This window comes from Astatotilapia calliptera, chromosome 3 (genome assembly GCF_900246225.1).
Source record: "Astatotilapia calliptera chromosome 3, fAstCal1.2, whole genome shotgun sequence".
NCBI classification, from domain to species: domain Eukaryota; kingdom Metazoa; phylum Chordata; class Actinopteri; order Cichliformes; family Cichlidae; genus Astatotilapia; species Astatotilapia calliptera.
In genome coordinates this window covers 40,800,302-40,870,705 of record NC_039304.1, presented here as the reverse complement: position 1 = coordinate 40,870,705, position 70,404 = coordinate 40,800,302, and the positions used below count along the sequence as shown (strand labels likewise).

The 70,404-nt window shown below is 41.2% G+C and overlaps 6 protein-coding genes and 2 pseudogenes across 9 annotated transcripts; 4 read left to right on the top strand and 4 right to left on the bottom strand.

Annotated features, from left to right (window-relative positions):
• Positions 1-5,512: 5,512 nt before the first annotated feature.
• Positions 5,513-9,119, top strand: LOC113019558 (chymotrypsin-like protease CTRL-1). Its single transcript, XM_026163315.1, has 6 exons — positions 5,513-5,570; positions 5,874-5,894; positions 6,239-6,392; positions 7,688-7,944; positions 8,029-8,150; positions 8,620-9,119. The coding sequence occupies exons 1-6, from the start codon at positions 5,513-5,515 to the stop codon at positions 8,962-8,964; spliced, it is 957 nt and encodes a 318-aa protein (XP_026019100.1). The 3' UTR covers positions 8,965-9,119.
• Positions 9,120-14,624: 5,505 nt separating this feature from the next.
• On the top strand, positions 14,625-18,234 carry LOC113014808 (uncharacterized). Its single transcript, XM_026156556.1, has 3 exons — positions 14,625-14,667; positions 15,990-16,337; positions 18,020-18,234. Exons 1-3 carry the CDS (start codon positions 14,625-14,627, stop codon positions 18,232-18,234), a joined length of 606 nt encoding a protein of 201 aa, XP_026012341.1.
• Positions 18,235-18,973: 739 nt separating this feature from the next.
• LOC113019541 (class I histocompatibility antigen, F10 alpha chain-like) lies at positions 18,974-25,877 on the top strand. 4 transcript variants are annotated; one of them, XM_026163295.1, is made up of 8 exons: positions 18,974-19,231; positions 20,736-21,011; positions 21,385-21,675; positions 22,954-23,238; positions 23,649-23,780; positions 24,303-24,332; positions 24,834-24,941; positions 25,542-25,877. In XM_026163295.1, exons 1-8 carry the CDS (start codon positions 19,177-19,179, stop codon positions 25,583-25,585), a joined length of 1,221 nt encoding a protein of 406 aa, XP_026019080.1. In that variant the 5' UTR covers positions 18,974-19,176; the 3' UTR covers positions 25,586-25,877. The 4 variants fall into 4 exon arrangements, 3 of the variants coding, with proteins under 3 accessions (XP_026019080.1, XP_026019081.1, XP_026019082.1); XM_026163296.1 differs by lacking the exon at positions 23,649-23,780; XR_003272042.1 differs by lacking the exons at positions 24,303-24,332; positions 24,834-24,941; positions 25,542-25,877 and adding an exon at positions 23,323-23,484 and having other exon boundaries at positions 23,649-23,696.
• Positions 25,878-31,847: 5,970 nt separating this feature from the next.
• LOC113019546 (high affinity immunoglobulin epsilon receptor subunit alpha-like) lies at positions 31,848-34,690 on the bottom strand. The gene is made up of 6 exons (XM_026163303.1): positions 34,541-34,690; positions 34,288-34,323; positions 33,712-33,975; positions 33,387-33,632; positions 33,171-33,311; positions 31,848-33,086 (listed from the first exon to the last, which is right to left on the bottom strand). The coding sequence occupies exons 1-6, from the start codon at positions 34,569-34,571 to the stop codon at positions 32,980-32,982; spliced, it is 825 nt and encodes a 274-aa protein (XP_026019088.1). The 5' UTR covers positions 34,572-34,690; the 3' UTR covers positions 31,848-32,979.
• A 5,293-nt stretch (positions 34,691-39,983) lies between these two features.
• On the top strand, positions 39,984-43,460 carry LOC113014804 (butyrophilin subfamily 2 member A1-like). The gene is made up of 3 exons (XM_026156544.1): positions 39,984-40,035; positions 40,888-41,229; positions 42,943-43,460. The coding sequence occupies exons 1-3, from the start codon at positions 39,984-39,986 to the stop codon at positions 43,059-43,061; spliced, it is 513 nt and encodes a 170-aa protein (XP_026012329.1). The 3' UTR covers positions 43,062-43,460.
• A 9,141-nt stretch (positions 43,461-52,601) lies between these two features.
• On the bottom strand, positions 52,602-54,671 carry LOC113019543 (low affinity immunoglobulin gamma Fc region receptor II-like; annotated as a pseudogene).
• Positions 54,672-57,926: 3,255 nt separating this feature from the next.
• Positions 57,927-61,178, bottom strand: LOC113019545 (low affinity immunoglobulin gamma Fc region receptor III-like). Its single transcript, XM_026163302.1, has 6 exons — positions 60,693-61,178; positions 59,611-59,646; positions 58,800-59,063; positions 58,475-58,720; positions 58,220-58,399; positions 57,927-58,138 (listed from the first exon to the last, which is right to left on the bottom strand). Exons 1-6 carry the CDS (start codon positions 60,721-60,723, stop codon positions 58,029-58,031), a joined length of 867 nt encoding a protein of 288 aa, XP_026019087.1. The 5' UTR covers positions 60,724-61,178; the 3' UTR covers positions 57,927-58,028.
• A 1,747-nt stretch (positions 61,179-62,925) lies between these two features.
• LOC113014795 (uncharacterized protein K02A2.6-like) lies at positions 62,926-66,983 on the bottom strand (annotated as a pseudogene).
• Between the last annotated feature and the right edge of the window lie 3,421 nt (positions 66,984-70,404).

Below are 70,404 nucleotides of genomic sequence, written 5' to 3'. Positions count from 1 at the left end.
TTCTTTCTGATAACTGTCGGCTGCAGTGTGCATTATCTTGACAAAAGTATAAGATACTGAACCCACTGATATGATGTGGTGGAGGAGCACAAATACCTGGACACCCACATAAATACATTTGCTGAACTGGAAGATCAAAACAGAAGCTGTACACAAGCAGTGTATGGGCAGGCTATTTTTTGTGAGCAAGCTTGTGCAGTGCACTTTGATGTGTTCTTATTAAATTATGATTTAATATGATTAATTTAATTTAATATGATTATTAAATTATTTATTATTATCGTTATTATTATTATTATTATTATTATTCCACTGGGATTATTTATCTTTTATTTATCCAGGTGAAAGTGTCACTGGGGTTAAGATCACATTTCCAAGAGAGACCTGCCATCTCTCTAGAGAAATCCGAATCAGAATACTTCATTAATTTTATGATCGTAAAGGTCCGGGGTTTGAATCCACTGAGCTGCCCAGAGGTACCCCTGAGCAAGGTACTGTCTCTAGACACTGCGCCCTGAGCGCTGGATTGGTGGCTGCGCACTGCTTCACTGAGTGAATGGGTTAAATGCAGAGAGGAATGTCCCTACACGATTAATAAAGGATAGTTTATTAATCCCAGAGGAAAGTATGTGAGCACAGTTGCTCCAATAAATTAGAACAGTAACAAACAAGGTAAAGTGCCTGTAGTGGCAATTCCTTTTGTTCGACCAACCAAACATCCCACAATTAAAAATCCACAAACCACTGCTGCACTGAGATAATATTTCGTACGCAGGCCCACCCCAGTACGTGCTGGTTCTATACCAGTCTCTTTATTTATAGAAAAATGGCCCTACAGTTATTACTGACTGACTTAACAAGGTAAACACCAAAAAAAAAACCCCAAAAAACCATTGAAACAAATATTAACCTACAAATAAAACTTGTAAATAAACCCAAAATATAAGTAAACTAACAACAAACTTTAACTAATTTCAAAATAATAAAAATAAAGAACAAATAGCTCCAACAGTGCCAACATCGCTACTTCCAGACTTGGTTGTACTTTGCTTTCTTCTGCTTGTGTATTAATGTTTCAGAGATGCAACAACCATTTCCTGATGCGAAACAAAGAGCGGAACAGGACTGTGGTTATCTTTCATGAATGCTGCGGAAACAAGCCGACTCCTGAAAATGAACTGTGTCCACATGTCTTTGTTTCCATTCTGTCCCTGGAGAGTGACCCAGTTGTTCATTAACATGAACTCATGTTCACCACTTGCAGAAGTGAAAGTAATGCAAGCACAGCAAACATCTACTTAAGCAGCCGTTTGTCTTCATGTCAGTGTTTAAGACAATCAGGAATCTTAACCACCCACAGCACTGGATACAAATAAAAACAAGAGGAGTCAAACATGTGCAGGTCTATTCTTTACTTTTGTGATTTCTGTGTCAGCTGAGGTCTTTTGTTGCTATAAAACCAACGACTTGATCAGTTGTGTTTCTGTTGTTCTGTTGTTTTGAAATATTTGTATTTGTCTCCTTTTTGCTAAACAGCATCATACCAGCTAACCAGGCCCCTGAAGTGGAGGTTAAATAAAGCTGTGATGTATAAAGCTGCTTTTCAGCTGGTTAACAAGAGAGTGGAGAAGAGATCTAACTTTGTATATAAATAAGACTGAGCACGCATCAGTACAACCCGTCTACTTCTTCCTTCTTCTCTCATTAGGGATCGCCACAGCAGATCATCTGCCTCCATCTGACCCCATCTCTACCATCCCCCTCTAACGTGCCAACACTGCTGATTTTCTTTGGTGAACAGAAATCCAAATACATTTCAGTTTTAAATGTCTAATGGGATGAAAAATGAAAATGAATTTCAGTAGAAATACCACAAGGAATTATCAACACTGATATAAGGCACAGTCATACATGAACAAATGAACAAATGTTAACAGTCTGTAGTTGATTAGACATTCATTTTCATCCAGTTGTCCAGTTCAAGTTAGCGGAGGGTGATAGAGTTGTGGCTGGAGCCTGTACAATTCCCCAGTTTCAGAGAGTCTTCAGGAGGCACATGTAGACTCTGCCCTGAAGCAGCAAACACACAGGAGAAAAACACAGTGGGCACATCTTAGTTTCACTACAAGGCTTTGAAAGGTCTGCAAACAAACGATGAATGAAGCTCAAATATAAATGTGCCAGCTTGGACTACTGATGGGACACCCAGCTGATTTCAAAGAGTCCTTAATGGTTAGTACCAACGTCTTTGGTGTGACAGGAATGACTCATTTAACCCACATGGGCCCATCACAACCGTTAACAACAGACAAGTGAAACTGTATGAACACCTCAGGCCTGTTAGGGACACGACCCTCTCAGTGATGTCACAGCTAAATGGAGAAGGCCCCATCAGTTACAGAAAGCATTGGCACTGTTCTTCCTCATTTTTAGATAAAGCTACGGACGGAATAAAAAAACTAAACACAACAATAGCCATCAACCTCCTGACGAATTTCTATTTTTCATATTTTGTGCCATTTTTGTAAATACAGCAAACCAAACACTAAGAATAAGATCGGAGCCATCAGCACAGCGTCAATGAATAAATCAGAAAGATGATACTCCAAGATGAGCTGACAGCAGGTCAGAAGGTAAGGAGGATCCAAAATCACTGACACCCACACAGAGGACAAAACATGAAGAAATCCTATCAGTGCCTAGAAAATGTCCATCTGAGCACCAGATCTAAAGAAGCCAACACGACCCTGCAGGCTGTGTAAAGGTGTCACAGAGACTATCCAGCACATAAGATGCAAGCTAGGACAGCGTACGACCAAGTGGCTGGGAGAGATTACAGGAACGTCTGAACTCCTAATGCCCAAAAATCCATCTGGGAAGGATGATGTGAAATCTTTCTTTAGTGAATCTTACATTTGGAATCAACATGAAAACACAATCACTGCTTTGTGAAACAATTACATTTCACTGTAAAAGCCTCACAATGAATAACAACAATAGCAAACAGCCATCCTAAATTCAACTCAGTGCAGTTACATTCCTCTGACTGTGGGTGATTCTGGGCTTCTGCTGACACCTGGTGGATACACTACAAAGTTTACAAAAATCACTTAAACACATCATTTAAACTGTATGTCATATTCCTAATGTTTTTCATTATATCATATCATGTTTATCACTGTGAGCAGCTTTGTCTTTGTGTTTTGTCTTATAGAGCATTAAATATGAGTGTGATCTCACGTTCTCTTTAACGCTCCTTTAGCATTATGCTGCCTATATTCCCTCCACTGTCTACAGATGAACACTCTTCAAGTCCTGTTTTTGTCTCTAGTTCTTGGGTCTACAGGTGAGTGAAAGAGCATTCTTACATTTTTATTCTTTAATGGTATTTCTGTTGAAAAGGGTTCATGTTTTTCATCGTCTCATCAGTGTTGCTCATGAGTGATAAAGGTGCAGTAGGCCTCTCTTCAGTACCAACAAAGTATGGTTCTGGACTGAGATGTGGAGAAACAAAACTGACACTGCAGAGCGACTGACCAACATTTCAGAGGACGCAATAAGATAAACGAGGCTGCAGCGACTCACAGAAACATAGAAGCCAAACTCAAATTCAGTTTTATTTATATATCACAAAACAACAACAGGGGCCTCAAAGCACTTTATATTGTGAGGTAAAGACTCTACAGTAATAACAATGATCCACATTTGTGCTTTAAGAGCTTTCTGCTCATCTTATATAATCAAATATAATAAACCTTTATTGTGATTGTACATGTAAAACTAAATTTTGGTTCAGCATTCCAACTGTGCAGGGGTAAAAAAAAACTTTGCAAAGACATCAGGACAAAACAGCAAGCAGACAATATATAGAGAGATGCATAAATGCATAAATCTTCATCAGTGAGCAGAACCAGTTCAAGTCAAGATTTTTTCAGTTTGGAGTTCAGATTCTGACAGTTGTGTACTTTTTTTTTATCATAACAGGAAGTAAATACAGAATAATTCGAGTCCCTGTTCACACTGCTCAGTATAAAACACTTGAAAATATATTAACTTCTTAGAAAATATTTTATCTCATCAAGTTGTAAAGTGTTAAGTGACAAATACAGCACATAGTGTTTGTACCATTATTAATATAAAGGAACAAGAAAACATTAGCCACATCAGCTATTTGGCACCAAACAGACATTTTCCAGCACCTCAAACTGTATTCCAAACCACATTAGTTAATAAAATTACTCAGTTACAGTTTAATAAAAATAATTGCACTTTAGCTTCGTTGTAGTTACATTTTCTCCTGTATTCATTTTTCTTTGGGGATTGAACCATCAACTCAAACTGTAACAGTAACAACAGACTCAAGAATCAGGTGACATTTCAGTGCAGCTCGTTTCTAGCTTCATCGCTCTGCAGGAGATCCTCATGGGTTTGTTTGTCTGCTGGTCTTTGTGTTAGAAACAACAGAGACGACATTAAACATTAAACAGTAAACTGGTTCTTGTATAATGCTTTCCTACTCTATCTAAGCATTCAAAGCCCAAGGCCTCCCTCCTCTAGAAGTGGCTGTTCTTGAGTGGTATGTAACCTGCACCTCTCCTCGTCATACTTCATCAAATTGTTATGTTACTCAGTCAGTGCGGTGGCTGCTTCACTGTTTAAACTTTCTCTCGGTTCACTTTTAGCTGTTGACCTGCCTGTTAGTCACAGACACCCACCTGCTGTGCTGAAGATCCAGTTGTGAGAGCCAGCCTGCTGTTCTTAAACCCACTAAGAGCAGAAATCCTGTGAGCAGAGTGGGCTGGTCACTAAACCAAATCAGAGGAAAGACAAAAAAGAAACCTGTCTGACGGCTCGCTGATACAAGCAAATAAAATGTATCGCCAACTGCTGCACCTGTAACAGACCGAAAACCAAAACAAAGATACGACATGTGGGACACAAAAATGAGAAATACATAAATCAACAATCTTCTTATTGTGTGTGTGAGTGAGAGAGTGTCACAAATATATGTGATAATGAGGGTGTTGAAGCTGCAGCGACGCCCCCCCCCCAGAAGCCTGAAGGTAGACAGAGGTGAAACCGGGACAACCGGGCCCCAAGAGTACCAAAGGCCCGACAAATAACCAGATTTTTTGTAACCTAAAAAGTGTCATCTGTGCCTTAAAATGTGCGTGACATATCCCAAAACTATGACACCGTCAGTGACAGTAACAAACTGATCAGGTCTGATTGCAGTCTGCTGTGTGGGGACTTTCACCTGCTACTGTAGGGTCTACCTTACAGTAGCAGGTGACTGTTGTTGATTTGGGGCTGTATAAATAAAACTGAACTGAAAACTGAACCTGCCCCAAATTTCAGTGAATCATGCTTAACTGCGGTCAAAAAGCACAAAGACCAACGAGTCTGACTGGATTCTTTGGTGGGGCCCTGATGACTGCTAGGAACAGGCGGAGCTCGACATAAATTTGACATATTTAAAGTCTAAGATGACCTGAAAGAGGTGCAGTTAACCATGGCTCTCCAACAGTTTGTGTGCTGCTTCACTGTGGTGATCATTTTCTTCTGCAAAGGTGAGAAAATGATTTGATTGGTTGTTCTCTTTCTTCAAAGCAAAGACATGAACTGGTGGGTTAATGTTTAAAGGTTTTATGTCAAAATTATCAACATCATCAATGAAAAGTTGAAGTTTGTCTCAGAAAAGATGCAGATTTTCTTAAAAGCTGTTTTAAATATAGAAACTAGACCTAAAGATCTACAATCCCCTCCCCTAAAAAGTGTTGTGTTTAGTGTGATCAGTTCTTCAAGTTCGAAGAAAGCAGTCAGTGCTTACTTTCACAGGTTTAACAGGTTTGTCTGTGTGTTCTCATTTCCAGGTTGTCACTCACAGCAGCCCAGTAAGCATCCAAAGACATTTGAACCTTGTCTTCCTTCTGTCAGCTGTACAGTAATGAGCACATATAAAACTGTGAGGTCCACATTTGTTTCAGTGACAGAGTGTGCTGACTTTGGTTTTTCTATAAACTGTGATGTGATTTTGTTCAGTAAAATCTTCCAGTTTTCTGACACAGAGGAGGAACATTTGTGGATCACATGTAAACCACAGTCTAATGTTAAAATAACAGCCACATGAATGTCACTGCTCAGGATCTCCCAGCAGAGCGTTGATCAGTGTTATCTCTCTGAGTGGTTTTAATGTGGTGGCTGATCTGTTTAGCTGTGCTCTCTCTTCTCTTGTCAGCATGTGGCAGCAGTGCTGTGAACAGCAGCAGCATCACAGGAGTTCGTGATGCTGCACCAGGAAGTTGGCCCTGGTTCACTGCTGTAGACACTTTTTCTGCAGGGTCTCTGATCACCGACCAGTGGGTGCTGACAGCTGCATCCTCTGTATCAGAGTGAGTCACTGCTGCAAGTTTATACTTTGTTGAGGCGTAATATGATGATGAAGGTGAAGTGTAATATTTATGTGCACTAGAGATATTTTTTTAAAAGATATTTCCTCACTTATTTTAACATTTAAAAACAACAAGCTGTTGCACAAATTGCTGAACTGCAAAGTACAGAGTTTTCTGCACAACAATCAAACCAGATATCACAGTAATTTAATTTCATCCTGTCGTGTTATTCAATTATACGCTGTACGATTCATAACCACACTTTATTTTCTTGTTCTTGCTCTGCCCACATATAACATAACATTCTATACAAAAACACACTGGTCTCGCCCTCTAGCTGCCATCAGCCTAACTACACTGACCGGCTGCATTAACATCTACTGTACAATGCAATTACACCACACATCCAAGTCATTGTTTTTTCGGAGCATTGATTTGTCAAAGATATGCTGTCACATGAAAATATTGATCATTCTGTCCGTTCATGTCAGAAGATGGTTAGCTTAGCATAAAGACTTTAAACGGGGAACCTGCTGCTAATAAATACAACTACGCACCTCTGTAAGGCTCATTAATGAACACATGATGGGAAAGACTCAGTCACACAGTCAATTGTTTTGTGAGTTTTCTTTGTGTGCAGGCTGTGATCAGCTGACCTCACGTCACAGTCGCTGCTCACTTCAAAAAAATATAAACAGATTTACATGAGCTACATGAGCTCTGCGGCTGATAGCCAAACCCTGCACTCTCTAATGTCAGCATTCAAAAGAGAACTTAAGGATTGGCATAAATTGACTTTGGTGTCTGCACTCTAACACTGACCACGCTCTGCACCAGCCCAACACAGAGCAGCTCTGTAACCTTCACCATAGTCCTGCAAACTAACCAGTTTAACCTGAACTAATCTGATGCTTTCATGCAACCTTTGAAAAACACAGAATTATCAGCAGCACAATCACTGATCCAAGATCTGATTTTAGAAACAGTTTGTGTGTTTGCTGATGTTTGTTGAGCTTGCTCCTCTACAAACACTAGATCTCCATGCAGCACCTGAAACATAAACTTACTCAGTGTTATGGATGAATCTGACCATCAGAGTTAATTACTCATTTATGTAGTGCGCCAGCAGGTTCAACCACCTGCGCGCGCACACACACACACACACACACACACACACACACACACACACACACGACAAAGGGCTGAAAGGAAAAAGGAAACTCGTGACATTGACTGCTTTGCTCTGTGACAATGATCAACATGAGGCACAATAAAAATATCTGTTGTGTGTGAAGGGATTACAGTAGCATGGTGGTCTTGCTGGGCAGCAACAGCCCGTTAGATCCAGACCCAAATAAAGTGAGGCTGAACGTGATAAACGCCACCTGCCATCCTGGATTCAACTCGTCGACTCGTGAGAACAATATTTGTCTTCTGAAGTTGTCGGCTCCTGTGAATTTCACAGACTACATTCAGCCGATCTGCTTGGCCTCAGAAAACAGCACTTTCAACAACGAGACGAGCAGCTGGGCCATCGGCTTTGGTGACATTGGTAAATCATAAAATATTTATTTGATTTTACAGCATTATGTTGGAGTCTTTAGAAAAGCTTGATGTTTAAATTCTCTCCAAACAGAGGCATTCAGGTATAACCTGCAGGAGGAAAAAGTATCAGTAGTGGGAAACGATGTGTGCAAAGCCAGATTTCCATGGATCCCAGACAGCATCATCTGTGCTACAAAGACGAATTCATGTTGGGTGACCACAACTTTATTTACTATAATCTGTTGTTGACTGTCACTGAGATAATCTCATCTTTACTCACACTTTGGTTTACTTGTTTTACTGTCGTTGTCTATAAATATTAATATTCATATTTAATCAAAGGTCTTTTTTTCTTTAAAAAAAAAACTAATTTATTTAATGAAACTGATTCCTTTAAAAGAGCTGTCTGAAACTTTCTGTCTGTGGAATCGTCACTTTCATTTGCACCAAAGCAGCTGAAGTGGATTCACAGTGGTTCATGTTTCCTAACTGGACAGACTGACATCCATTAAGTTTTACGGACTGTGATATACTGTGATGATCAGCTACTCCCTTAATTTATTTGAGCAGTTTGTAGCAAAACTACCAACAAAGTTAAAACTTTCTCAGGTGAAAAAGGTCAACTTCTAAGAGTTACACATCTGTATCTGTCCTAATAACTTTCATCACTGTCTTTCCACAGGATAAACTTGGAGCGCCACTCATGACTCAGAGTAAATCAGTCTGGCTCCAGAGTGGAGTTTTCAGTGTGCCTGGATGTACAGCATCTCCTTCAGTCTACACTCCTGTGTCCCAGTACCAGAAATGGATCAGCGACACAGTTACAGGGACACCACCAGGCTTTGTTACCTTCACCTCCCCACACAGTTCATTACAAACCACTGCTCCTCCTACTGCCCCTCCCACTTCCCCGACATGTGTGGGTGTGTTTTGCAGTGGTGAAAACCTGATCCACTTCACTCACTTCTCCTCTCTGTGTGTTCTCGTTGTGTTGCTCCATGTGTTTGCTGGAACTGTTGGAAACTAGATCAACACATTTACTCAAGTTCAATACAAACATGAAGAACTTTACCTGACATGTTACTTTATAAATAAAATAACCTTTTATTATTCATTGATAACAGTCTGCACAGCTTCTAATTGTAACTAACTTCCAATCCAATTTTATTTATAAAGAACTTTAAAATACCCAGCACAGGTCCAAAGTGCTGTACAGAAAATAAGTTAAAAACAATAGAATAACAGAAAACAGCAAAAATAAATAAATAAAACACATAATGCATGAAATTAAAACAGTCATATATTAAAAGAAAAACAAGATAAAACAGCATTGAATCAACTAAAAATAACTAAAATAAAAATTAAAAATAAAAATAAAAAGCAACATTTCACGTGGTGTCAAAGGCCAGGGTAAAGAGGTGGGTTTTCAAGAGTGACTTAAAAACATTTAAATAATTTGGTTGGAGAAATTCTTTCTGGATAACAGGGAGCATAAACATTTTGTATCAAAGTTTTATTCCGAGATTTATGCCCTAATTGTGGATAAATTGGCATGGTTGAGAAAATCTTGGGGGACGCTGCTTAAATGTGAAATAGATATACAGGCATGGGACAAAATCCTGCTCCTTCGGTTTGTAACCGATTTAAAGAACTGCAGTACTAAATTTGCACAATGTGTATATTTCTCCATATATTTATAGGAAGTATAATATGGGAACATCTCCAAACTGTCTCAAGTGTAAGGTCAGAGTGGGCACTAGATTCCACTGCTTGTGGGAATGTGCTGTTATCCAGTCATTTTGGAAAGAGGTCTGCGCCAATATTAGTACAGCCATTGGTCATCAGGTGACAGAAAACCCATTAATGTGTATATTGGGATATATTCCCATCTCACTGGTACAACATGAGCATGTAATTCAGTCACTGTTAATGTTGGCCAGGAAAAGCATTATGTTGAGACGGGTGGGGGCTGAGCCTCCCTCCATTTCTCTATGGAAGTCGCTCATCATTGAAGTTATGACTCTGATCAGGCTGGGACACTATGTTGATGGGAGCTCCTGAATTTTTGTGGACAAATGGAAGAAACCACTGGAAGCACTGGGAGTAACCTGTAAACTGGATCCTAGTGGACAACAATTATGGACATAATGTTGTAATACTCTAGTGCTGTTTAGTGTTATTATTTTGGATGTGAACCAGTCTTATATTTGTTGGGGAAAAAAGTTAAATAAAAGTTAAAAAAAAAATTAAATAGGTGGCCTGTCTAATCTCTAAAGGAAGCTCGTTCCACAGTTTTGGAGCTGCTACAGCAAAAGTACAATCTCCTCTAAGTTTACGCCCAGTCCTGGGTACATTCAGGCGCAGCTGATCAGCTGACCTGAGAGAGCGGGTGGGTGTATAAGGCTGTAGCAGCTCAGAGAGATAAGATAACTTAACAACAGTGACATGATGAGAAGCTGTAAAGTGCAGGTGTGCTCACTCACTGTGGAGCCTCACAGGTGTTTCATCCAGGCTGACTCCAGAGCAGCAGTGATGGGATGTTCCACGCTGTGCTGAGCTCCTGAAGCACTCGTGCACCTGAAGCATGTGACCATCTTACCTCTGGCACCCTGGGCCCAGATTCAGGTGTGAACCTGTTACATGGAGGTGAACTCCAGCACTAGTTTAAAGCTGATGGTGCGACTGGATGTAATGTTTCATTTTAATAAAACAAGTCAACAGGAAGTAGAAGATTAGAGATTAGATAGAACTCTATTAATCCCTCGGGTGGGTTCCTCCAGGAAATTCAGCAAAGAATAAATAGGAATCAATCATTTACTGACACTGTTTACACGTATGATTTTAACTAGAATACACCACCTCCTCCTTCGCCTCACACCACCTGCTACAGCTCTACTGTTCTATAAATACAGTCATCCACACCACTGATGTGAGGTCACATGGTTTATGTTCATATGTAAGGAGCAGAGAGACGTCCTAGCAGCTGACCTCAGGTCAGTTTAATGACTCTGAGCTCAGATGAGCAGCTCTGTTATTCTCACTGTGACAGGGAGACACTCAGACACTCCGGTCATGTCAGCTTGTTCTCATGCAGGAGGATCAGGAGCGCCATGTTTGTCATAGTCTTTATTTTTGAATCATGATGTGTTTGTGCCATCAGAGTCTGTCATGAGTACTCAGGGTTTCACAGCAGCTCTTCTGAATGCTGAGGAGGACTCCAACCTCATGTTTCACTTCTCTGAGGTTCTGATGTCTGTGAACACTCGTGTTTGTTCTCTGGGCTCATCTGGACAAAAACACCTTTCTGTGTTTGGGTCCAGCCTCATTCTGACTGACAGGAAGTGTGTTATCCATGAGCTGCACGTCTTTGAGAAAGCTGCAGTTTCCTGGTGTGTTTCCTGTCTGTGGACAAACACGAGTGTTTCAGCTAAGGACTTGGTTACTTCCACCTGTCGATAAAGGACATCACCCTGTCTTTTCTCTTTAAATGCAGCTCCAGGTCCTTCCACGTGCTGCTCTGTATTTGTGCAGTTTGTAGTCTGTCTTGGGAAACGTAGCACACATCGTGTTCTTCTGGTGTTTTCTCCTTGAGTGTGAAACAGTCACACTGACACTGTGCTGTTGTTCACAGAGGGGGGCTGATTCTGAGCTATTCTGAGCGCACGTAAAAAAAAATTGAGTGCAAGTAAAAAAAGTTTGCAAGTGCAAGTGTTGTATTTTGAGGAGAAATTTATTTTGAGCAAAGAAAAGCTGAATTTGAGTGAACAAAATTCATTGCTGTGTGCAAAAAATGTATTTACGTGTTTGCTATTATCCACACACACACAAAAGATGCCCGTTACCCACCAGCTGACCGGGTGGTCACTGGGGTTAAACATAATATATAAAGCCTTGGAGATAAGCGTACAAGGGTGTTTGGAAAGAAGAGTCTAAACACAGTTTGTTATCAGGGGAGAAATTGTTTGTTATGTTCAGCTCCAGCCTTGAGACCGCAGCTGGCGCCGATATGGTAGCCACATGGTGGTGTTCTTGCTTTAGTGTGAAGCACTACATGTCAATTTTACAGTTGATCTAATGTCCATCACTGGTTCCTCACCATTCCTTTTGGAGAGCCATGAGCCTCTCCACGATGTTATCCAGCTACACCGAGATGTCATCCAGTTTGCTCATAGAGCACGAGTGTTCACGACAGCCGTGAGCCTCTCCAAGATGTTGTCAGATGTTGTCAGAGTCTCAGCACTCACAGCAGCGGCAAGCTTCTCCAAGATGTCATCCGTGCTGCTTCTAATGAGCCCATTCTGAGAAGCCACGGCTCGCTCCATCGTTCCAATCAACATAGCAGGCAGCCTTGTGGGGATTTGAACAGCTGTTTCCGCTTTCTTTATTCTTCGATAAGCCAGGGCCAAGCCAGCGACAATCAGCAAGAACCCTGTTATCATGGTTCCAAAAAGATAGATGTCTTCAATGGGGTCTCCCAAACCCAGGTGTCTCGTCGAGAAGAGGGTGTCAATTGCATTCAGGGACCAGTTGATCAAATCCATGTGAGACTCTTCCAGGGTAGAGGGAGAAAAGTAGACAAGACTAGACAGAGACATGAGAAAGCCAAGCAGGAAGGATAAGGGAAGGGAGAGGGAGAAAATGCGACCGCCTTCGTCAAGAGCCAGAGAGAAGAAGAACTGGAACAGTTTGCTGTGGTTTATTCTGTTCCTGTCATAAATAAGAGTCTGGTAGCACTTTGCTCTCTTTCCACATTTTTAGGAAGGAAGTTAAGAAGAGTGAGTGAGTCGTCTTCCTCTGTGGGCCCAACATCAGGCAGCAGCAACGCATTTTTAAAAACCCAGCTCACTGCTTCACAGTTCCACCTGTCAGTTTCTGCTCTCTGTGCTGGGATTCCCAGAGGAGGTTCGGCGTGGTGGTGTGTTCCCCTGTCGAGGGTTCAGTTTTTGTGGCCTGAGTTGGACGTGAGTCATCCTCTGATACGTATTTGGAGTTTCGTCTGACGATGGAAGCTGGTATATTATTTCTGTCCTGGGTTTTAGCCAGTTTATAATCCTTAGGAAAAATCCCCACAAAACACTTAAAAGTCATAAAAATTCATTCAGATTTTGCAATTTGGTGACGCATCCATCGGATACTCCAAGATGAGCTGACAGAGTTCCTCTGACAGCTGAAGACAGATGCTGGGACCAAACAGGAGGATCCAAAATCATGTAATGTACCACAGACAGACAGAGGACAAAACATCGAGAAATCCTACCAGTGGTTAGAAAAAGGCCAGATTAAAGGGACAGCACAGAGGCTCTGATCACGGCAGAGAAGAACAGGACCTAAGCATCAGATCTATAGATGCAAGAGTCTACCACAGCCAACAGGATTTTTGTTTATTACAAAAGTTCACACATCCAGGCATCCACTGACAATTCAAGGACGAACCATATCAAACTGGGAATGCTGACTTGCATCTTAAACTCCTGGCTGTCAAAATGTGAGACTTAGAGGATGCAGAGTAACGTCCTTAACATCAGATTAGAAAGGAAAAACAAAAAAAATACAAACTACATACAAACACATGCAAATACATACTTATAAACGTAAGAAATAGAGCTTGAGGCTATGATTTTTGAACTGATGGTAATGTTTTGTCCTTTAAAACAGTTCATGAAACAAAGATCACCCTTAATGTATTCATGACACTGTGCTGTCCTTCGTCAGTGTTTCAGAGGATCTGAATGAATTCAAAAGGAAGTGGAACACGCACCTGATTCCCCCAGTTAGGTTGTCCATCTGGTAAAATGTGATGTATTACCTGCCTCATAGGTTTGTATCACTCTTGTCAATTTAAAATGTGAAAAATCAAAATTCTGTAATTTAAGTAGAAATCACAAAAATGACATTTTTTTTAGCACCTTTTAATCTCTAAATGGTAAATGGCCTGTATTTGTATAGTGCTTTTCTAGTCCCTAAGGACCCCAAAGCGCTTTACACAACCAGTCATCCACCCATTCACACACACATTCACACACTGGTGATGGCAATGATGCTCATGGGGGGTAAATGTGCAGTAGGTCTGTCTTCGATTACAACAAAGTATGGTTCAGGACTGAGATGTGGAGAAACAAAACTGACTCTGCAGAGCGACTGACCAACATTCCAGAGGATGAGATAAGATAAGACTGCAGCGACTCACAGAAACATAGAAGCCAAACAATTGAAGTCAGTTTCATTTATATATCACAAAACCACAACAAAGTGGCCTCAAAGCACTTTGAATTGTAAGGTAAAGACTCTACAGTAATAACAATGATCCACGTGTGTGGATCTTTTTGCTTCATCTCATGGAATTGAATAGAATAGCCCTTTATTGCCATTGTACTGGAGTACAATGAGTAAAAAAAAAAAAAGACTCCAACAGTTTTGTAAACACATCCTGTCCCTATCCTTCCCCTCCACCTCTCTGTCCTACTAAGAATCTGAGGTAGAAATCATCTTCAGCAGTCTGAGAAAGGGAAGTGTCAAAAATTATAAGTAAATAAATAAAGTTATCTGCCCTCACAAGATGCACTCCAAGATATTTTTCCAATCGCCTACAAGAGTGTGGACAAACTGAGGAGACAGTCATCTCAATCATCAGTGAAAAACACAACGTAGTTAATTACAAAACGAAAATCCAAACACACATATCGCAAGATGCCCATTTCTAGGCATGGGCCGGACGTGTTGTTGTCTGAAGGTGATACTGACACCAATTTGGCACGAATGGTAACGTAATCTTATTGAAATTTACAACATAGTGAAAGGTCTGTTATCTCCAGCTTAAAGCTGCGTCCACACTTACAGTGCTCAGGCAACCAGAGACCAACAACTTCTACTAACATGGCAATAAATAAACGTGAAGATAAATAAGAATAAATCAGCAGATAAAATAAATAAAGCAAAACTAACACACAAACCGAGTGACTCGACTTCTTGTAGTGACCCACTTCGTCTTTTTTTACCTTTTGATAGTAAAGTTATTGCAAAGCAAATATGATCGAGTTTCCTGTAAATGTCCCTGAACGGCCCTGCTGGAAGCTGAGGTGTGTTTGAGGCGGGAGCGTTCACAGCTCTGTTACAAAGTTTCCACAGAATTCCACGTCCACTAAAGCCATTTCATTCTTTTTCTTCCCCTCTGGGATTATTTATCTTTTATTTATCCAGGTGAAAGTCTCGCTGAGGTTAAGATCACATTTCCAAGAGAGACCTGTCATCATGGCAGCAAAAGTTACAACACATAAAATATTCCATACAAACAAGTGAGTACAAACAAAGGTTATATTGGTTGCTTTACACATATAAAACACACAGACAAGAGGGAACAACCCAGGGTTTAGCAGGCGAGATGCAACAGTCAGTGTCTCTCTTTGCTGCTGGTTGTGAACGTGGATCGCACCAGACGGTGAAGTTTAACCAAGCTGGTTTCCATAACTAGCACATGTTTTGTGTGAGCTTGAGTGTAAAATGTGAACATTTTAAAGACTTAAGTAATCGTTTAAACCACCTTACTGTCCTTTCACCGTCTGCAAACTGATCTGGAGCATAAATGAGATTCAGAGAAATCAGAATAGTTTATTAATCCCAGAGGAAAGTATGTAATGACAGGTGCTCCAATAAATAAGAACAGTAACTAACAAGGTAAATTGCAATTTTTAATAATACAAAATATCACGAAATAGTTCTTATATATAAATGTCCCAATATATATCACACCAAACTGAAATATAAATACACTTTCAATTAGGCTGTCCCTCTTAATCACTGTTTTTTTCTCCGTAGAGGATGTGCGGACATTAAAGGTGTACCTCCTTGTACATCCTTTAAACATTTCTACTGGCAGATTTCCAAAATTTTCCAAAGTTTTACTTAAATGAGGTTCAGGATTATTGAAAAATGGGGCTGTGACAGTGTGCTGCTTGTAAATATGAGCCTGTCCAGAATGATTGTAATGCACTAAGCAACAACACTAATCCAACTATAATTTGAGGTGTGCAGTATTTCTGGATTCTTTTCTTTTAGTCCAAGATGAGAAAGAAGTGGAGGTTGGAGAGGATGCAACTCTCGATTGTCAGGGTCCCCATGAAGGGAACATCTTACGGGTAGCATGGACCAAGAGTGACCTGAAAGCAGACGATTACGTCTGTTTCTTCCGGGAAGATCGTCTTTACAAAACATACCAGCATGAGTCTTTCAAAGGTCGAGTGGAGCTGGAAGACCCAAACATGAAAAGTGGAAAAATGTCCATCATTCTGCACAACGTCACCGTTAATGACACTGGAACATATGAGTGCCACATCTCATATGAAACAGATCACAGCCAGAGATCTGAGATGAAGCAGGAAACCAAGCTGAAAGTTACACCTGCAGGTGAGTTGAAGCCTCGAGTGTGTCCTCTGTAACTGTTTGTCCGTCGATGAGCAAGACAAGCAGGTTAAATCAAGAGTAGGAATTCACCCGTCCTGTTTTCATCCATGTTAAAGTGAATTGTCAAATGTTGTCATTTTTATGCTTACCACCTCTACATTGTTTCAAACTCTGTGTTCAAAGGCATTCCTTTGTCCCTCTCCCCAGCCTCTCGAGGTTCTGGGGGGAGGCTGTAGTGTTTTATCACAAGCACATCCCATGTGAAGGTTTGTTTGATGTTTGGTAAACTTCCTGACCTTTTTATGGTTTCACTGTGTTGTGTATGGCGAACAAATACAGGAATTGAACCATATATTGGGTGTGATCAGGAGATTACCCCCTTTATGACCAGGATGTTGTTAGAAACAGTTGTGATCAGGAGGTCACACAAACGCACCCCCATGACACACACACACACAGTGCCTTGCCTTTGTAGCCAAGGGGGTTTTATGAGGGGAGGTGCTTGTGCTGTGATGTGTACTGTAACTGTAACGGTCCCGTACCAGCAGACTGAGAGACAGCTTCTTCCATCAGGCCATCAGACTGCTGAACACTTCATAGACACCTCAGCTTCACTACTGGAACTTCAACATTATGCACTACATACTGTACAGCAATGCCACTGTTTTGCACATGTCTCAACTCTGTATATTTTTATATATTTTATTTTATTATTTTTACTATTTAATTTGTAAAAATGTGTATATATACACACACACACACACACACACACACACACGTAGAAAAACATTTAGTATACACATCCAGAAATGCATATACTATTATATATTGTACATATATTTATTAGTTTCAGATTAGCCATTCTTGTATTTTGCTTGTTTACGTTATTGTATTTTGCACATCTCTGTTGCTGTGAAGCTCGCACACAAGAATTTCACTCACATGTACTGTACCAATGTACCTGCACATGTGATGTGACAATAAAAGTGATTTGATTTGATTTTGAACTGTCATGTCAATAAAAAGGCTACAAGGACTGCTACTCTTTGAAGGATTTGGGCTAGAGACATGTGAGGAGCTCCAAGAGCAGACATTGAGAAGTATTTCCTGCTTCTGACTCTGCCTAGACCTGACTGATTATCGCAATGCAACCTATGAACAGACAAAGCAATAGCGCCACCTGCTGGTGAGATTTAACCCAGCCCACTTCCACTTATCAAAATCGAGGTCAAGGTTGGGGTTGAGTTTATCCCAGGTGCCAGAAGGCTACAGACAGGTACACCCTGGACTAGTTGGACAGGTTGCCTTTCGGACAGAAAACCATCAACACCAGTTTAGACTCACCAGTTAACCTAACGTGTGGATGTTCTTCAACTGTGGGAGGAAGCTGTCAAGAACCTACGGCCCCAGCCGACTGGCCACCACTGTGTTACCCTGAGTGCTTTTAAACAAGTGTTACACTGACAGTAATGACAGCGAGAGTGAAAGTCATTTTGTGGCCACTCTGAAAATCCCTGTGGCAACATTAAACCAGTTCAGGCCACAGTAGATAGATTTAGCTGAGGGTTGAAAAGGTTTTCATAGAGAATCAGGAAATAGGTCATGATTCACAGTGAAGCTGGTTCCTGTTCTGTTCTTCACTCATCACCTACCCAACAGACCTGACACCTGTTTCTTTCCTGCAGTTCAAAGACAAGGAGCCAGGCATTTTTTTAAGTATGTTTGTGTGAATTTCCCTCCATATCAGATACAAAACAGCTGCTCCACATTCAGTGGTGGAAGATTGGAGTTGGAGAGCCTGTTGTTGCACTTAAGTGTCAGTAGATGGCAGCACGAGACTATGGTCGACACAGCAGACAGAACGTTGCAAGCTGGTGACTTTACCTACATACAATGCTGACCTGGAGCTCTTTCAGACTAACAACAGACTTTATTCACGTGATTATAAACACGATCACTGATGCATTTCTTCTCCCATACAATATTTCCCCAAGTGCTCTGATGTGTCTTTTTGGGGGGGCATTTTGCAGTCTGGAGGATCGGCCCAGATGCTGCGATAGCGTCTGCCAGATGGAAGGAGAAAAAAGAGTCCACGTGAGAGGTGTGAGGGAGGAGGCTGCATATATATATATATATATATATATATATATATATATATATATATATATATATATATATATATAAAAACACCCAGCACGCCCCTGCGGGCGGTTTATCCTTCAAGCTCGGGTCCTCTACCAGAGGCCTGGGAGCTTGAGGGTCCTGCGCAGTATCTTAGCTGTTCCCAGGACTGCGCTCTTCTGGACAGAGATCTCCGATGTTGTTCCTGGGATCTGCTGGAGCCACTCGCCTAGCTTGGGAGTCACCGCACCTAGTGCTCCGATTACCACGGGGACCACCGTTACCTTCACCCTCCACATCCTCTCGAGCTCTTCTCTGAGCCCTTGGTATTTCTCCAGCTTCTCGTGTTCCTTCTTCCTGATATTGCTGTCATTCGGAACCGCTACATCGATCACTACGGCCGTCTTCTTCTGTTTGTCTACCACCACTATATATATATATATATATATATATATATATATATATATATATATATATATATATATATATATATATATATATATATAGTAAAAGTAAAGTCTATTTTTAAAAAAACAAAAAAACGGAGACGGGTGGGCCTGAATGCATCAGTAGTTTACCCGCGGCTCCTGAATGCATCACTCAGATCACAGAGGAAGGAAGCAGCGAGGAGCAGAGATGGAGAGGTGAAGCTGGTCCAACAGAGGGGAATAAATCGGAGTTTATTCCGGATAAGAACTTTTAATCCAATATTTGGATTAAAATGTTCGTGATCTCAGTTTTGGTCCTTGTGGGGACAGGAGTGACGGTAAACAGCGGTGAGTTTTAGTGTTTTTGCACACGTTGATGAGACGGGTTCAAACCGAAAGAAACATGTGGCCTCGTTAAGAACATGTCAGACGAGTTTAACTTTTATAAAGTTTTATTGTATTTATTTTCAGCTAAGCTTACTTTTAGTTATGTTTTGTTTAAATGTTGAGGTTATTCATTCTGATGCATGTTCAGTCATCCAGGTAAGTAAATCTCCAAAAGTTGATTCTGTTCATCTGGACGTAGCGTTTTGTGGGAGAAACGTTTCGTCACTCATCCAAGTGACTTCTTCAGTCTCAGCTGACGGCAGGTTTCCCCGATCTTATAAACAGCACATTTGCATAATGACTGAAACCAGCCCACCGATGGAACAATGGGCTGTTGGCAATTGGGAGGTCAGTTCCTTAATCTTAATTATCCAGATGAACAGAATCAACTTTTGCAGGTTATTCATTAGTTTCAGTGTTACTACCGGTTTAATGTGGCTGTTATGTGTCAGACAGAGGATTTAAGAAGTTTATAGCGGATGTTTTAAAATGATGCAGGATCCCTGATCACAGCTCTCTGCAGGGTTAAGGAGATCTGTTTATAGGACAGCACCGTGCTCTGTCCTCAAGATTTCCCACTAAATGACAAACACAGATCACATCTGTGCTGCTGAAGAGCTCTGACTGCTTTTTAAAGGTGGTCTCTTAGTTTCTCTGTTCCTCCCTCATGGTTCAGGAATATTATACATTTTTCTGTTTTAAGAAACAAAGTCAAGTTTCAGTGAAGACAACAGAAACAGAAAGGTTTTAATACTCTGTCCTTGCTCCCAGCCTAGGCTTCATTCATACAGGGATGCAAACTCACCTCAACATGTAAAACTGGAACTATTAAAAAAATTAAACATTTAAGAAAATGCTACCTTTAATCCAGCCTCTGACTGAGGCTAAAGTTGTGTTGTTAAAAGTTGTTAAAGTTGTTAAAGTTGTGGTTGTTTTTGAGTCGGAGTGTAAAAACACTCGTTAACAAAACTTTATTTTCTTGCAGGAAAACCAAATGAGAACAGGAAGTTCTCTGTCTGATTTCAAACTTCTGTAAAGTTTGTAGGTCTCAAACAGCTCAGTAACGTCTTCACACAAACCTCAGCTTTAGTTTGAACTCTCAGTTAATATCAGTTATTACTGTGTATTTGGATGTTTACATTTACAGCTGAGACTAAAATCACTGCATTACATATTGAAACTTTAAAGAAAGACGTGTTTATGATGTTGGAGACGGTTTGGGTCCAAATATTTGATTTATTTCTGACCTGCAGTTTGAAAGAAGCAAGAACAGAAAAAACATTCAGTTTCAAACTGTGACAGAAATAACACAGATGATTATTTACTGCTGCTCACTGATTGTTCATGACTGAAATACCAAAGGGCCAGAGCTTCTGATCCATGGATCTTCAAACATACCTGCCCAGTAAAAATATCAGAGCTCATCCATCCTCCTCCTGTGTTTTCCTACCTGTGTGACTTTCAGAGATTCATTCCCTCACTTACATCTACACTGGACTCTCCAAACCCGTTGGACTGCCGGGCATCCACGAGTTCACAGCCATGGGTTTGCTGGACGGCAGGATGATCGATTACTATGATAGCGAGAATCAGACAAAAGTTCCCAAACAGGAGTGGATGAGAGAGCATTTCCCTGCTGATTACTGGGAAAAAGGCACACAGTCCCGCAGGATCAAGCAGCAGTGGTTCAAGGTCAACATCGGCATCCTGATGGAGCGAATGAGACAGAATGACTCTGCCTGTAAGTCTTTGCTGTGGTTCAATGATTTGTTCACTCAGGTAAGATCCATGAAATCTGAAGGACCAATAATCAACAACAAGACCAGAATCAAACTTTATTAATCCCAAAGGAAATGATGTGATCACAGTTGCTCCAACACAGTAACTGACTAAGTTAAACAATACAACATATTGCAGAGTTACAAAATATATACAAACATACAAACACTCCAATTATAAATGTCCCAGTATATTACACCAATTATATATACATATAAGTATTTCTCTGTAGAGGATGTGTAATTATTAATCATGGAATCATCAGCATGTCCATATTTTCTCCTCTGATGTTTATTTAAACATTCATTTATTAATATTTGCCCTCCTGCTTTCAGCCCCTCATGTTCTTCAGTGGATGGTGGGCTGTGAGGGTGAGACGCAGCCTAACGGTGCGCTCAGGTTTGTCCACGGCATGAGCAAGTATAACTATGATGGAAACGACTTCCTGTCCTTTGATGATAAAAGCAGAGTCTGGGTCGCTCCAGTTAAAGAGGCACTTCCTTCAAAGACAAAGTGGGACAATGACCAGGTGCTGAAAGAGTACACCAAGGGATACCTGGAGAACGAGTGCATCGATTGGCTGTGCAAGTCTGTGACTTCTGAACAAAAGCAGCTGAAAAAAGCCCGTATGTATGACATAATGATCTGTGTTTTTCTATTCATTATTACTGAAGTCTATAGAACTAACATCAGCAATAGATTCAGTGAAATAGCTCAGTGTTTTCTTTGTTTTTTTTAATTAAATCTATGCCTGCTGTCAGAAGGTCACCGTTCATGTTGAGAGGAGATCAGTTGGATCCTCCTGACTTGTTGTAACACACACTGTTCATACAGACATGGAGAACGACGATGGGGTTTCTGACTGTGGTTTTCATGGATGTCTGCAACACTTCTAGTAACCATCATTTTCCTGCCACTGAAAGATTTCCACATCATGCTGTTAGTCCGTCTGACTGAACTTTCTAGAACAGAAAAACAGACCAACATCTAAAACTGTTATCAATATTAACACTGGGGTACTTGTCAGACTGAACTTTGACCTTGTATGCTCACAGCACTGTGATGGTCACCATCTTTGGATCAAAACCAGTTTCTTTACATTTAAAGGTTTGTGATCACATCATCACACAGACTGCTGTACTTCAGGATGATAAATCGTCTTTCGTCTGAAGCAAACTTAAAATGAAACCGTGATCAACTGTAGCCCTTTCTTGTCTGACACATTTCCTTAAACATACCTACACATTTCTCAAATCCTGTCATTCACTGGTGTACGTGCTACAGGTCTGTGGTTACTTTCAGCTCGATCAGGTTTCCTTGGAACAGGAATGATATCAGAGGTTTTCCAAAGATCAGGAATGATGTGGGCATCTATCAACTGCTGAAAGATGGAGCTCCAAGCTGATGTCAGCTCCTCAGGCCCAGAGGACGTCTTAGAGCAGCCATGTTTAAACTGTGACAGTTACATTATCACCACATTCATTAGAGGACGGAGAATCCAGCTCTTTCATGCACTTTGCTGTAAAGTCACCAGTCTCAGACCTCACTGCAGACCTTTACCAAAAGATCAGATTGATTTCAGTTGGTCCGTGTCATGTGACCTGTGCAATTGTCTTTTAATGTAAAATTGGTCACTTGGAGGTTGAAGGTGCTGCATGCTCGACCTCTGGGTGGCCAAGGGGTCACTGCAATTACTTGCAATTGGTCCCAGAAACAAAAACCCCAAACGCTGCAACTCTATTCCCCTCAATTTTTCATACCTCACTTAACAGTCAAGGCCGCAGAAAACACAGCTCATATAAGACATTCAGTTTCATACACTGCTGTGATCTTTCAGAGGTAAACCATATTCACATAATTATGTTTTAATATTTAGTGACACAGTTTTCATTTCCTCCTTCCAGCTCCACCTGACGTGTACGTGTTTGCAAAGAAGTCCAGAGTGGAGACAAACCTCACCCTGACCTGCCTCGCCACAGGCTTCTACAGCAAAAACATCATTGTAAGGATCAGAAGAAACGGGCGTGTTCTGACTGAAGACGACGGCCTGAGTAGCTCAGGAGTTCTTCCAAATAACGACGAGACCTTCCAGAGACGAGACCATGTGGAGATTTTGAAGTCTGACCTGTCAAAGTTCAGCTGTGAAGTCGTTCATGAGGCGACCCGTGTGGATGTCGTGAAGACTTGGAGTAAGAAACTTTTTTTATTGTCTCTGTTGTTGATCATAACTTTGTTTCTTCAGTCAGAGCAGTGAGCTTCTCTGTGTCCAGCAGATCTGCATCATGACTGTCCTGATCACAGTCCTGTGGTCAGAGCCATGTCAGTCCATCTGAGAACAAAGCTAGCATGTCACATTTAGCCCAGCTCTGCAGCCTCGAAGAAGCAGAGGAGCGATCTCCTTCAGAGAATCACTGAAAAGTTCCAGATATGAACAGGTTCTGTTTCAATGCCGTCCCCTCTCAGTGACCTCCTGCACATCACTGCTGTCCAATCACTGACTTCATCATGACTGTGGCTTCAAATCTACATCTCAGTAACAAACAGCAGCAAATAACATGCTGACAGTGACCTCAGCCTAAAACTCACGTCTGTGTTTCAGAGAACGGTGACCATCCAGAGGAACCTGGATCTGGAGCTCTGATCGGTGCACAGGGTGGAGCCTTGGCTGCGATTGCGCTTTTTGTTTGTGGAGGTCTGGGTCTGATATGCTTGCATAAAAAAGGCTGTCTTAGTAAGTACAGTGAGCTGTTGTGTATAATTTACATCACAGCAGCTGCTCCAGTCTTTCAGTCTTCAAACACTTCAGTTATTATTTTATTAGGACTCCATGAGGGGGTCAAAGGTCACATGTCAGTCATGTGACATGATGTCAGACTTTTCCTGTCTGCAGCTTCTAATCCAATAACTTTGACCCCTCTGGGACATAAATGTAGTTTTTCTTTCCAGAACAGAAATGATTGCTGTTTGCTGATAGTGTGCAGCTCGTTTCCTCCACCGTCTCCACTCAGACACATCTGCATGTAGAACTTTGAAACATTTCAACAACATTTAGTCTGAATTACAGCAAACTGTAGGATTATACTTCAGCATGTTATTCATTCATTCATGTCAATGACTTGAACATGTTGCTGACTGAGGTCTGATGATATTAGAGTTGGTCCGAGGCTCAGCACACTGAGCTGCTTCACACATGTAGAACAAACCACTGAGTTCATCCATGATCACTGACAGTCTGTGTTACGTCTGTTTACAGGAGGCAGACGTGTAGCCAACGACAACCAAGGTAACATCTTTATTTTCCTGTCTTATAAAGTTTGATGTTCAGAGACTCGTGTCAGTCTGAGCCGATCCTTTAACAGATTAGTGTTTGCTCAAAGACGCTCAGTGTAGCGCAGAGGAGGTGAACAGGCAAACAGAGTGGAGGAGACAGAAACTTGAAGCATGAGGAGAAAGGTTAGAGCAGCCAGACTCATGGTTACCTGTGTTCAGTATAATAATAATAGTATACTATTATTATGTAATAATATTTATACAGCAGCAGTGCTGAAAACGTTTAAACGTTACCCTGCAGTTCATAAATAAAAGAAGCATTAATGGCAATGGTACATGGTTCCTTCTCCTTCCTCAGATAAACATAACAGATTGGTTTAAGACTGAACAGATTGTAGAAGATGGGTCTTAATGTTCTGTATGTGTTTATGTAGTAACAGTGCCTCTTTTATGTCAGGGTAGTAAAGTTTGCCGTTTTGCTTCATATAGCTCAAAATGTATGTTGTCTTTACAGGAAGTGTAGCAGTGGTTGTAACAAATGTTGAGGCTGACAGTGAGAAGGTTGAGGAAGACGAGGGTAATGAAGACGAGGCTGAGGAAACCAGTCTCAGAAGCAGCACGGGTAAGTTTTCCTCAGCTAATGTGTAGCATTGAGCTCCGTGGTGTGTAATTATAAGTCACATTATTCTGTACTGTGGTAGTGACGGAGACATTTTAAACTCATGTTGTAGCTGAATACTTTTTTCTTCTTTCTCCGGTGGCTTTTACTCTGCCCCGTAAGTATAATGTAGGATACTACTGCACCAGTCTGAGAGCAGTCTCACACTGGATCCACATCAAGTCGATCTTTGCTAGCTGTAAAGCATTAATAAATAATTTATTATTTAATAATAATTTATTAATAATAATTTCTTATTTTCCTAATAAAGATCAGATCAGTAGGTTTCTATTTTTGGAAGTCCTTCTTACATTTAATTGATTTAAATTAAAGATAGAAAGTAAATATTTAATTGTGTGACGGTCCCTTACACATAAGCATGTATTAATTTTCATGATATGATCAGGTTGGTGCATCGCTCACTGAGAACCTGCTGTATGTTTTCATATTCTGAGTTAGAGCGAGGGGAGAAAGCAGCTTTGCCAAAGAACAGAGAATAAGTCAGAGCAGATCAGCCTGTGTGTTACTTTACATGTAAAATAATACTGTTGTTCATCCCTGCAGCTGATGGCTCTGACAAAAAAAACAAGGCTCAGGATTCACACTAAATCTTCTGCCACAGAGAATATGGACTGAGGTCATGCTAAATCCAGTGCCTCCAGCTGTATCGCTGCCTTTGACCTTTCCTCTTTGGCCCCCATGAAAAATCCAGCATCACTAATTTAGGTGTGAAAATGGACCCCAGCCTAAAACTCGACTCACATGTTAAAGTTGTGGTTAAGTCCTCCATCTTTCGGTTGAGGCAGCTGTCAAAAATTAAGTCCATCCTGTCTAGAGGCCACCCAGAGACACAGATCCATGCATTTATCACCTCTCGTCTGGCTTATTGTAATTCTCTTTTGATTGGAATTAGCAGGGCCCTCACGTCAGCAGCTGGTACAAAACGCTGCTGCACGATTTTTAACTGGTACAAGCAAACCAGAGCACATAGCCCCGGTTTTAGTGTCATGTTCAGTTTCTAAATCCATTTTAAAATTCTTTTATTTTGTTTTCAAGTCTCCTAATGGTCTTGCCCCGCCTTATTTTTCTGAGATATTTCACCCTTACATGCTGTCACGTGCTTGTAGATCAGCTAACCAGGTGCTTTTGACTCTCCCAAAGACATTTTATAAATCCAGAGGAACCTTTGAAATTTTTCCTAAAATGTGGAATGAGCTGCTGCTGGAGACAGGCTCCATCTCCTGCTGTTTTTAAATGTCATAAACTTTTACTCTTTGTACATACTTATTTATTCTTGATCTCTTATTTTTTATTTTCTTTTTGTACAGCATGTTGGTGCTTTAGAAATAAATTGAAAGTTGTTCCATGAAATGTGTTTTAAAAGTGTTCATGCTTCTTTAATGATGTGACAGGAAACTTTAGTACAGCATATCAGGAGTTTAATGAATTTAGATACACTGGTGTGATCATTGTAATGGTGTCTTGGTCAAACATAGTAATTAATCTTTTTTATTTATAAGGCCTTGGAGAGTTTCAGTGAACTGCAGGATGATTACAAAAACCAAACCGTGTCTAATACTAATGTGTAAATACATTGATTAAGCACTGGCTGGACTTGCCAAAAATGACAATTTCTTTTTTTGTTTTCATTTAATGTATAAAAATTTAAGAACATCTACTGTTAAATGTCTTCAAGGCAACGTAATAACAACTGAAATGAATCTGTCTCTGCTTTTAAAGACAAAGAAATATCCAAGTCATCTGCAAAACAGTGAAATGAAAAGTTCTGTACAAAAGTACCGTTTACTCCTAGTGGCAACATATACAGTGCAAACAAGACTAGACCCAAAATAGAGCTTTATGGTACAGCATCATTAAGAGGGGCTGTTTTAGAGCTGTTGGGGCCCATGTTGGCAGACAAGAAGGAACCAACCCAGGGTTTAGCAGGCTGGACGCAACAGTCAGTGTCACTCTTTGCTGCTGGTTATGAACATGGATCGCACCAGACAGTGAAGTGCAGCCAAGCTGGTGTTTCATGCCTGGCACATTTTATGCGAGCTTGAGTGTAAAATGTGAACATTTTAAAGACTTAAGTAATCGTTTAAACCACCTTACTTTCTTTTCACCGTCTGCAAACTGATCTGGAGCATAAATGAGATTCACAGAAACAGTCTAGAGCAGGGGTGCTCACACTTTTTCCGCATGTGAGCTACTTATAAAATGACCAAGTCAAAATGATCTACCCACTACAAAAATCCAAAACATATACTTATTTATAAATATATTGAGGATTCTTTATATCTACAATGTATATACATGCATAACCGCAATATCCAATATTTCACAACACAATTAACTATGTAAATTTTTTGTCATTACCTGAGTTTACTCTGATGACTTGCACTGAATTGAATCAGCCAGGGATGCATAGTCCGGACAGTAGCTGCTGACGGCCAGGTTTAAGAGAAAAAACCGAGAGCTAAAAATTGGAGTTAACTCGCTGACTAGCTTGTCAGTTTTACTACACTTCGCGCCGCTGTTTGCGCATGCGCAGCGACCTAAGCGTCAGAAAAAATCTGCTGTCATCTGACTGGCTTCCCTGTATCAATCAAGTGACGGGATGGATGATAGGCTGGCATCTATTTTTTTAATGCCATGCGATCTACCAATACTACCTTTGCGATCGACTGGTCGATCGCGATCGACGTATTGAGCACCCCTGGTCTAGAGAAATCAGAAAAGTTTATTAATCCCAGAGCAAAGTGTGCGATGACAGTTCCTCCAATAAATAAGAACAGTAACAAACAAGGTAAAGTGTCATATTCAATAATACAAAATATCACAAATTAGCTCTTATATATAAATGTCCCAACATATGTCACGCAAAACTGTAGTATAAATACACTTTAAATGGAGCTGTCCCTGTTACTCACAGTTGTTTTCTCAGTAGAGGATGTCCAGATTTTAACAGTGTACAACTACTGCAGTGTGAACTTCTGCTTTTAAATGGAGGGATTGAAAAAGAAGGAATCAGAAGAGCCGCATGTCTCCTCCTCTGCTCACATCTCTGCTGGGAGGATCTAGGACATCAGGACTAGGGCTGTTCGATATAACGATATATATCGGATGAGGATATAAAAACATCTATCGTTTCATTTTACGCTATCATTTGTTTCGTGGTGTCGCAAAATAAACTTTACGGAAATATTTTTTCATCGTTTTGATGGTCACTGTAGTGGCTATATTAATTTCTTAAAGTTCTCTCTTTCTCTTTTATTTTATATAACCACACTACAGACAGACAAGCGCCTGTTTTTATGCACTGTGGTTAGCAACAACGACGGTAAAACCATTGCGTGTCCACTTGTTTATGTTCCACATAAACCTTTCACAATAAAGCTCAAGATCCTGTTGAGACTTTTCAAAATAAACCGAATCACGTGAAAGATGCAGAGTATTTACGGATGAGAAGCAAAAAAGAGCCGCCAGGTGCTAAAAAATAAACCTTAGACTCAAACGCAGCACGCTGTGTAATAAATACTCACAAAGAAAACCACTTATGTATAAAAATGTATAGTTTCATGCATCGGTTAAAACACTCGACTCCAGCTACATGACGCGCAGCTGGAAACACTTCCTGCAAGTCGAGCCGCCCGAGATTCACAGAATTTACAAAAATGTTACATTTTTGTGATTTGTATCGTTATCGGACGATAGAATTCTTATATCGGGATATGAGATTTTGGTCATATCGCACAGCCCTAATCAGGACAGGGTATTACTTGAGTTAGACACATGCAATTGATGCATTTCAGCAAATAAAATTCACAACTAAAGAAATACTGACCGAGAATTAAACATCTGTATATTAAAACCTGGTTTTGTTTCAGTGGATCTTCTGCCTGTGTATTAATGCTTTGGAGATAAAACAACAATTTCCTGATGCGGACAAAAAGTAGAACAGGCCTGTGGTTATCTTTCATGAATGCTGCAGAAACAAGCCGACTCCTAAAAATGGACTATGTCCACATGTTTCTGTTTCCAGTCTATCCCTGGAGAGTGACCCAGTTGTTCATTAACATGAACTCATGTTTACTGCTTTGTAACAAAAATTATTATTTTTACAATGAAAATACAGAAACAAAAATACACAGTACGCCACAGCAGATCATCTGCCTCCATCTCACCCCGTCTCTAGCATCCTCCTCTACCGTGCCAACTCTGCTGATTTGTCTATTTTTGTTGCTGAAAAGAAATCCAAGTTAGGTGCTGGTCTGGGAACTATACAATCACGAAGCCTCAAAAACGGGCAGAAGTAAAAGGGGAGCAGCTGAAAGTAACTGTGACAAGAGAAGGTTACTGGCCTTGGTTTGTGTCTCTCGGCGGTAAGATTCGAGAAAATAAAAAAACTTCCATAGACACTGTTGGATCGATGTAGAATAAACAAACAGTTCTGATTTCACTTTGTGTGCGTGAGGAGGAAAATAGTGGGGTACTCTTTTCGGGGCAATGAACCACAGGTGTGCTTGATGCTGATGCGGAACCGTGGAGGGGTAAAGGTGAAAGGGCCAAAAGAACAAAGCAAGAACAGGAGGAAAGGAAAGTGATGAAAAAGATTTTTCACCACAGTGAAGACAACTCACAGTTTCAGGGAGTCTTCATGAGCCACATGTAGACTCTGCCCTGAAGCAGCAAACACACAGGAGAAAAACACAGTGGGCACATCTTGGTTTCACTTTCACTTTGAAAGGTCAGCAAACAAACAATGAATGAAGCTCAAATATAAATGTGCCAGCTTGGACACTGTTGTGGGGCACCCAGCTGATTCCAAAGGGTCCTTAATGGTTAGTACCCACATTTCTTTGGTGTGACAGGAATGACTCATTTTACCAACATGAGCTCATCACAACCGTTAACAACAGACAAGTGAAACTGTGTGAACACCTCAGGCCTGTTAGGGACACGACCCTCTCAGTGATGTCACAGACAAACAGAGAAGCCACCATCAGTTACAGAAAGCATTGTCACTATTCCTTCTCATTTTTAGATAAAGCTACGGACGGAATAAAAAAACTAAACACAACAATAGCCATCAACCTCCTGACGAATTTCTATTTTTCATATTTTGTGCCATTTTTGCAAATACAGCGAACCAAACACTAAGAATAAGATCGGAGCCATCGGCACAGCGTCAATGAATAAATCATTAAGATGTTACTCCAAGATGAGCTGACAGAGTGTCAGAAGGAGGATCCAAAATCATGTAATCTATCACTGACACACAGACAGAGGATAAAACATGAAGAAATCTTACTAGTGTCTAGAAAAAGGCCATTCCTAAAAGACAGCACAGAGGCCCTGAGCACCAGATCTATAGAAGCCAACACGACCCTGCAGGCTGTGTAAAGGTGTCACAAAGACTATCCAGCACATGAGATGCAAGCTAGGACAGCGTACAACCAAGTGGCTGGGAGATGGATCCCCAAAAATCCATCTGGGACTGATGATGTGAAATCTTTGCTTCTTTGGTGAATCTTACATGTGGAATCAACCTGAATACACAATCACTGCTTTGTGAAACAATTACATTTCACTGTGAAAACATTCACAATGAATAACAAACACAACCATCCTGATCTTCACTCAGTGCAGTTACATTGCTCTGACATTTTCTCAGAAGCAGCTCGAATTCCTGTAAAATCCCCAAGAGAAGTGACATCATCTAAACTGTATGTCACAAGCCTCATGTTTTACTTTCTGTTTAACCACCTACTTCCTGCCCCCCCTCTGATTCGTGTGAAAGCTTAATGCTTCCTATAATCACTCCACTGTCTACAGCCTCCTGTCACAGATGAACACTCTCCAAGTCCTCCTAATTTTTCCGTCGGACACTGGCGCCACCGGGCCCTCTGACCACCACCAGTAGGCAATGGGTGAAGTGTCTTGCCCAAGGACACAACGACCGAGACTGTTCAAGCCAGGGCTCAAACCGGCAACCTTCTGATTATAAGACAAACTGCCAACTATTGAGCTACGATCCCCTTGGTGGCAAGACGGGTAGAGGGGACAGAGAGAGAAAGAGAAGAAGAGGATCTAAGACACCAAGATGGGCTGGTGATCTGAACCAGGTCAGAGACATATGGAGGAGAGAGATGATGAATAGCCTTAAATGTGTACATGAGTATTTTGAAATTGATACAATATTTGACCAGGAGCCAATGAAGCTGCTGCAGGACAGTATTGATGTGGTGGATAGAAGGAGTCCTGGTGATGATACGAGCAGCAGAGTTCTGGACGCCTTGGAGCTAGTGGATGGATTTTTGAGTAAGACCAAAAAATAAGTGAATGACAGTAATCGATCCGGGAAGTAACAAGGCTATGAACAAGAATGGCAGTGGCATGTGGAGTGAGAAAAGGACGGAGCTGATTAATGTTGCACAATTGAAAATATGCAGACCGAGTGGCATTATTAATGTGTGAATTGAAAGACAGAGTACTGTCGAGGATGACACCCAAACCTTTCACAGAGGAAGAAACGAAGGCGTGCACCGAGGACAGCATGAGTAGTTGTGACTGACAGGTGCCTACACCATAAATCATTAGAAACTGAAATCTATGCATGTGTTTTTAATGTTTGCTGCGACCTGATGGTCAGTTTTTAGTGCAAACTACAAACATTCTGATAGATGCATAGATCAAACACTGCAGTAATTAAAACCCGACAAGAGCAAAGGCCTCTGGATAGAGTCTTTGCAGTTTGCTGATGGCGTCAGTTAAGTCTTTCATGGCTGTTTCAGCATTTTCATCTGGTGCTACATAAACTACAGAAGGTCTGCACTGGATAATCAACAACACAATTATCTATCTACATCAGAGCAGTAAGTGCGCACACTGTCAGACATGTGCACCAGGATTTAATGTAGAAGCACAAACCACCTCTCTGCCACATTGTTTGGGAGCTCATTACTTAACCACACATCCATGAAAAACATGTAATGAGCAGCAGTGGATAACCTTGTGAGGGTTACAAACAGAACATCAAATCTCAAACAGTACACTTCATTTTGAAGATCTACAATCTACAGTGTGAAAAACCATCAGAATGAACATTTAAAAGGTAAGTAAACAAATTTGATGTCGAGGACACAAACCCCAAAAGGCACTGAAGAAACAGTAAGACACAACAAGCGAAAAAGGAAGACTGAAGCTATAAGTACACAAAGGCTAATAAGGGTAATCACATCAGAATGAAATAAAAGATGTGAAATCAAATACAAGAAACAAAAGGGTATCAAAGTAAAACAGGAAGCAATGTAAGAAGGGAACAAAAAGAGCAAGATTAGCATTAAAATACAGGAGAATATAGAGGAGACAGAATAAACTGGAACTCAAAGAATTAAAGATAAACTACCAACAGAAACTTCATTGGAAAAGGTAACAAAAACCTGAGATTATAATCATAAAGAAACCAACTAAGAAAAGGTCTGAACAGAATCGTGGATTGCAATTTAATTTAAGTTTGTAGCACATAACACCAGGTTCAGTTTTAACTGCCTGTCTCACTGATATAAACTGAGCCAGAGTTTCTAAGTGCCCATCCTGCAGTCAGTGTGTGTTTGCAGATGAAAGGTAGCAGTGGGCAGTGTTCTTGCAGGACCACCAGTCTTTTAGCCTGTGGTTAACAGATGTTCCACAGCACTGTAGTCGTTCAGTTTCCTGTTTAACAGGAACATGTGAGCAGACTGCAGAGGTGCAGGTGTTTCTCACACCGTCACATGTTTTATTACACAATGTTTGAATCTTTTGACAGGAGAATGATTACATGTAAGTGCTTTAAATCCATTAAACTTCCATTACTACCGTTCAGTCTTTGACTGGTCCATGTTTTCTTCATTTATTTATTTATTCATTAAAGCATAATATTCCAGTTTAAATATGCGGTGTTGCACATTGTTCAATCACAGAGATGTGATGACCACAATCTGACAGATTAAACAGGAACTCAGAAGTGATGCTCAGTGATCACGCCAACAATGTCATCACAGTCTTCAGCCAGTCTCTCCCTAGCTTGGGTGGGTGGTGCTGTTACCACAGGGATAAGGTCACTTCCTGTCACATGTGTAATCAGAGATTTGTATAAAGAGTCAAAAGGAACTGAGCTTGATAAATAACTGAAGAGACTAAGAGTGTTACCTGTGGCTCTCCATCGATATAAAGACACCATGAGCAGAGTGGAGATGAAGTATGGACAGAACACGACCAGGTGGAGGGAAACCCTGGACACAAGGTGGGGGGAGGAGGGTTCATGGGCAAGGGTTGTGTTTGTAGGTTTGCCTGCAGAGAGAATCCCACCTGTTCAGGTGAATATGTGGATGAAGTAAGAGGTGAAATTAGAGTGAAGCTCCTCACCTGTGACAGTGATCCAGCTGGATGGAGACTCTCCATGACCGCTGATGTCACACTTGTAGAGGCCTTCATCAGACCTGGAAACATGCTGGATGGTCATGTGACCTGTAGGCTGCTTCCTGATGAGGGAGCCATCTTTATAGAAAGCAGCTGGGAGGTTGGAGGGAGTGGTCTTTGTTTTACAGAGCAGAGTGACGTCATCTCCCTCCATCACAGGGAGGACAGGACTCTGCAGGATCACTGATCCACCTCAACACAGAGACAAACTACAGCATTTCATCCATTTACACACAGCTTTATCAACACTAACTCCACACACTCAGCTTACCAGTGACTGTCAGGTTAACCATGTTACTGATGGGACCCTCTCTGGACTCACACCAGTAAACTCCACTGTCCAGTGGGTCGATGTAGCTGATGTTACAGGAAGAACCAGCTGATCTTCCCCACTCATCTCCACACTCAGCTCCGGTGTCTCTGCTTGTGTTTCTCCTCAGAGTCCATCCAGCAGAGCTGTCGTCCTCCTCACAGCTCAGAGACACAAAGTCTCCTTTAAAGACCTGAGAGCTGCTGGGACTCACAGTCAGACGAGCTGTGAGGAAGATGCATATTAAGTACAAGCCAGCACTGAGGTCCAAAGCAGACCTGCTGTGGGGAACTTTGTGAGCTCAGTCAAAGCTGATCAGTTTTTTTTTTAATGTGAACCTCCAAGAAAGTTAGAACAGTTTCTTCAGGTGAACATACTTCCTTTATGCTTTTGGTAGCATCAATGAACTTTCAGCAGGCTCCTGGATAGCTTAGTGCAATAACTATAATATCATGCCACAATATAAAAAATGCTCAGAGCTTCTATTACGGCGTAGCTGATATCAGGTTTAAACTGTGACAGGAAAAGGTTACTGACCTTGGTTTGTTGTGCAGATCAGCAGTGAGGTTGAAACTAAAGAGAAATAACAGGTTAGTTTAAAGCTTCACATTCAGGAAAAAAGCAGCAACGCCATCAGTCTGGTTGATCTACAGACTGAAGAAGCAGAAAACAGGAAGTGGGTTTTTTTTCTCTTTTTGTCTTCACAAACTGGATGTTTGTGAAGCAACACAGTGAGAGTCCTTTCTTTTTAATCCTTTTCAGAAACCAAAAAACATCACAGCATACTTACAGAGCAGCCAAAGTGAAGAAACTTTCTCCATCTGCAGGTGCTACTGAACTTTGATCGGTCCACACTAGCATCAAGCGAGACCCTCCTCCTCCTTCCTCTCTTACAGGGAGGTAGTTCTGTAGTTTCCACCTCTCATCATTATGAGAAAAAAAGTTTTCTTTGGCTGAAACATGTCAGTAAACACATTTTTTAAAATTAGGTCATGAGCAAAATGAATGAATAAAATCTAGGAACCAACAGACACCGAAAATCTTGTTCCACAGCTTTATTAAACTCCTCCCAAACCTCAGTTTTTCCTTCAGCTACAGCCAGATCCATACTTCTCTGTGCCTCTGCAGCTCCACAGACTAACCAAGCCTGACAGAAGTCCTCATTCAGTTTGAAGATGCCCTTCACCTCCAGTCTACACCATCTGGGTCAGGGATTATCGCCACGTGCAGGTACCCTCCGACCAACTAGAGGACCACGCCTCTCTCACTAAAGGAGATAAGAACTGAAGATCTCACAGATTAGGTCCTTTGAAATATATTCTCGTCCCTTTTACCTTTGGACATGTCAGGCCTGTCACCTGCAGCTCTGCTCTGCTCCTCAATCGGGGGGAAAAAAAGGTCTAAAGACAGATGAGGAGAAAAGGTCAGCTTAACATCCATCAGCCACACTACAATGCTCATGAGAAGTCACGTCATCCTTTTACAATTACCAGACTCACCACCAGATGGCGCTCAAACACGACGAATTAGATCACTGCTGTTCAGGACGTCGGTCTGCAGTCTGACCTTCAAATTAACCTGTGTACTCCATCACACAACCACACACTACAGTGGGCAAAGCCATGTTAAACACAGGAGAAACAACTAAACTCTGAACAAAGAACAGGAGGACACAATACTGTTTAAAGTTACGCTCATGTGACACATACAAGTTTAACAGCTCTGGTTCTGAGTCAGCCCAGGATATGAATCTGGTCAGTCAGCTAGGATGCAGTGATTGAATGAAGGCTGCTGAGTAACAGAGTTTCCACAGTGTGACAGGGACTTTCTGTGACCTGCACTGGTTGAGCCATTAAAAAATGTTTATGTTATGTCTGTAAATCACGTTTTCTTTTATTCCAAATGCTTCAAATTTGAACATGACTTTAAATGTAACAACTCAGTTTCTATGGATTTGACTGTGGATCTGACAGAGATAAAGATCGGCCCTGATTTTGAATCGAGTTGGAATAAAGTTGAACAAGTTGGTTCCCACTTGAAAAATTCTTATTCTGTCAGTGATTTACCTTCATGGTGAAGTTGAAAATGTAATAACTGCATTTAGTTGCCTTGTATTTGTGACATGTGCAATGACAATAAAGTTGAATTCTATTCTAAAGGTCAAAAGGTCACACATACACACCTTTGTTGGATTTGAAGAATCATCTATTGAGTATTTTTCTGAGTATTTGTATAGAGTTTGAAATTCTAGTTTTAACCCCACTTTTATGTCATAAAAACAGTTAACAACAACAGGCCAGTCTATAATAAGGAAACTGTCATTTCACCTCCCTCTTTCCTATGAAAGCCACAGGCCATTGTAGTACCACATGGCATGACCTGAACTCTGAATGTGTCATAACACGTGTAAACACCAAAAACCACCCTCACCAGTCTGATGACCAAACAGAGAAAACTCTACAACTTGTTGTCTCTCTCCTCTTCTGTATATTTTGTACACTAATGACTGTCGCAGTACACAGGCCAACAGGCATTTCATTAAGTATGCAGATGACACAGTGATTGAAAACCTCCTTCACGGTGAAGAGGATTCCCATGGACCTGTTGTGGATGAGTTTGTTTCGTCATGTGAAGACATCCCCCCATCCTGCTCTAACTGTGTTATAAGTTATAAGTATTTGGGGGTTGTTCTTGATAAGTTTCTGTCCTTTGAGCCACATCTTGCTGCTACAGTTAAAAAGGCTCAGGTTATTTGAGGAGGTTGAGAGGTTTTAATGTTTCATCTGAAATGACTCTTTTTTTATAAAAGTTTTATTGAATCTGTTTTAACCTTCTGTATCATTGCCTGATATGATAATATGTCCTTGAATAATAAGACCAGACTCAGCAACCTGGTTAAAGTGGCTGGTCAGATTTCAGGGAGGTCTCAGGTCCAGCTTGTGGACTTTTATAACAGGCAGGTGCTGAGGAAGGCCACCTCTGTCCTGTTGTGTTCAGATCATCCTCTCTCTAATGATTTTCAACTGCTTCCATCAGGTCGTCGTTACAAAGTGCCTGCAGTGAAGATAAAGAGACATAGATTGTCTTTTGTACCTACTTCTATTATCATGGTTAATAACACTAACCATAAGTGCTGTTGCCACTGCACGTTGCACTTTTTTTTTGATGATAAAATTTAGGTTGTTTTCTCAGGCTTATATTATTTTTGTGTGTGTATGTGATGTATTTGTTTGCCTTCGTCAAAGGAGCTTGCAAAGAAAAGCGTCTGGACTTCTTTAAGTTACTTGAAGACATTTCACCTCTCATCCGAGAAGCTTCTTCAGTTCTAAGGTCAAATGGTGGAGAGTCCCAGATATAAACCTAGTGGGAGTGACCCCCACAGAGGGACAAAAGGACCCCCTGATGATCCTCTAATCGCCTGAGCTAAGGTGTGAAACTGGGTGTGGGTCCCAATCAGCCAGAGTTTCGGGTGAGTTCATTGTGAAACCTGGCCCCACCTTATCATGCGAATTCCTGAGATCAGATGGCCCAGGATGTGAGTGGGCGTTAAGGCGTCTGGGAAGGGATCTCAAAACTGGATTATAGATGGCAGAGAGAAATTAAGGTTTCCTTGACTTCTTTGACTTGACTTGATACCAGCTAACCAGGCCTGTGAAAGTGGACAGTTAAATAAAGCTGTGATGTACTCTCCACCAGGGACTCTCCACCATTTGACCTTAGAACTGAAGAAGCTTCTCGGATGAGAGGTGAAACGTCTTCAAGCAACTTAAAGAAGTCTTGATGCTTTTCTTTGCAAGCTCCTTTGACTACGATGACCTGGATGACTGAGAACCTTCACAGACATATTTGTTTGCCTGTTTGTTTGTTTGTTTGTTTGTTTTTTATATTTCTGTATGGACATACTGCAAATCAATTTCCCGTTAGGGACAATAAAGTTACCATTGACATTGCATTGACGTTGACATGAAACCCACATTTCCTGATGTGAACATAGAGTGGAACAGGATTTCAGTTATTTAACATGCCGACTCCCTCGCCTAAATGAACTGTCTCCACATGTCTCTTTTCCCAGTCTGTCCCAGGAGAGTGTCCCAGTTGTTTATTGACATGAACTCATATTATACACAACTGGTCCCATTTCACAGTAGGGCAACTTGCATGTGAGAAATTAAGGTTTCCTTGTCTTCTTTGACTTGACTTGATACCAGCTAACCAGGCCTGTGAAAGTGGACAGTTAAATAAAGCTGTGATGTATAAAGGTGAATTCGAGTTGGTTAACCTTCTGCTCTCATATTAGGGGTCATCACAGTAGCTCATCTGCCTCCTTCACTCAGTCTCTAACATCCTCCTCTATTGTGCCAACCCTGCTGATTTGCCTATTTTCTTTGGTAAACAGAAATTCAAATACGTCTGAGTATTAAACAGCTAGTGGGATGAAACATGAAAATACATTTCTGTAGAAATACCACACAGAATTGTGGTGAAATGAGTCAAACATGAACATCCCTCAAAACTGGGGCACAATTTTGTTTAACTGCAGCTTTAAAAAGAGTAAAGGGGTGAAAAGGTTCAGGAAGACCTTCAGCAGGCTCCATGGATCAATTATTGTATTGTTATTATTGTGTCACACTACAGTGAAGAATGAAAAAAGAACTGGGCACTTAGAAAGTTGTAGTTCACTTCAACAGCCTTCACTTATTAGGCAAATGTGAACCACAACACTCAAGAGACAGAAATCCTGTGGGCGTCGTGTCACAAAGGGCACCTAGCATGAAAATCAGCCAACGTTAAAAACAGTGGAAGTTTCCACTGTGGTAAAATAGTGAGCAGCTGAAAGTAACTGTGACGGCAGAAGGTTTGTGTTGCTCAGCGGTGACATAACTAAAGAGAAATGACACTCAGGTTTGAGTCGTAAAAAACATCAGAGGCAAAAAACTTCCACAGACACTGTTGGATCGGTCGGGCTGCAGATCGATGAAGAATAAACAAACAGTTCTGGTCTCACTTTGTGTTCGTGAGGAGGAACGTTGGGGTGATGAACCACGGGTGTGCTTGATGCTGATGCAGAACTGTGGAGAGCTAAAGGTGGAAGAGCCGAAGACAGAGAACAAAGGAGGAACACGAAGAAAGGAAAGTGATGAAAACGATTCTTCACCACAGTGAAGAAAAAAAAATCCCCAAACGTTTGTCAGACAGTTTCAGAGTCTTCATGAGGCACATGAATGAACCTCAAATACAAATGTGCCAGCTTTGACTACTGTTGTGAATGTTTCTGTGAATAACTTATCAATTTATGAGGAATCAAAAATGCTGTCAAAATTTGAGCGTTTAACCCCCTCTCCAATGCACTCTGAGGGCCTGTAACTTTGAAAAACCTGTGAACACAAATTCCAAAGAGTTCTTAATGGTTAGTACCCACATTTCTTTGGTGTGACAGGAATGATTCATTTTACCATCACAATCGTTAACAACAGAGAAGTGAAACTGTGTGAACGCCCCTGCTCTCTTTCCTGCCTCGGCCCTGTTAGGGACACGACCATCTCAGTGATGCCACAGACAAACAGAGAAGCCACCATCAGTTGCAAAAACATCGGCACTGTTCTTAGTCATTTTAAGATAAAGCTACACACACAAAAACCACACACCACAAGATCCATCAACCTCCTCCTGAGGAATTTCTATTTTTCATATTTGTGCCACTTTTAAAAATACAGCAACAACACTAGGAATAAGACCTGAGCCATCAGGACAGCATCCATGAATAAATCAGGAAGATGATACTCCAAGATGAGCTGACGGAGTGACTCTGAAGATGAGACCGAACAGGAACATACAAAATCATGCAGTCTACCACTGACACACAGGCAGATGACAAAACATGAAGAAATCTTACTAGTGTCTAGAAAATGGCCATGTTAAAGCGCAGCACAGAGGCCCTGAGCACCAGATCTATAGAAGCCAACATGACCCTGAAGCCTTTTCTCAAATGCAGCTCGAATTCCTGTAAAAAGCCTGAGAGATGAGAGACATCATCTAAACTGTATGTCAGATTCCTAATGTTTTACAGTTTATATTATATCATGTTCATATCATGAGCATTAAATAAGTGTGATCTCACATTCTCTTAAACGCTACTTTCCTTTGAACCTCCCACACTTTGTCCCCCCCTCTGATTCGTGTGAAAGCCTAATGCTTCCTATCATCACGCCACCGTCTACAGCCACCTGTCACAGATGAACACTCTCCAAGTCCTCCTGTTTTTGGCTCTAATTCTTGGATCTGCAGGTGAATGAAAGAGCATGTTTACATTGTTATTATTTAATGGTATTTCTGTGGAAAAGGTTTCATGTTTTTTAAATGGTAATGTTACATTTGTACATTTCAGTTGGTTACCAGTGGATCCACATGTTTCTGAGCTGCAGAGAAATGATGCTGTTAACATGATAATATGAGACAGTGACTCAGAGGAATGTGGGATTTTTTAATTTTAGGCACACTGACTCTTTGATGTTGCCAAGGTTTTTAATTATTTATTTATTTCTACTTTAACTTTCCTTCACTAGAAAATGTTGTTATTTTAACCTGTGATCTACATTTTTATTTGAAGTTTAGTTTTTACAGTGTACTTAAAGCAACAGCTTGAAGTTAATATTGTTACAAAAGGCTTTTGTTTTCAATGTTTTACAGCATAGTCACAATGGATTCATTAAAGTGATTTCCTCTGTTACAGTGAGGCCCGTGACCTCAGACTATTTAAAGTATTTTTCTCGTCAATGCTTTGCTTAACTTCCCCGAAAAATAACAGCTGTGGGGGATTTCTTCCCTTTCTAGTCGGCTTACTCTTAATATAGATTCACTCTGTGGTCACAGCTACTGTTATCTGATTTGCATTTGGATTGCGCTCGCACTTTTGCATTTGTGGGCAGATTTTTAAGATTTCTAAGAAAAGGCACACACAAGGTGTGTGTGTGTTTTCATTTTTCAGCTTTCAGTTGAAAAACTGGACTATGACAGTGTGCTGGTTGTAAGTAGCAAATATGAGCCTGTCCAGAATGATTGTAATGCACTAACCAACAACACTAATCCAACTATAATTTGGGGTGTGCAGTATTTCTGGAATCTTTTCTTTTCTTTTAGACGAGAAAGAAGTGGAGGTTGGAGAGGATGCAACTCTCGATTGTCAGGGTCCCCATGAAGGGAACATCTTACGGGTAGCATGGACCAAGAGTGACCTGAAAGCAGACGATTACGTCTGTTTCTTCCGGGAAGATCGTCTTTACAAAACATACCAGCATGAGTCTTTCAAAGGTCGAGTGGAGCTGGAAGACCCAAACATGAAAAGTGGAAAAATGTCCATCATTCTTCACAACGTCACCGTTAATGACACTGGAACATATGAGTGCCACATCTCATATGAAACAGATCACAGCCAGAGATCTGAGATGAAGCAGGAAACCAAGCTGAAAGTTACACCTGCAGGTGAGTTGAAGCCTCGAGTGTGTCCTCTGTAACTGTTTGTCCGTCGATGAGTAAGAGTAGCCAGTTAAATCAAGAGTAAGAATTCACTCTTCCTGCTTTCATCCATTTTATTAGTCATGTCCTGGCTTCAGGTATATACTCTTATGATTATACATTTATTGATGTTATAAGCATTAGTGCATAATTGACACAGCAAGAAGTCTGAGTTCAATTCACATCAGGCGGGGTCTTCTGTTGGAGTGCATTCTACCCTGTCTGCGTGGTTCCTCCGGGTACCGGTTCCTCACGTCCAAAGACATGCACTTGTGGTAGTCATTATTAATCAATGCCATATGTGAAGGGCTTTGTTGTGTTAAGGTACTCTCACCCTATGACAGCGGGATTGGTCCAGCAACCCCTGTGACCCTGAAAGATAGCGAATGTTGAGACTTGTTATAGTAAATATCACTTTAAATGCAAGATGCATCTATCCACTTTCCTCCTGTTCTGCTACTACTGTGTGAAGCACAGCTAAGCAGACAGACAGCTCTTTGACCAGTGACAGGTGTGCTGGCTACTTTATTAAGACGGCCCTTCAAAATGTAAAGTAAAACTAACAGACATCAGGAAACATATACTTCAGTCTCAGGGTCGACGCACTTATGGTATCAATTTCAATATCCTACGTCACCTGACAGGATTTTTTTTTTTCATTTGACCTCTGACCTTGAGGTTGATATCCCTGAGAGTTATACTTGTCTGAGATTTTTTTACTAGCTACAGCTATGGTATTGATTTTTAATTCCACTTCCTTCTCAAGTTATCACATTCACAAACCTGGGAGTCCACAACAATCCCTCATGAACATTTTACAGCTGAGTGATAAAAATTAAACAAGGTGCAATGAGGCCTGAAGTTACATAGTAGCCTGTTTCTTAAAATTAACCTCTGTAAAATCACAATTGTACTCAAAGTACCAGAAAGAAAGTAATAATTGAAAACATGTCAAAAGCTCAAAATACTCAGAGGCAGCATTTTCCACAAAGTCATAAATAACGATGGAGTTGGGTTCATTAATGACTCTTTAACCATCACAAGCGCACATGTGAGAAATATTTCCTGCTTCTGACTCTGCATAGCCGCTACTAGCTATCGCAATGCAACCTATGAACAGACAAAGCAATAGCGCCACCTGCTGGTGAGATTTAACCCAGCCCACTTCCACTCATCAAATTCGAGGTCAAGGTTAGGGTTGAGTTTATCCCAGGTGCCAGAAGGCTACAGACAGGTACACCCTGGACAGGTTGGACAGGTTGCCAGTCGGACAGAAAACCATCAATACCAGTTTAGACTCACCAGTTAACCTAACGTGTGGATGTTCTTCAACTGTGGGAGGAAGCTGTCAAGAACCTACGGCCCCAGCCGGCTGGCCACCACTGTGTTACCCTGAGTGCTTTTAAACAAGTGTTACACTGACAGTAATGACAGCGAGAGTGAAAGAGAGAAGCTGACAGTAAGCATCGTCAGAGCTTTCCAGTCACTTTGTGGTCACTCTGACAATCCGCCTGGCAACATTAAACCAGTTCAGGCCACAGTAGATAGATTTAGCTGAGGGTTGAAAAGGTTTTCAGCGAGAATCAGGAAACAGGTCATGATTCACAGTGAAGCTGGTTCCTGTTCTGTTCTTCACTCATCACCTACCTAACACACCTGACACCTGTTTCTCTCCTGCAGTTCAAAGACAAGGAGCCAGGGAGGAAGCAGCGAAGAAGGACGGATCTGTTGGACTTGTATCCAGTCTATCAGTTTCCAGCCTGCTTCTCATTGTTGCTGCTGTTGGATATTTGGTGTAAAGAAAACAGCAAAAGAGTCGGAACTTGGGCTGTGATCAGGCTGAACGACAGGTGAACTGATGGACAGAAATTCAATGAGTGTGAAACATGTCCAGAACTTTCCCTGAAAGTCTTTGCACTGGGACAGGGCAAAAAAAGAAAATCCACTGACTAAATGATAATGGTGATAGTATCTGGTGTGTTTGAGGATTAGACTAACAAGACAAAAACTCTTGCACATGAATATATTACCACTTCATAAAATAGTCACAACTTGTAATTTGAGCCATGTCCTTGAAGGCAACTGGAATATTTTGCACTTCTAAAGGGTGAAAAAATGCTGCTGTATTCATGTGAGACATCGATGAGAAGCTTGGCAGTATCACACATGGTGGCGCGACATTCATGACAAACATTTCAATCAGCCGGCAGCAGGTGGAAACATTCACAGAGGGGATGACCCGGCTCTTGGAAGAAAATTAAATAAGCTTATATTGAGCTCCAGACACTTGACCTGGAGCGATCGTGGCTCAAGAGTTGGGAGTTCGCTTTGTAACCGGAAAATTGCCGGTTCGAGCCCCAGCTTGGACAGTCTTGGTCGTTGTGTCCTTGGGCAAGACACTTCACCCGTTGCCTACTGGTGGTGGTCAGAGGGCGCCAGTGTCCGGCAGCCTCGCCTCTGTCAGTGTGCCTCAGGGTGGCTGTGGCTACAATGTAGCTGCCATCACCAGTGTGTGAATGTGTGTGTGAATGGGTGGATGACTGGTTGTGTAAAGCGCTTTGGGGTCCTTAGGGACTAGTAAAGCGCTATATAAATACAGGCCATTTACCATAACACGAGGGATTACTTAGTGTTCTGAGGCATCCCAGAGGAGGCAGAAGACGATCTAGAAGCTTTTCTACTTCAGCTCTGTCTGTTTATTGTCTTTTCTTTTTTCTTTCCGTCTTTTTTTTCTGACTGTCTGCTTTGATGATGTCATGCACTGTAATAATGTAACTAATGGATTCGAACTGATTAAATGTCCTGCATGTGAATACAGCAGGTGTCCTCAAAATAGATGTCATTGACTGAACATACACACCCCCACAATGGACAACTGTACCCTCAAACACATAATAATAACATGGAGTGAACCACCACTCACAACCACTAGCACTTTATATAGCCTCTGTAGAAACTATCTACACCCTCACTTATCTTAACTGCACTACTGTATAGCTCTGTGTAAATAATCATTCTGTACATTCAATAATCTTTAATCCTACAACTGTTTACAACTTGCATAGTTCCCATTTCTGTATAGCTGTATATCTCAGATTTCTGTAAAGTTATTTATTTCATATTCTGTATAGTTTTTCATATTTATATCCTGTTCATAGCCTGTACATAGCTTGTACTCACTACAGCCTGTACATACTTTGTTATAGAATATTCACAACATACTTCATACCGTGTACATTATAACTAGGGGTGGGTTTTTATAATCGATTCATCGATTAAAATCGATTCTGGCTTGGATAACGTAAAATCGATTCATTAAAATCCTGAATCGATTTTTTAATATAAATTTATTTTGTCCGAAATGCCAGAATCTCTGGTGACATCTCACAAAATTTCAAGAACCACCAAACAGTAAATGAGAGCAGGTACAGGGATTCTTCACATAGACTTAAACACAGGGCGTGACCCGCGGATCAGAATCAGTTAGATGTCGCCTTTCTCACAGTCGGGGCTGAAAGTGAAAGCCGACAGCTCGCTGATCCGGGTCCGCGCTTTGTGTTCACGCCCTTTATGCGCTGATTCTAAGGCTGTTAGTTTGATCTCTCTCCAAACAATATTGACCGAACCAGCAGCAAAAGAAGATCCAAACGCTTCACATAAACATCGTCATGAATTCTTTTACTGTTTTGCTTCCATTGCGATGCGCAGCTCTCTCTCTCTCCCTCTCTCCCTCCCCCCCCTCTCTCTCTCTCTCTCTCGAACAGTTTCGCTTTCTTCATTATTCGCTTGCTTGTTACACAAGTCTACTGTTGTTTACAGGCTGTCGGCCGCTGTTTTTTCCCTTTTACATTCTTCCGAAAAGAAAACCTCATTTCTGCTGTTCAATACTGAACAAATTTAAACTTTTTAAAATTATTCAAAATGCAAAATGCTTAACCGTGTCTCTAATAAAACCGCTGTAACGTCAGAGGTAATGTTCATTAATTAATGGTTTTCTTTCGTTTTTGATGTACTGCAGAATATTTTTATAAAATCCCAGGCCAGGAAAATCACCTACATGTTTTTCTGTGTTTTATCTTCAGCTACTTTGACACAAAGGCATCTGCTGTGATGCTCACAGCTTGGATAAAGTCTTGCGAGTGTCAGCTTCCTTTTTATAGATACAAAAATATGTAAATGTACTGATCTGAATTATATTTCTGACTGTCAAAATTTCCCAGATTTAAATTGAATCGAATCGAATCGAATTAAATCGAATCGTGGATCGAATCGATTCGGGACCTTGTGAATCGGAATTGAATCGATTCTAGAAATCAGTGACGATACCCAGCCCTAATTATAACATACCATAATAGACCCATTTCTGTAATATACTTACATATCTATACTATTGCTAATATATATTGTAATATACCTATATCACTAAAGCACTTCTGGATGGATGCAAACTGCATTTCGTTGCCCTGTACCTGTGCATGTGCAATGACAATAAAGTTGAATTCTATTCTATTCTATTCTATTCATTGTGTGTGTGCGTGTGTGTGTGTTCCTGTCTAGCTATCTTTGTGAGGACCGAAATCTGCATTCTACTATACTTGTGAGAACCAACAGTCACTTGTGAGGACTCACCGGTCCTCACAAGTTTGAAGGCCTTTTTGAGGCTCAAAATGTGGTTTTAGTGTCAGGGTTACATTTAGGTTATGGTTAGGGTTAGGGTAAGGGGCTAGGGAAACCATTATGTCAATGAAGGTCCTTACTAAGATAGCTGAACGGGGTTGTGTGTGTGTGTGTGTGTGTGTGTGTGTGTGTGTGTGTGTGTGTGTGTGTGTGTGTGTGTGTTGCTGCCAAGTCAGTTATTAAAAGCTAACGAGAGTTTGATTAAATGTGCTGGTTTCAAGATTTACATTAATGTTTGGCACATATTTGCTTTTGTTTCGCCCCTCTCCTCAAGACTGCATTTGACCTCAAACAAACACTTGTTACACTCAACTGTCTCCAGTTGACCTGGCCTTCTTTTCCACTGTCATCTTCTTCTGAGTTGTAGGTGCTGAATCATCCACACACGCTCTTTTATCTTAATTTCTGCTGCAACGTTTAGATAGTAGGATCTAAATGTAGGATGAAAGCATGAATCCATCCTGCTTTGCACCAGTTCAGCCTGTGGTGTGACGTGTGGAGGATTTTCTTGACACACAAACTGAGTGTTATACATCACAGCCGACCTGAGTGTGATATGGTTTCTTTAACATGATAATGAGTTCACTACACTCAAATATCCCACACTCCAGAGTCACCAAATCGTAATCTAATACAGCAGCTTTGGGCCATTGTGGAAGTGAGTGATGGACCAAAAATTGCAGAGAAATGTTTCCAGCACCTTGTTGAATCTCTGCCACGAAGAATTAAAACAGTATGAAGGCAAAAAAGGGTCCAACGCAATATTAGGAAGGTGTACCTAATAAAGTGGCCAGTGAGTGTATATTACTTTAATTAAATCAAAAATGTGAACACATATTTGACGTTAGATTTTTGTGGTGTTCTGTGTCAGTTAAAACAGGTGTGACAGGGCGTTTTTTAAAGAGCTGAGCTCTCCTGATCCTGTGTGATGTCACTGAGCAGGTTGGACCCAGTTAGGACTTGGATGTAAGACCACCAGAGATCACCAGGTGTGAACACGCCTGCAAAAAACGAATTAGAAAAGACATTTTGTGATGTTTATATGTGTGAGTGTGAATTTCCTTCCATATCAGATACAAAAACGGTGCTCCGCATTCATAAAACGCGAGTGATATTAAAGTTTCAGTGGTGGAAGATTAGAGTTGGACAGCCTGTTGTTGCATTTAAGTGTCAGTAGATGGCAGCACGAGACCATGGTTTAATCTGGGCACAGCAGACAGAAGGTTGCAAGCTGGTGACTTTACCTACATACATGAGCCGGAGTTCTGTCAGACTAACAGACTTTTTTCAAATGACCACATGATTATAAACAGATGTATCACTGATTTACTCCTAGAGATCATTTCCATTTATTCCTATAAGAAAATCCAACACATTGTGTATAAAGGAGGATTATTAGTGGAGTAATAGGTTTTCCTCACTTTACAGGATCTGAACATCTATTGAAAAAGATCATAACTTAAAGCATGAATGGATATAATACTAATCCATGTAACACCAGTAAATATTATTCCTCTTTACAGTGTTTACATACTTACTTCTATTGCTGCTTCTCATGAAATGTGTTCATATTTGGATATTGAGTCATGCTCATTTTTATGTCCACTGTAATCATTAAATGAACCCAACCCACGCCCACTATACACCGTGACTACAGCATGGTGAGTTTTTGCCTGCTGGTACCCATCAGTTGCCTCCAAAGACCCACAGGCTGACCAAACCCAGTAAGACTCTTCTTCTTCTTTAGCGTGACGGCTGCCTTCACCTCCGGTGTCCACCATCTGGTTCGGGGTTCCCACAATGACACTCACCAATCATTTGTGGCCAAAGAGTCTTGTAACTGCTTCAGCAATGGAGGGATGTGTGTGTGTGTGAGTCACCGCAAGGTAGCAAGGTTGGTGCAACACACACAGGAATCACTCTATTTCTATTTTTATATAACTGCACTACTCTTCTGTGGCACTAATATTACAGGAAATTATCATGGTTGTTCTGTGAAAGAGGTTAAATATATCCACCAGGTGTGATAAAGCACATGTACGTAGGAGGCGCAGGTCCTTAACTTTCCTGAAACGGCACACTTACACAGGCTGTTCTGAAACCGCTGAAAGACGTTCCTGCTGCTTCCAGTCTGTGGCTGAGGTCAAGCTATTTTTGCTCTTTGTGGATTCTCTCTCTCTCTGACCACAAACTATGAGCACAAAGAAGAACAAAAAGTGAGACCAAAGGTTACTGACCCCGTAAAAGTGCCAACTCACAGTTGTAGCGTTAACAGCATAGTGCCACACAATAAACTATACATAACATTATACTTACTGGCATCATTAAAACATTGTGTTCCATCCATACTGTAGTCAAATAATATTTATAATTGTTTTATGTTTGTCAAACAGTGAAAGAGAACAAGATGGAAACTCAATCACAGCAGCAAACATACAAAAGTAAATCCACAAAAACTGAAATAATTGATAAAGACAGAATGTTGTTTAAAATATCTTTTGCAGGTCAATCATAAAATATTATTAAATTATTTTTAATTCATTGATTTTGAACAAACCTTTCCTTAATTTGTGTGCTGAACCCTGTTTACTTTCTATAACGGAAAAAGAAAAGTGATGTCTGGACTAAAGCTAGGTCTAAAATATGGCTCGCAGTGACAGTTTGACAGCTTCTGTTTGTCAGAGCTGTCGAGTGACTTGAGGACAGAAGAGGAAGATGCACATGATTAACCACAGAGCCGTCAGTCATGGAAAACATAAAGCCAACATGTCAGGATGTTTACAGCTACAAAACTACTAAATTATTAACCTAATCAAACTACAAATAGAGTACACAGGTGAACAGAACAATAAGAATTACATCTACTGTCTTTACAGACACTTATGTAAAACTTAAGTCTTTCTTTACTTGTCTTATTAACCCTGCAGGGAAACTTTCATCAGAAACTGGAAACCTCAGAGCTGTTATTGACAATTACATGTGGGGGAAAAGCACTAAAAATAACACAAAAAATCCCACAAAGCATAATAACTACAATGTGCTCATTCATTAAAATATTTCTATATCTACACTATTTAAATATTTAAAGTTGCTAAATATTTAAATAGTAATGATAGCAAAATTTGAAATACCTAAAGTACTTTGATTATTTCTATATCTCTCCTTGCTTTACTCTGTGGTGAACGAGACCGCGTCACATGATACAGTCATGTGACGCGGTCTCCTTTAGTGGTTTCAGTTTTACAGATTTCTTCTTTTTAATGTTTCTGTGATGAACGATGAACAGTGATGAACGGTCAGTTCAGGAATCCATTCAACAAAAGACTTTAATTGGCAAATTAGTTCAAACTTAGTTGTGGCACGAGGGCTTGATGTGAGCTTGAAAATCTTATTTAAAAAAGAAATATCCCTGTAAGTCATGTGACTGTCCGTCACTCATAAATCTCCTTGAAGGAAACACCCACAACACCCACTTGAAGTGGGTGTTGTGGGTGTTATAGCCTGTTCAGCTTCTCTGTTAACAACCTGATCTGGGATCTGTAGAGCAATGAGCAGTGTTGGGAAGGTTACTTTTAAAATGTATTCCATTACAGAATACAGAATACATGCCCCAAAATCTATTCTGTAACATATTCCGTTACATTACTCAATGACAGTAACGTATTCTGAATACTTTGGATCACTTAATATATTATCATGCTTTTTACAACAACGTGAATGTACTATTGCTGTGTGATTTATTACTATTACTGAAGGTCCGCGACTCCGAACTGTAGTAAAGGGACCTCTGACTAATACGGCGGGGTCCCTGTCGGCTCGTAGCCGAAAACTAGCTTTACTTTGTTGTGTGGGTCAACTTTTCTTGCGAGGTCTACAGTCGAGTCTTAATAGCTTACTTACAACTGGGCTCGTCAGGCACTCTTCTTGGCTGCAGTGGTTATTATTATATTTACATGCTTCCAGCTCCCGTTTTTGCTCGATGACAACTCGTACCTTTCCACTCCCCTTTTTCTCCCTCCTCGCGCTCACAGACCCATAACGTGTATGGCAGTCCATTCTCCCTGCAACACGGACTACACTGCCCATGATGCTACTTTCTTTAGAGCTATGCTTGTAGCATTCTGCCTGTTAGCTTAGCACAACAACAACAACGAAAAGGCGCTCTCTCACCCAGGAAACACGCAGTCGCAGAAAGAGAGAGAGAGCGTCGCCCTGTAACCATGGCAACCGTAACGCTGCCGCCTGGAACAACAGAACGTAGCTGTCAAAGAAAACCCAAACAGTCCTGACCCGCGACAATATGAAACAGGAAAGTACCGCAGTGTAATCCATTTATTTCAACAAAGTAACTGTATTCTGAATACCACCTTTTTAAACGGTAACTGTAACGGAATACAGTTACTCGTATTTTGTATTCTAAATACGTAACGGCGGTACATGTATTCTGTTACTCCCCAACACTGGCAATGAGAGATGCGTTCAGGAACATCTGCGATGCTCTTCTGGATTCTGCTGCTTGCCTGCCTTGTTGTTCGTGTGTACAGGTGAGATTTTACTCTTCTATCAAAGCAGCGGCCTCGTGTCCCTGTGACTGTGGTCTTGGACTGATTCAACTTTACTCTCACTGTAAACACGTACAACAAAATCAAGAGTTTGAAAGTCTTGACTTTGTCAGTGTTACAGTCAGGTGGGCTGTAGGCAGAGGTGATGATTACTACACTTTAGTGTCCACCGTAAAGTTTGCAGCAGATTTGCATTTTATTCTCACATTTTTGCTTTTTTGTGTTGTTTTTTTAATCACAAGTTTATCATCGTCATCATCCAATAACGTCTGTGATTGGTGCAGGCAGCAGGGCTCATTTTGAGTCATGTGACCTCATTTTAATGTGACAGTCTGAAGCAGATGAAACCAGAAACTGCTAGAATGAAAGTGTGAAAGCAAAAACATTGCTCATAATCTAAAACTTTGGCCACACCTACTAAGAGCCAGGTAGATGTGTCAGTGGTGTTCAATAAGAAATAAAGGTAGTGTTGCTTTTTACATTTTAAAAGTTGAAAAAAATTATTTAAAAAATTCGGTGACGCAGGAACATACCAGTGTCGGATTTTATTCACCAAAAGAACTGATGAGCTTAAGTGCTTCATCATGCTCAACATCACAGCTTCAGGTGAGTCTGCTCTCAGTTCATTAAATAATATAAAGTTAGGATAGAGGTGGAATTTATCTAACAGCCACTCAGCCTAATTGTACCACAGTGCTACAAAGTCCCCAGTGAAACCTGCACCTGCTGTCCTACTTAATAACACAAAAGGTTATTAGGTCATAAACGAGTAGAGCATCATCAGATGATCTCATCTCTGATTCTTGTGCTTTCAAACTCCTTTCCTGTGGAGCTGAGGCACATTCAGTTCAGTGTGATGAGACAGGAAAAAGATATCAACAAATACAAAAAAAATCAGCTTGGTTGGTTTTTTTTCTTCTCATGTGCCCCAAAGCCTCTGAATGAGCTGCTGACATGTTTCAAAGGGTGACAATACTAATGTAATAAGTACACAACTGTTACATTTGTCCTCACACTGTGTCTGCTCTGCAGGTGTCATGGATGAAGAGGATAAACAGATGTGGAGAGACGAGGACAGGTCTCCTTCAGATATAGATGATGTGTCTGTGTGTGCTGTGTTACTTTTTATTGTCATTGTTATTGTTGTTGTTCTAATGTATATAAGGACAAAGGAACAAAGCAAAGTATCCCCCCACTTAAATACATCATTAGTCATGGATACAAATTCTTCTTTGGTTTTACAAACGCGAACAATGTGCCATCACTGAGAGTTAGAAATGTTCCATTGAACAAAACTAAACAGCAGCCAGTATTTGAAGCGTTGTAGAAGTCGGGAAATAATTGTGTCCTGCCTGGTAGCTTCAGTGCTATGGGAAGGTTATTATAAACACGTTAGCACAATGAAGCTGGAGGATGAGTGCTAACAAGTGTCCCCGATGGGTGGGAACAAATGTATCATTTGGCAGGAAGAACAAACACCAAGTCTACCACGCGGGACTCAAAATTCTGTCCAGTTAATACTTTTTTTTAAATACACTTGCTGTAAAATAAATGGGTTTTTTGTTTTGTTTTGTTTTTAAGGTGTGCTGTTTACCTGTTTCTGAATTTAGACATTGTTAATCAAGTCTCTGGTTAACAACTCTTTCAATAGATTTAAATAATAATAATAATATAATATAGTAATATTATATTACACATTTAAATCACGTTTTTACTTTTTCAGTAAGCCTCCTTGATTCTTCTTGTGTGAAGTCTGATAAGGTGGCCTGAAAGTGGGAGGGCAGGAGTTTTAGTCTTTCTTTGGCTGTCACACTTGTTTAAATGTTAACTTTGCCAAATAATGAGGCCAATTCATCAGGTTTTCAATAAATCTGGTTAAACGTTACACATTTTGTCTTGATACCAAGTTTCAAGAGGATACCAGAAATATAAACATAACCCAACAGTTCACAAAGATAGCAGTTTCATTGACTTCTGCAACACACAACAACTCTTAAATTGCACTAAAATGAAGAGTGTCTTACATTTTAGTTCCACCTTAAAGCAATGATTTCACATATAATTCAATCACAGTGATCTGATATCATGAACTGAGTCTCTGAAGCTCAGAAGTGATGCTCAGTGGTGACCGCCACGATGTCATCCAAGTCCTTAGCTGATCTCTGCCCAGCCTGAGTGGGCGGGGCTGTTACCTTAGAGATGAGCTCATCATTTCCTGTTAGATGAGGTAATTAATAATAATAATAACTTTATTTTTAAAGTGCTTTTAAACAAAGTGCTGAACAGCTATTTGAAACTAAAAAGATGAATAAATAAAAGGGATAACTAGCAGTACAAGTAAAAACACAATAGTAGTTAAAAACAGTAAGAATTTAAAAACTAAAAGACATAGATTTAAGACATGTAAGATAGGGTGAACAGATGTGTCTTCAACTTAGTTTTAAAAACCTCCACAGAGCATGCCTGCCTAATATTTTGAGGTAGGCTGTTCCACAAGAATGGGGCACAAAAAGAAAAAGCACGCAATTAAACTTTTTTACATTGAATTGACCACAGTATGTAATCAAGGTGATTTAGACTGTTACCTTTGGCTCTGTGTTGATACAAAGACACCACGAGAAGAGTGGAGATGAAGTATGGAGTGAAAACGACCAGGTAGAAGAAAACTCTCAACACAAGGTCAGCTGGATGGGCAGAAGATGGGAGTGGGGTTGTAGAGGTGAAGAGTGAGCTTGTGGTTGTAGGTCTACCTGCAGAGAGAATCTCACATGTTCAGGTGAATATGTGGATGAAATAAGAGGTGAAATCAGAGTGAAGCTCCTCACCTGTGACAGTGATCCAGCTGGATGGAGACTCTCCATGACCGCTGATGTCACACTTGTAGAGGCCTTCATCAGACCTGGAAACATGCTGGATGGTCATGTGACCTGTAGGCTGCTTCCTGATGAGGGAGCCATCTTTATAGAAAGCAGCTGTGAGGTTGGAGGGAGTGGTCTTTGTTTTACAGAGCAGAGTGACGTCGTCTCCCTCCATCACAGGGAGGACAGGACTCTGCAGGATCACTGATCCACCTCAACACAGAGACAAACTACAGCATTTCATCCATTTACACACAGCTTCATCAACACTAACTCCACACACTCAGCTTACCAGTGACTGTCAGGTTAACCATGTTACTGATGGGACCCTCTCTGGACTCACACCAGTAAACTCCACTGTCCAATGGGTTGATGTAGCTGATGTCACAGGAAGAACCAGCTGATCTTCCCCACCCATCTCCACACTGAGTCCTCTGTTGTTTGCTTGTGTTTCTCCTCAGAGTCCATCCAGCAGAGCTGTCGTCCTCCTCACAGCTCAGAGACACAAAGTCTCCTTCAAAGAACTGAGAGCTGCTGGGACTCACAGTCAGACGAGCTGTGAGGAGGATATACATCAAGTACACAAACTAAATTATCTTGTTGTCAATAACAATCACACAATAAGTGTCAGATAATCTGTGTCTCTGGTTAACATCAATTACTGGATGATTTAGTGCAACTGAAGCTATAATAAGGTCAAACATTGCCATACCCAGTGATAAATCACTGTAATGATTATCACATCATGCTACTGCAAAGCATAAAAAAGGACTTTAGGTGTCGTTTATGTCTGGTTTAAACTGTGACAGAAGAAGGTTACTGACCTTGGTTTGTTGAGCAGCTCAGCAGTGAGATCAGAACTAAAGAGAAATGACACTCAGGTTGATTTGAGTTTGACATTTAACCAGATTACAGAAAACAGGTAACCACCAGACTGTGGTGAGTTACACACTGATGCAGAACAAGCACACTCATGAGGAAATTTCGATGTATATTAAGCATTTTTACTCCATATCTTTTACTTTAGCTAGTTGTTGTTTTGAAGACTGTTGAGTTCCTCTTGACCCTCTTTCCTCTTCTCGTTCCCCCCGTGAAAACTGATCTAATACCTCTCTGATTCTACACCAACCTGGATGTTTGTGGTAGAGAATTGACAAATTTTCATACATAATCATTGCAGTGTACTTACAGAGCAGGCAAAGCAGGTACGCGTTTTTCATCCTACTCTTGGTGATATCAGCGCAACACTTTGGCCAGTTCACAGTCACTTAAAGTCAGACCCTCTTCCTCTGTGAAAGGATGCCACTGTTGTGGTTTTCAGCTAACGCACAGGTTTCTCTGTTTTACTGGAATAAAGCAAAGAATAAAGTTTTAACATGTTAAACCTAAACAGCAGGATGGAGAGAAATGAAATCTACATCCAACCTAAAGGGGAACACTGGAACCATTAAACACACACTGTGGGTGAGCGGCTGAAGTCAGTCAGGAAACCACAGACAGAAGTAAATACATGAAAACATCAGTACCTGAGATGCCTTCACTGACAGTCCCTTTTTTGAGATTTGAGGACAAACTTTTCTTATGTAATCTGAAATAATCTCCACAGTAACCATCAATGATGTTGTATTTTATTTTATATTTTTATCTTAAACAGCGATGATGTTTCAGGTTTTTGGAAACAGCTTGCATTATTCTGTACATGACTGTGGTTCAGCTGAGAGGAAGTGATCTGCAGGTGGTTTGATTATTGACGAGTGACTGCAGTAATCAGGCTGCTTTAACCACTGACTGTCAGAAACAGATAAAACTTCTCCTGCTGAGACAAAGACCAACACTGTGATTGGTTCTTGTCATCAGTGTGGGAGACACACATTTCCAAAGTCTTTGCTTTAGGATTAAAGGTGACCTGCCACAATCTTTCTCCTCGACTCATCTGCAGGAAACTAGTGGAAGGACGGTGTACTCTTCTGACACATCCTTTTTATATCTTTGTCATGGATTTGTCCAGACATGTTCCTTTATCTCTGGCTCTCATATTTCCCACATCCATTTCCATGCATGCACATGTTTCCGTGCACACGCATGAATAAATGGATGTGATAAGAATAGGAAAGCATCTGATGGATGTTCACTGTGCTCACCTGGCCTCTACAAACACTACATCTCAGTCCAAAAGAGAAGCTCTGGGTGTTTTTAGAACGGGAGATTTATGTCATGGATGTGCAGGCTACAAATCTGCAGCAACAGTGTGATGCTATCATATATCAGCAACCTGTACCCAGTAAAGTGGCCAGTCAGTTTTATTAGTTTCATTAAAGAAAGAAAATAAAGTAAAGGAGGGGGGGGGGAGTCTGTGAGGATCATAACACAGGAAATATGTACTTCTGTTTCTTCATGTGCTGACGGCCTCTTTGGTCTGTCTCCACTAGAGGGCTGTTAAGAGTCTGCCATAAAGTTTGGAGTCGTTAAAACATTATTTGTGTACTGCCCCTTTGTCTTGTTATTCTTTGCTCAAACACCTCCTTCTGTGATAAAACGACAGCCACTGGTTTCCCCCCATTCAGTCATTCATTAGCTCAGAAAACTTGTTTCTTTATAAACCTGAATATGTCTGTGAAGGTTCTCAGTCATCCAGGTCATCGTTTTCTTTGCAAGCTCCTTTGACTATAAACCTGAATATAGAATTAATAAACACAGAGTTATTTGGAACATAGAGACATAAAAACAGCTGGATTGTCAGATTGCTCATGTGAGAATGCCTCCTGTAACAGCTGTATTACTCTGGAATGTAGGAATATTTGTCTTCCTCCTGGAGTTTACCTCTGCAGGTAGGACGTGTCAATAATCCTCTGGATTTAGTTGATCCTGTTCCTATTTAGTAGCATGAGTTAAATTTCATATTAGAGATGCTGTAGTTTATAGTGCTTGTGATTGGGATGGTGTTTAGGGGGGGTTGTCTAGAGGCAGAGTGAAGGAACACTGAGAGTGGCCGGGCACGGACTGGTAGACGTCCTGTATGTTGTACTAATAGTTTAATTATTTATATAGCACATTTAATTGCAACAGGAGCGTTGTACTACTCTCAGTCAAGAATATCATGAATTCAGGGCCTATGAGAGCTATTTGAAAATATAACTAGCAATATAAAAATGACGAATATGTAAAATTCTTTAAAATTTCATAAGACATGAAACCAGTTCAGTTGAGTTAAGTTCATTTTTAATGGCACAAATGGATGACAAGATAAAATCAAAATATTCTCTTTAGGATGAAATCTTAAACACAAGCAAACAAATTTTTCAGTGGCTTAATAAATGTAAAACTCGATCACAAGCATAGGAGCCAAATTTTTGGCACATAAGACAACTTGCTTGTCCTTTGATTAGAAGCTCGGGGTCATAAGTATGTCATGGCTCTATTCGCCATAACAAATCTAACTGTATAATCATTTAATATATATATATATATGGATATATATTATAGTATATATTCATATATGCATATACACATATATCGTATTTACATATTTACAGTTTTCTCTAATTAAAGGTCAGAGGTCAAACTAGGCTGCCTAGGCTGAACCTCCTGTGCTGCCACCTGCTGGTGTTGTGCTGTCATGCAAAGTGCTTTGCAGAGTCACTCAGTCACATCACACACCAATCAGTCTTTTACTGTGATCAGGTTCTGACAGTAACATGAACACGATGATCTCAGGACCTTTTTGAACATGAATACAGCTCATATGAAACTGTTTGCACTCCACAAAGCCCTGAGTTCAAAGGTCAGCGAGTCAACTTTCAGAACTTTTGTCTCATCAATGATCAGATTCAGTTAATGTCAAAGTTTCAAAGTTTCAGTCACATTCATTTTATTATTTAACAAGACACAGACATAAGTATCTATAATTCTCTTCATGGTATAAAAACACATCTGAATATCAAAACTGCATTCACTTAGAAAAATATTTGTCCTTGTAAAGTCAGTGACATAAAACAACACAGTGTCTGCGGTATATGACCTGAGAAGAAGCCAGAACATGTACAGCTGCTCAATCATCAAATAAATGCTCTTATGAAATAAATAACTTATCCAAGAGAGTGAGAACTTAGATGATCCAAAACCTCAATTAGGCCTACTAAAACTGCTTTTTCTCAGATTTGGATGCATGAGGGCAAAAAGATAAACAACAAGCCTGTGCAACCACGAAAAAGAGACTCAGAATAACAGGTTAGAGAGGCAAAAAGATACAAAAGTATTTCTCTCTGGGCTGTCTTCTTTAAGAGGGGATGGAAAGATGGGAAGTCCAGTTAATCTGAAGTGCAATTTTTGAAGTTCACAGTCCAGGGTGGTGCTGCAGGCAAAGCTGAGAGCAACCACACCACAGATGGCTGACGTAAAGCCACACTAGAAGTTTCCACTGCACCTGAAAGTCGGCAGGCTGTGATGAGTTTGATGTCTGTAGAAAAATGTGCACAGAGAGCAGCAGAGTTGTGCCTTTGTGGGTTTCCTCTCATGGTCGAAAAACACGCATGCTACGGTAACTGGTGACACCCTCACGCTGTGAGCCGACAGAACAAAGCAAACTTCAGAGGTTCACAGTAACAAAGCAGGGTTTATGACTTCACACAATGCAATGAGAACCACTAAGGAAGCAGAAACTCTGTGCAGCTCAGAACTGGTGCTCAGCGGTCACCACCACAATGTCATCAGAGTCCTCAGCCAATCTCTGCTCAGCACTGGCTGATGGTGTTATTACCTTGGAGATGAGAAGGTCATTTCCTGTCACATGTGGTGATCAGACAGGTTTTAACAACACAAAAGCAATCAAAATTGATAAACAATCCATTTTGGTGGCGTTACCTTTGGCTCTGCGTCGATATAAAGACACCATGAGGAAAGTGGAGATGAAGTATGGAATGAACACCATCAGGTGACAGACCAGTCTGATCACAGGATGGAAGGAGGTGGAGTCAGGGGGCAGCGCAGAGGTAGGGGATGGAGTTACAGAGGTGGTGGGTGAGGTTGTGTTTGTAGGTTTGTCTGCAGAGAGAATCTCACATGTTCAGGTGAATATGTGGATGAAATAAGAGGTGAAATCAGAGTGAAGCTCCTCACCTGTGACAGTGATCCAGCTGGATGGAGACTCTCCATGACCGCTGATGTCACACTTGTAGAGGCCTTCATCAGACCTGGAAACATGCTGGATGGTCATGTGACCTGTAGGCTGCTTCCTGATGAGGGAGCCATCTTTATAGAAAGCAGCTGGGAGGTTGGAGGGAGTGGTCTTTGTTTTACAGAGCAGAGTGACGTCATCTCCCTCCATCACAGGGAGGACAGGACTCTGCAGGATCACTGATCCACCTCAACACAGAGACAAACTACAGCATTTCATCCATTTACACACAGCTTCATCAACACTAACTCCACACACTCAGCTTACCAGTGACTGTCAGGTTAACCATGTTACTGATGGGACCCTCTCTGGACTCACACCAGTAAACTCCACTGTCGAGTGGGATGATGTGACTGATAGTGCAGGAAGAACCAGATGAGCTCCCCCAGTCAGCTCCACACTGACTCCTGGTGTCTCTGCTTGTGTTTCTCCTCAGAGTCCATCCAGCAGAGCTGTCGTCCTCCTCACAGCTCAGAGACACAAAGTCTCCTTTAAAGAACTGAGAGCTGCTGGGACTCACAGTCAGACGAGCTTGTGAGGAGGAGTAAATGTAATTATTATTTTAGTAATAACTTTATTTGTGTCAAAGTTTCATAAAAAAATCTTAAAGAGACATACAAAACCCAGCACACAGTATATTCAAACATAAGTTCTTTAATTCATTAATTCTTTCACAAGCAATTTTGTGAATCACAGCCAAACATTAGGGGTGAATCTTCAAGAAAATCCAAACCAAACTAAAACATTTCCAGCAGTTCTTTAAAAGATAAATGTTCAGTCTGGTCGCGATTTAAACTAAGGTTGTGATGCAGTTAGAAGGCTTTGATGAGATCAGATAGACTGCTGGAATAATGTCTCTGCAGGAGCCTGATCATCTTCAGCTTTGTTTATGATTAAAATCAAGAGACGCAAGAATTTGGTGATAAGTAATTACTGACGTGTCATATTAGCCTAACAGCAACATTTAAAATGAATAAAAATATAAACATCTCTGAGAAATGCACAGGACATAATTCACTAATACGGCATAAAACACAGTCAGTTTTATTTAAGTGAAGCTCTTAGTGAGGTTACTGACCTGGGTTTGTTGTGTGCAACAGCAGTGAGATCAGAACTAAAGAGAAATGAGAAATCTTCAGGTTAGTTTAAATTTATTTAAAACAATAAATAAAACTCTGCCGTTCCACAGATATGATCAGTTTGGTTTAAATAATGCTTTCTACTTCTACTCCGTTATTTTTGGATGCAAATAATCCCTTAATATTCTGCACCATTGATTTTAAACTTTCTGCAGGCTATGATTACCACGTTACTGTGAATCATTTTCTGTGTGGACACAGCAAAGGTAGCAGCCAGGTGATCAAATGCACTTGACAGACAAACTGATATTTTGGAAGTTTGTTGGTCCGGAGCATTCAGGTGTGTTTTAACACAGTGCCACAATCTTTCCAGGAGTGAATGTCCCAGCAAATTTACATCAAGGTCAGACTCTGCAGCGCTCAGAGAAACTGTAAGAGCTACATGTCAGACTCCACAGGCCTCAGTTAGCATGTTAGATAATAAAGATCATGACAGTGCAAGAACCAAAGAGATGAGAGATGATTGGCTATGATGCTCACAAACCTCAATGAAGTGAAAAGACACTGTGAAGAAGATTTGGCCGATATTCCCCCATAATGATGTTAGAGACTGATGACGTCATACAGAAAAACTAAAGAGGGCTTCAGTAGCTAGTGAATGATGGGGTGTACTTAGTTTTTCACATAACATTAAAGTGACTCATTAACACATCATTAAGTGTGACTCATTAACGTAATGGATGTGGTGCTGCATACTGAATATTGCATTTTAACTATTGTAAGTATGCTTTTACTCTATAACTGTTCCTAAAGAGTCTTGTTTTCACCACTCTCATGCAACAAAGTTTCATGCCACACATCTGTATGAAGACTGCACATTAACCTATAAATCAAGTATCTACACTGACTTTACTTATTATGAATTTTTCAGATTTCCTCTTTAACCTTCTTCCTTCTACTTGGCCTCCTCTGTGTCGCCTCATCTATATAAAACTCCTTTGTTTCTACACAAAAATGTATGTTTGTGATGGAGACACATCAGAGAGCTTTTTTACAGCTATAATCATTGCGATGTACTTACAGAGCAGCGTTAGCAGAGGTGTTTTCTCCATCGAGCCTCTTGGTGAAATCAGACCAGCAGTTTACAGTCACTCAAAGTCAAACCCTCCTCCTCTTCCTCTGTCACAGGATGACATGTTGCATTTTGAAAAAGAAGGGCTTTCTGTTCGATGGCAACAAAGCAGATAAACAAAGTTGTAAAATGGTCAAACTAAATGATAAATTAAACTGGAAACTAAATTGGAACAAAATCAGTTGATCCTACATGGAAGAAAAGGTCCCTCATCATCAGACTAACTCTGAAGACTCTGAGATCTGAGGCAAAACTCGGAGCAACTATTTTGATTAGAGAATATCTTAAAAGTGAAAAACAAAAGAAACCAAATGGCTGAGTTATCTTAAACACTGGGAGGAAAAAGCAGCTTCTTCCTGTAGATGACTGTGGTTTTGCTGAGCAACTGAAAGGAAGTGAGCTACAGGTGGCATTATTACTGCTCGCCTGACACCTTCTCTCTGCTTTAGCGAGAGTCTTGTCATCAGAAAGTGAAAGTATCCAGATCTCCAGGTTTTCGAAAGTTATATAATTCTTTTTTCTTTCAGTATTGTCTGTTTTTCTCTCATTTTCAACCCAGGCCTTTGCCTGATCATTTTCAGAGAAATGTTTCCTTTTCTGTTTTGTTTAACATTAAAAAGTCGGATAACGTAATGATTATTAATAATAATAATAATAATAAAATTGAGTTTCAGTTTCGACAGCAGTTAGTTGATGGCGTCCTCACAACATTTAATATGCAATATACATCTTCATGGCCCTTACAAAGGGGCTCATTCCATATATTTTTTGCATTAGATGGTGCATTTCCATTCATGACTGGATGCTTTGGTAAACATGGAGGTTTTACAGCTGCTTATAAACAGGTCCCATTAATTGTCTTTATCCTCCCTCTAACCACTACACACCAACTGAAGGGGTAGTCAAGCTGATATTCAAGTCTCATGACAAACGCGTACCCCTCCCCCTTTCTTTTGTCACTGACACTCCACTTAAACAGGCTCTCTCATAAGCAGGACAACAGAAGCTTAATGTTACAAAGTCAAACATCAGAATATGGCATCCAGCTGCTCGGGCTCCAAATAAAGTTCAGTTTCTTCTTCTTTCAGCTAAGCAACTTCTCAACCTTTGGACTAAAAAATAAAAATTGTCTTTGTTTCTTTGTTTGGGACAAGGGACTTTTCTAAAACACGAGCTCATAATTGACTCTATAAATAGCGTCGTTAAAAGGGTATGGGGCTCATGTGAGTCAGAGCGGCCTGTCACTACCTGATCCGTACCGGAAACCCGATCGGTACCCCGCATGCGCGAAAGGTGTCTACTTCCGGTCGAAGCGTTTTATGGTAGTTACGGGTCAGAGTATCTGTTAAGATGTTAAGAATAACAAGTATCTCTTAAAATGTTTCAATATAATTTATACAAAAACGAAAAATAAAAAGACAGTTACGGATCAGGACTCCCGATCCTTACTGCGCATGTGCAAAGTCGGACCAAATCGGGTCTACCCGATCCGTACCGCGCATGTGCAGGGGTTTTCTTCTTCTTCTGTTCGTTTAAATGACTATGTGCACGTTAGCATATGCTACTTCCGGTGCGGAAACTCCTGTGGGGAGCTTTGTTTCCAGGGTCCTATTTGCGCCTTTTTTACGGTCCTGTTGCATCTTCAAAAAATAAAAATACAATAACTGAGCCTTACACCGGAGTATCGTTGCACTGGTTTACTGAACCTTTCTTTCAGGGCATGTACAGAACATGAGCATCCATTTTCTACTGCCTCCTACAGGACACACACTTCTTCCACTTCCTTACACATTAATGTAACACAGAACTAATACTGCCTCTCCTGACATTACCATTGTAACAACACACTCATTCTGTTTCTTTCAGAAGAATAACAGGAACTTAGGAGGTAGGTATCTATGAATAATAACTATTATGTATACTCATATATTTATATAACCACTTATTTCTTGCGATACCACATCTCCTCCCCCCTTAAGTCAACAACTCCCTTGACTTACAAAATAACTGTTTATCTAAAGAATGCTTAACAAGCAATCAACATGTAATTAAGGTAACCATACAACCATACAACTGTACATAGGTTTCCATGTTTCTCTTTTTTTTTTTTTTCTAACTAGGAAGGTACGTCCTTCCTGTGAGATCAGAGCGCATTGTTGCTCTATTTCTGGAAGATCTCACACTACCTAACAAAGTCCTTTAAAGTCTCTGGTGGACGTCTCTCTCTCTGGGAACGTCGCAACACGGGTGTCACTGAGGAGTCTCCGGGAGCTGGAGTCTCCGGAGCATAAGGCAACTCCATTGCCGGAGGTTGTGGCGATGTGTCCAACTCCAATGGCAAGCAGCACTCAGGCACTGATTCTTTGTCAAGCAATGGCTCCACCTCCCTGTCTGGTGTACTGGGAACAGTGTCAGCCACTCTTGCTCTCACCTGATCCACATGCCGCTTCACAGTTTGACCTGATCCAATGGTAACAATGTAAGACACTGGACCCGATGCTCTCACAATGACTGCGGGAATCCACTTCGGGCCATAGGAGTAGTTTCTGATGAAGACCTTGTCTCCTGGTGTGAAACTTCTCAGTCTTTTCTTGGTGTCATGATTTTCTTTCTGTTTCGATTGTTTGTGCTGCACTTTTGTTTTCACATCAGGCATGAGCAAGTCCAAAACTGATCTGAGTCTCTGTGACATCATCAACTCTGCAGGTGATAAACCAGTAGTGGCATGCGGTGTGATGCAATAACTGAACAGAAATCGGGACAGTCTGGTTTGCAAGGTATCACCTTTGACTTTCTTCATCCCCTCCTTAAAGGTCTGGACCGCCCTCTCAGCCAGCCCATTTGAAGAAGGGTGGAAAGGTGCTGATCTTACATGGTCAATTCCATTCTGCTTCATGAATGACTCAAATTCAGCACTTGTGAAACATGTTCCGTTGTCTGAAACTAACATTTTAGGTAGTCCAAACACACTGAAACTCTGGCGCAGTTTCTCTATAGTTACCTGTGATGTAGAGGATTTCACAGGGTAAATGTCCATCCACTTGGAATGAGCATCCACAATGATTAGAAACATCTCCCCGAGGAAAGGCCCTGCATAGTCCACATGGATTCTGGACCATGGTGACTCCGGCCACTCCCAAGGGTGTAATGGTGCAGTAGGTGGTGACTTGGAGTGTTTCTGACACTCCTCACATGCCTGCACTTCTCTTTCAATGTTCTCATCCATCCCTGGCCACCATACATACGACCTTGCCAAGCCTTTCATCTTCGACATGCCTGTATGAGTCTGGTGCAGGAGTTTCAATATTTTGTCTCGGCCTTTGGTGGGAATAATTACTCGGGCTCCCCAGAGCACGCAACCATCCCTCACACTCAGTTCCAGCTTTCTCTGTCGATACGGCTTTAAAAAGGCATCGGTCTCAGTTGGCCAGCCTTTTAAGGTGTACTCGTGGACTTGCGACAACAAGACATCCTTAGCTGTCCATCGTTTGATCTGTGCAGTGTCCACTAATGTGTCATCCAGTACATCCATCATCAAAACCTGCTCAGCCATCTCTTGCTCAGGTGCTGAGTCTGGTACCGGCAACCGGCTGAGCGCATCCACGTTTTCATGATGTTTTCCTGGCTTGTACCTGATGTTGTACTCGTAAGCACTCAATGTCACGGCCCATCTTTGTACTCTTGGTGAGCCCATCTGAGGTATAGGCTTCTTTTCATTGAACAGTGAGATTAGGGGTTTATGATCTGTGTAAATCATGAAAACTCGGCCATTCAAGTATTTGTGAAATTTCGTGATGCCAAATATCACAGCTAGACCTTCTTTGTCAAGCTGAGAATACTTTTTCTCAGCAGGAGAGAGTGTGCGTGACATGAACCCCAAAGGTCTCTCGCTTCCATCCTCCATCTTATGTGACAATACGGCGCCTACGCCGTATGGGGATGCATCACATGAGAGAACCAACTCACGGTCAGCAGAATAATGAACTAACACCTCTGCTGAGTTCAACAGGTTCTTAGATTTCTGGAATGCTTCCTCTTGTCTCTTTTGCCATGTCCACTGTACCTCGTGTCTCAAAAGTTCATGTAAGGGTGCCAACAGGGTTGCCAGGTTTGGAAGGAATTTGTTGTAGTAATTTAGCAAACCTAAGTATGCTTTCAGTTCAGTGACATTTGTGGGGGTAGGTGCGTCCATGATTGCTTTAACTTTCTTTTCCACTGGGTGGAGCCCCTGGGCGTCCACTATGTGCCCCAAGTACTCCATTTTCTCTTGCATGAAGGCACACTTGCACCTCTTTAACCTCAACCCAGCTTCCTCCAACCGGGTCAACACCTCATCCAGGTTCTGTAGATGGCTTACTTCATCCACTCCAGTCACTAAGATGTCATCTAAATACACTGCTACATGAGGTATCCCCTTCAAAAGACTTTCCATGGTCCTCTGGAATATTGCTGGAGCAGAGGCCACTCCAAAAGGCAATCTGTTATACGTGAACAGCCCCCGCGATGTGTTTACTGTCACGGACTTTTTCGATTCGTCATCCAAGAGGATTTGCTGGTAAGCGTGGCTCATGTCTAATTTTGAGAACTGCTTACCCCCGGACAGTGTGGCAAACAAGTCCCCCATTCTGGGTATGGGGTACTGCTTCAGTGAAGCCACGGTATTTACAGTAAGCTTGTAATCCCCACACAGTCTTATTGTCCCTGTGGGCTTCAGGAGTGGCACTACTGGTGCCGCCCATTCAGCATATTTCACTGGCGAGATGATGCCTTCTTTCAACAGTCGGTCTATTTCCTCGTCGACTTTTGCTCGCATAGCAAAGGGGACAGAACGCGGACGGAAGAAGCGTGGGGTGGCATCACTTTTCACATGAATAGCAGCTTTCATTCCTTTCAGGGTGCCCAACTCCTCTTTGAACACATTTTCATGTTTACTTAACACTTGCTGAAGTGTTTTCTCTGTTGTTTTGACTTGGTGCAGCTTTCTGTTGTTAGGACTGTTTTTCACTTCACCCCAGTCCAATTTAATTTCCTCGAGCCAAGCTCGACCTAGCAAGCTGGGGCCGTCGCCTTCGACCACCACCAGGGGCAGATGTTTTTTCTGCTGCTTGTATTTGACGCTGACTCGTGTTGCACCAATCACCTTAACAGGATCCCCTGTATAAGTTTCGAGCTTGATTTTGATGGGCTGCAGGCTGGGGGGCTTGCTGTCTTTCCCTGTTTCTCTGAATGTTGCTTCGTTCATGACTGTTAGGCAACATCCAGTGTCTATTTCAAAGTTCACCTTTTTCCCATCAATTTGCATATCCACAGTGTAGGGGTCTACTCTTCTTAAGTGTACCACACTACCACGCCCTAACTTGAACAGTTTTCTGTTGTGCCCTTGACTGCACTTGACACAGTTCAACATGAAAGAGTCATCTTCAGAGCTATCAGTTTTGTTGTTATCTGCTTTCTCGCCCACATTGTGAGTACTGTAGTGTGAACTCTGCTTTTTTTCTTTCTTTACATATGTCGATCCATACTTTTTCTGGTTCAGTTTAGTCTTGCTTCTACAAGCTCTAGCTATGTGTCCCACTTTACCACAAGCATGACATTTTTCTTGTTTGTACTTAAAGTCTGCTGCTGTGTGCTTGGTTCCTTTGCAACGATAACACTCTTTATTTTCTGCTTTAAAGGTACGACTCTCCTGTTGTCCTCTAGTGAGACTGAAACATTTTGCTGATGCCCCTGAGGTCTGCAGGTCCTGTGCATTTTTATTTGCAGTCTCCATGGCTACTGCAATTGACAGAGCCTTGTCAAAAGTGAGATCTATTTCTGACAAGAGACGTCTCTGAATTCGGTCATCCTTAATTCTCTCAACATCTGTTGTAACCTGTTGCAATAGTTACAATCCTGTGCCAGGCGACGCAGCTCCGCTATATATTCCATGACGGTTTCATTCGGCTTGCGGGAGCGAGAGTCGAACTTATACCTTTGCACAATTTCACTGGGCTTCGGATCGAAGTGATTTTTCATCAGAAGCACCAGCTCTTGGAAGGTTTTGTCTTTGGGCTTGGCCAGGCTGAGAAGGTTTCGCATCAAGCTGTACGTCGCTGCTCCGACGACACTTATTAATATCGCTCTTTGTTTCTCTGCATCGTCGATCCCGTTACCTGCGAAAAACTGCTCGAGTATTTCCGTATACTCATCCCAAGTCTGATTCTTTGGATCGAACGCTACTAGCGTGCCAATTGTAGCCATTTCCGCTTCGAGGTCACTGCCTTCTATTTCCAGCCGAAAACTTTTGCATTCTTTGAAAAGCTAGCCAAACCTGTAGCCGACTCCATCAATTTTTTTTCTTCTCTTTTCTTTCAGTCCGATCGCCCAAACTCCTTCCCCCTAAACGTCCTCGTCGCCAAAAAGATGTTGCATCTTCAAAAAATAAAGATACAATAACTGAGCCTTACACCGGAGTATCGTTGCACTGGTTTACTGAACCTTTCTTTCAGGGCATGTACAGAACATGAGCATCCATTTTCTACTACCTCCTACAGGACACACACTTCTTCCACTTCCTTACACATTAATGTAACACAGAACTAATACTGCCTCTCCTGACATTACCATTGTAACAACACATTCATTCTGTTTCTTTCAGAAGAATAACAGGAACTTAGGATGTAGGTATCCACGTTGGTTGAGTGTGGAGTGAGTGCATATGAGAGCATGAGGGGGGGAATGGATGTTTGTGTCTGTGTGTGCCTGTATGTCTGTGTCTATATGTCAGGTTGGGTATCAGACGCCACCTCTCTGGGGACACCTCAGGCCCTCCAAGGTTTGGAGGCCTATCTCCCTCTACCACCACTTCCCCTGCCGGTGGCGGACTCCCTCAGGTGTCGGTGCGTTGGTGGTTCTTTGTGTCTGGGGGTGGGCGTCCAGGTACACACCGGCTCACTCCTTGGCGGCCGCTTATCGGGGCCTGGAGCCTGGGGCTCGCTCGGGCCCCTTCGGGGGTGGGGTGCCCCCGGCCTCTCGGCCTGGGGCTCGGTCACTCAGGCACAGCTGGCTGCCGGCGGAGCTCACAGGCGTGTCACTGCAACCCCCCCTGACTTCTGCTCCGCGGCTGCTGAGTGAGCCCTCAGCTGGGACTCTCCTCAGCTCTTACTGGAACAGTGGCGCGGCTGCCCCTCTGTTGGTCTTCCATGGTTTCTTGTGTTCTGGGGGCCTCTGGATGTCTGAAGTTTTGATCTCCTCCATACCTGCTTCACACCCTGGAGGACGCCCCCCCACACTCCCTAGCAGATCGTTACATGGAGAAACCTTTGGAATACAAGCGCGCTGATCCACACAGGTATGCACACAGGTGTTCACTGCTCGTAGACCCAAATTACACCTTTCTTGGCTACTACTTCGAAGCACATCTGTCCTGCGTGCTGCACAACAACACTGAATATTTAGTATTTACTGCTGTTTACACTTAGCTAGATTAATGCGATGGTGTTGTGTTTAGTATGTTGCTTTGTTTCTTTTTTTTTTTTTTTTTGTCTTTTTTTGCTTGTTTTCTATTCTTCTCTCAACAGGTGATCCAGGAGATTTTTATTTTTTTTCTCCCCCCCTTTCTCACTGTCCCTCTCCCCTTCTGTTTTTCCTTTCCTTCCTCTTTCTTTCTCCCTTTCCTATCTCTCACTCATGTCTGTCCCGTCTGTAACATCTGGAAATAAAATATAATAAATAATAAAAACAAAGATCGACCAAATGGACCAATACGGCAATGCCACGATGATCCATTTGGCAAAGTAAATCCATTAGGTATCCTTGTTGGTCTTCAGACAACAATTCCGATGGCTAAAGAACCAAATGGGACAGGCAAAAAAAAAAAAAAAAAAAAAAAGGATGTAGGTATCTATGAATAATAACTATTATGTATACTCATATATTTATATAACCACTTATTTCTTGCAATACCACAGGTCCAAAACAAGTTAAGCAAATGAATGAATCAAGCGGCGATTTACATTTCTATAGATGTCTTTGGCATTTACCCAATATATCTGTAAATGATGTTCATCAACTTGTCGATATTTTTCCCCCGCGCCTCAGGGCAAAAGAGAAAAGGGATTCAAATGTTATATTTCTCAGCTGTCCCTCGTTTATCGCGGGTGTTATGTTCTAAAAATAACCAGCGATAGGTGAAATCAAGTAGCCAATTTTATTTTTTGAGGGTGCAAAACGTTTCGTGGACATCGTGGACATACAGTACTGCACTTCAGAGTCACACTGCTACCGATCGATGCAGCGATTCTGTAATGTACAGGAGAGACGTCACGGAGGAGATCGTCTGCAGCGATCAGGACGCAGGACACAATGTGACGTAAAAAAAAGCATGCAAACTTGAACTAAAAAAATCCGCGAAACAGCGAGGTGAACCGCATTATAGCGAGGGACCGCTGTAATTTTGAAGGTAAGTCACAACATACCCTTCGTAAATAGAAACCGTTACCAGCAATCATTCATTTTTTGTGTGGCTTTTTTCACGGTTTGTTAACATGCTAGGTGTGTACTTAACAAATTTCCCACGTGTGGGACTAATAAAGGTTATCTTATCTTATCTTATCTTACTTGACTAGCTGATATCGACATAATGGGGGAAACATCTGGTTTGACTATTCTTCACCTGTAGTTTGAATGCTGAACATTTGCCTGTTTAAATCATAAGACCAGTCACTATACAGAGATGTGCTTCTGAATGTGGACGATGTGTCTTCTGCTGCAGTGATGCAGTTCTGCTTGTGTTGAGTGATGTAAACAACTGATCAATCTAAACGCTTTAAACGTCAAAATTGATCATTATGTAACCGAGGACAAGGGCTGAGTAAACGGGGCAAAGAAATAAATTGATCATTTATTTATTAAATGAGTTAGACATACAAATTCCCAGTTATTTCCAGACAGGACTTACGACACATCCTGCTGATATCCCAGCTGCACATGAGACTTACCACACAAACTGTGCGAAACAACACTGCAACCCGTCACACCCCGCTTAGCGACACTGCAATCGTGGCCTGTGATCTGGGAGATAAAGGGAAGTGGCACAAACAATTAAACAAAAAACAAAAAGAGAGGTTAGTCCGCCCTTACACAACTTACTCTCAATCAATAACCGCCTTTATGGCTGGACGGACTAACCAAAACAAAATTACAAATCAATCCAAAGAACGAAAAAAGGACAGCAGAGACAGCACATAATATTGATCAGTTTCCCTGCGCGCAGTCGATCTAGGGCTTGATCAATTCTTCTATTAGAATTCGTGGTCACAAGACAGTATACCCACTCGCACCTGAGTGAATTAATTGCCTCTGTTTTTTTTTTTCCACAGAAGAGCGCTGACTTCACCCCACACACCCACTAACTTTTCACAGCTCTTCAGCCAATCACCTGGCAGAGAGCAACAACTGCCAGGTGACACTTGTTACAATTAGATTTTTTATGACACAACAGCAGTGAGTGTTCCCAGCTTTGCAGTAGCGATTGACCGCAAAGTAAAGCTACCGGAAATGCACAACCCCACATCCGGTCTCAAACCAGGAAGTTAGCATTTTCTCGTGCACATAGTCAATGGCAGTTTACTCCCCAGTGACACCTTAGGACACTACTACCTTACTTGACTCCTTAGAAGAA

Coding starts and splice junctions, on each gene's coding strand:
- LOC113019558 (XM_026163315.1), top strand. CDS start 5,513: ATGGCTCTCCAACAGTTTGTGTGCTGCTTCACTGTGGTGATCATTTTC. Junction 5,895..6,238: donor TTGTCACTCACAGCAGCCCA/GTAAGCATCCAA, acceptor TTCTCTTGTCAG/CATGTGGCAGCAGTGCTGTG. Junction 8,151..8,619: donor CAAAGACGAATTCATGTTGG/GTGACCACAACT, acceptor GTCTTTCCACAG/GATAAACTTGGAGCGCCACT.
- LOC113014808 (XM_026156556.1), top strand. CDS start 14,625: ATGCCCATTTCTAGGCATGGGCCGGACGTGTTGTTGTCTGAAG. Junction 14,668..15,989: donor GGACGTGTTGTTGTCTGAAG/GTGATACTGACA, acceptor CTTTTCTTTTAG/TCCAAGATGAGAAAGAAGTG. Junction 16,338..18,019: donor GCTGAAAGTTACACCTGCAG/GTGAGTTGAAGC, acceptor TCTTTCCTGCAG/TTCAAAGACAAGGAGCCAGG.
- LOC113019541 (XM_026163295.1), top strand. CDS start 19,177: ATGTTCGTGATCTCAGTTTTGGTCCTTGTGGGGACAGGAGTGACGGTA. Junction 21,676..22,953: donor AAAGCAGCTGAAAAAAGCCC/GTATGTATGACA, acceptor TCCTCCTTCCAG/CTCCACCTGACGTGTACGTG. Junction 23,781..24,302: donor GCATAAAAAAGGCTGTCTTA/GTAAGTACAGTG, acceptor GTCTGTTTACAG/GAGGCAGACGTGTAGCCAAC.
- LOC113019546 (XM_026163303.1), bottom strand. CDS start 34,571: ATGGAGAAAGTTTCTTCACTTTGGCTGCTCT. Junction 33,976..34,287: donor GATCTGCACAACAAACCAAG/GTCAGTAACCTT, acceptor TCTTCCTCACAG/CTCGTCTGACTGTGAGTCCC. Junction 33,087..33,170: donor ATATCGATGGAGAGCCACAG/GTAACACTCTTA, acceptor CACATGTGACAG/GAAGTGACCTTATCCCTGTG.
- LOC113014804 (XM_026156544.1), top strand. CDS start 39,984: ATGAACACTCTCCAAGTCCTCCTGTTTTTGGCTCTAATTCTTGGATCT. Junction 40,036..40,887: donor TCTAATTCTTGGATCTGCAG/GTGAATGAAAGA, acceptor CTTTTCTTTTAG/ACGAGAAAGAAGTGGAGGTT. Junction 41,230..42,942: donor GCTGAAAGTTACACCTGCAG/GTGAGTTGAAGC, acceptor TCTCTCCTGCAG/TTCAAAGACAAGGAGCCAGG.
- LOC113019545 (XM_026163302.1), bottom strand. CDS start 60,723: ATGGAGAAAACACCTCTGCTAACGCTGCTCT. Junction 59,064..59,610: donor GTTGCACACAACAAACCCAG/GTCAGTAACCTC, acceptor CCTCCTCACAAG/CTCGTCTGACTGTGAGTCCC. Junction 58,721..58,799: donor GGTTAACCTGACAGTCACTG/GTAAGCTGAGTG, acceptor CTCTGTGTTGAG/GTGGATCAGTGATCCTGCAG.